Source organism: Ahaetulla prasina, chromosome 1 (genome assembly GCF_028640845.1).
Source record: "Ahaetulla prasina isolate Xishuangbanna chromosome 1, ASM2864084v1, whole genome shotgun sequence".
Taxonomy (NCBI): domain Eukaryota; kingdom Metazoa; phylum Chordata; class Lepidosauria; order Squamata; family Colubridae; genus Ahaetulla; species Ahaetulla prasina.
In genome coordinates, this window is record NC_080539.1 from 11675299 (window position 1) to 11742292 (window position 66994).

Sequence of the window (66994 nt, forward strand, 5' to 3'; positions counted from 1 at the left end):
CTAAGCGGTTTTCTAGCATGTATACACTACTGAAACAGCAACGTCTACGCTGGCTTGGACATGCCGTGAGAATGGCTGATGGTCGGATTCTGAAAGATCTCCTGTGTGGAGAATTAGTGCAGGGAAAGTGCCTCAGAGGGAGACCACAGCTGCGATATAAGGATATTTGCAAGAGGGACCTAGAGGCCCTGGGAATGGACATTAACAACTGGGAAACCTTGACCTCCGATCGTGCAGCTTGGAGGCTAAAGACGCAGCATGGCCTTCTCCAATTCGAAGAGACATTTGTTCAGCAAGCTGTGGCAGAGGCAGTCCTGGAACCAGCGAAATCTGGGGGCTGGACAGGGGACCGAATGTATCTGCCCTCAGTGTGGAAGGGATTGCCACTCTCGAATTGGCCTTTTTAGCCACACTAGATGTTGTTTCCAGAGCACGATACCATAGTCTTTCAAGACTGAAGGATGCCAATGCCACGCGAAGCGGTTTAGAGTCAACTCCCCGACCTCCGGTCCTTTAAACGCGAGCTCAAGACTTTCTTATTTCACTGTGCGGGGCTAGCTTGAGGAAATTTTAAGTGGGGTTTTAGGATTGTTTTACTTTCGTTTTAACTTTAATTGGCCATTTTATAATCAGTTTTTTAATATGTTTTAAAATTTTGTCTATGTGCATGTTGTTTTTACTTGGCTGTGCACCGCCCTGAGTCCTTCGGGAGAAGGGCGGTATAAAAATCTAATAAATAAATAAATAAGTGTATTGCCCCCAACAATCTGAAGGATGGAAGGCGGAGTCAACCTTGAGACGGTCAGGGTCGAACTCCTGACAACGAGCAAGCGAGTTAGCCTGCAATACTGCATTTTAACCACCGCGCCACCATGGCTCTTTTATCATCTTGAATCCTTGGTACTTTCTGAGCTTGGTGGTTTTCCGGCCAATATTCCCTTCCCCACCTTCACTGCAGAAGATAAAGCAACCAAGTTCGGAGAGCACCAAGGATTCTACTGTTCGACACTGAGCTACAAATATCCTTTTCTATTGCTATCAGATTGCCATTTTAAATAGGGAACAGACATCTGTCTGAAAATAGGACAAGATGCATCCGTGATAAATGGAGAGAGGAAACTCTTCTTCCCCCAAAACTTTAGGTCATCTTCTCCTAATCTTCAGAGTCAGGGTGAAAAGAGAAATAAGGGTAAAAAAAGAGAAATAAAAGAGAAATAAGGAAGGCAAAAGGAAACATGTTTAGAACCGAATAATTTGTTATTCTTCATTGGAATAAAAGTGATATTTTTTAGAGAATGTTAATATAGGGCTCCTTGATTGTTTTTTCTTTTTAAATTTTATATTCATAAGGTAGCAAAGTAAAGGTAAAGGTTCCTTTCGCACATATGTGCTAGTCGTTCCCGACTCTAGGGGGCGGTGCTCATCTCTGTTTTAAAGCTGAAGAGCCAGCGCTGTCCGAAGACGTCTCCGTGGTCATGTGGCCGGCATGACTCAACGCCAAAGGCGCACGGAACGCTGTTCCCTTCCCACCAAAGGTGGTCCCTATTTTTCTACTTGCATTTTTTATGTGCTTTCGAACTGCTAGGTTGGCAGAAGCTGGGACAAGTAACGGGAGCTCACCCTGTTACGCGGCACTAGGGATTCAAACCGCTGAACTGCCGACTTTTCGATCGACAAGCTCAGCATCTTAGCCCCTGAGCCACCCACCCCCCCTTCCCCAATTTCTGCAGTTTGCTGCTCATGTTATTTGGGTGAATTATTCGGAAATGAGGCAGTTGGTAAAGGCAAATGTTTAAAATATTTTTTAAAAGGCTCTGCAAAGTCTGTCCCTGTGATTAAAAAACGAAAGGAGAAAGAAGCCACCGAAAAGGATTTTTTAATTCTTTTGCAAAAAAGTGGCTGAGCGGTACAAGTGGGGATCCCTTCGTTGTCTTCCTCTCTAATCTTCTTTTTGGGGTGTTCGTAATAAGCACAGGCTTGGCTTGGCTTCTTCGATATCTTGCCAGCTTAAGCTTTGGTGAATTCTTTGGAACAGTTGTGGGTTTTCAAGAGGTCTTCTAAGTAAGCCAATGTGCCCCTTTTCACTGGGCAGCCTTCAAAGGCCTCCTCCACCCTTCTCACGTGCTCAATGGCCTTTTCCAGGGTTTTGTCCCTTTCTGGAATGGTCTCTCCTATTCCAGCTTCCTCGCCTTCCGCTCCTGATTTCAAATACTGCAGCATATTGACCCGAATTATTTCTCCCTGCTCGATCAGGGTCTTTCTGATGTCCGGTAGGTCTGTCTCCTCGGCCAAGCTCAGCAGGTGAAGCAGAGCGTGGCAGAGTTGCATTCGGAGGCTAGCGCTATATTTGAACTCCAAGAAGTCTTCGACGTTCTCGCTCCGCTGCAAAGCGGTCACCAGCGCGTCCCAAATCTGGGAGAACTGCTCGGGAGTCCCATAATGCCTCCTCTCGGAAGGCACGGAGAGCGCGGCGGCTGATTTGATGCGGACTTTAAAATTCTTGCAGGACTTGACCGCTGACGTGAGGGCGTCATAGGCTTTGCCGGTCCAAGGGGCTTCTCCTAAAGAATTCAAAATAGGTAAACGAAATATATAAATTACTGTATTTTTCGGAATATAAGACGCACTTTCCCCCCCTAAAAGAGGGTGAAAATTTGGGGGTGTCTTATACACCGAATGTAGCCCCGCCCACACACACACCAGTCCCCACCCTTTGGCCTCTGCCTCCTAGCAATTTACCTCCTTGCAGCAAGCAGCAAACTGCAAACAGCCGGTTTCACCTTCAGCGCAGCCTGATTAGCACAAGTAGTTGATTGTCGGTTGGATTGGCCTCCTGACCCTCAGCTGTTTCAGGCTGCAGGGATTGCCATGGCCTATTGCTGCGCGGGCCTCCTGCAAGCAGGCAAATTGCTGGGAGGCAGATTTTTTTTCTTCTTGTGCTAATCACGCTATGCTGAAAACGAAACTAAAGCAGGCTGTTTGCTGTACTGGGAGGCAGAGGCAGAGTTATTGTGAGTGTTTTATGGGTCTTATTTTCTTCTTTGTGTCCTTTGGTTGTAAAATTTCTGTCTAGAATCAACAATTAGCTGGAATTTAAAAAGCATTTCACTAACTTAACTAAAATGTGACCGGAAGGAAAATAAAGAGAGGGGAAAAAAGCTTTACATCTTAATAGATTGCGTGCTGAATAACTTACTGATTCTGATTACAATACCAATCTATGCAAAGAAAAAAACTTAAAACAGTTCCAAACTGGTAAAATTTCATATTATTTCCCATATCCATGCACTAGTGCAGGGGTCTCCAACCTTGGTCCCTTTAAGACTTGTGGACTTCAACTCCCAGAGTCCCTCAGTCAGCAAAGCTGGCTGAGGAACTCTGGGAGTTGAAGTCCACAAGTCTTAAAGGGACCAAAGTTGGAGACCCCTGCACTAGTGTATATCTTGTTTTCCTCCCCAAAAAAGGTAGGTGCGTCTTATAGTCCGGAGCATCTTATACTCTGAAAAATACGGTACCAGGCTTATCAGGAAGCCAACAACTGCTCCTTTCTTTTAAAATTGCTCCTTTCTTTTAAAATGACTCCTCCAACAAGATTCGTGATCATTTTGTTAAAGGTAAAGGTTCTCCTCACACATATGTGCTAGTCGTTCCCGACTCTAGGGGGTGGTGCTCATCTCCGTTTCAAAGCCGAAGAGCCAGCGCTGTCCGAAGACATCTCCATGGTCATGTGGCCAGCATGACTAAATGCCAAAGGCGCACGGAACACCACCAAAGGTGGTCCCTATTTTTTCTACTTGCATTTTTTACGTGCTTTCGAACTGCTAGGTTGGCAGAAGCTGGGACAACTAACGGGAGCTCACCCCGTTACATGGCAGCACTAGGGATTCGAACTGCTGAACTGCCAACCTTTCGATCGACAAGCTCAGCGTTTTAGCCACATGAGCCACCTTTTATTAGTTAGTTTCCAGCAAAAAAACGGCCATTCAAATGAACGGGTTTGCTTAACGATCACATCAGTTGTTTAAGGGCCACCACCAGTTATTTAACAAACAGTGGTGAAAAAAAGATGGAAATTTAATTCTGGTCATGTGGGTTCCTTGACTTACAACTGTTATTCCGGGCTCAATTATGGTCGTAAGTTGAGTTGTAGCTACTACAGTTAAATCTTTCCAGGAATTTGAGCAGCATCTTTGGAAAGCCAGACAAGATGTCCTTCTCAGTCTGGTCCAGCTGCCTCTCTTCATAATCTTGTGTCTCACAGCTTTTACACAACCAGAAATTATGGTCAGTTGACACAACAAGATGGGAGGGGAAGTTAGCGCTAATAAAGGACTGGGGGACATTTCTGTATTTATCCACGTAGTATCAGTGTAGTATTATTATTGATCCTTATTATCTTTCTTATCCCCGCTCCTATTGGTAATACAGGTAGTCCTCAACTTATGATCACAATTGAGCCAAAAACATATGTTGTTAAGTGAGAATTTTTTTAAGTGAGTTTTGCCCCATTTCATGACTTTTCTCACCACATTTGCTAAGTGAATCACTGCAGTTCTTAAATTAGGAACTTAAGTTAAGTGAACTGTTAAGTGATTCTGGCCTCCCCATCGAGTTCATTTGTCAGAAGGTCGCAAAAGGGGATCACATGACTCTGGGACTCTGCCACTGTCATAAAAGTGAGTCAGTTGTCAAGCATCCAAATGTAAATCACGTGGTCATGGGGATGTTACAACAGCCGTCAGTGTGAAAAATGGTCATAAGGCACTCTTTTCAGTGCCATTGTAACATTGGTCACTAAATGAACTGTTGTAAGTCGAGGACTACCTGCAGAGGTATATCTTAGGACCACAATTGAGCCCAACATTTCTGTTGTTAAGCAAGATAGTTGTTGAGTGAGATTTGTCCCATTTTACGATTTTTCCTGGTACGGTTGTTAAGTAAATCACTGCAGTTGTTAAGTGAATCATGATTGTTCAGTGAATCTGACTTCTCCATTGACTTTGCTTGTCAGAAGGTCGCAAAAGGGGATCATGTGACCCGGGGACACTGCAACTGTCATAAATGTGAGCCAGTTGCCAATTCATCTGAATTTTGATCACGTGACCCTGGGGATGCTGCAATGGTCGTAAGTGTGAAAAATGGTCATAAGTCACATTTCTCAGTGCTGTTGTAAGTTCGAAGGGTCACTAAATGAACTGTCATAAGTCAAGGACTACCTATGTTATTCTGAGGATTATCATTATTCTGTGGCTTTGCATATACACTTCTGCACCGGAGACAAATTCCTTGTGTGTCTAATTACACTTGGCCAAATAAAGTATAGAATAAAATAGAATAACAGAGTTGGAAGGGACCTTGGAGGTCTTCTAGTCCAACTCCCTGCCTAGGCAGGAAACCCTACACCACCTCAGACAAATGGTTATCTAATCTCTTCTTAAAAACTTCCAGTGTTGGAGCATTCACAACTTCTTGGAGACAAGTTGTTCCACTTATTAATTGTTCTGTCAGGAAATTTCTCCTTAATTCTAGGTTACTTCTCTCCTTGATGAGTTTCCACCCATTGCTTCTTGTCCTGCCTTCAGGTGCTTTGGAGAATAGCTTGAGTCCCTCTTCTTTGTGGCAGCCCCTGAGATACTGGAAGACTGCTTTTTTTCATTAAATTAAACTTACCCAGTTCCTGCAACCGTTCTTCCTATGTTTTAGCCTCCAGTCCCCTAAACCTCTTTGTTGCTCTTCTCTGCACTCTTTCTAGAGTCTCCACATCTCGACAAAAGTATATCTCCTCTCCTCTCCTCCCCTCCCCCCTTCGCTCCCCTCCCCTCCCACCTAAAATGTCGCTTTTATTTACCCAATGGCAAGGCAGGGTTTTTAAAGACATTTCCGAGGGCGTAGCAGGCGTTCCAACGCACTTTCATTGTGGCATCACTCTGCACCATCGAAGTCAGAGCCTGGATGGCTTCCTCAATGGGTTGGCTGAATCTGGGACTGGCGATGTGAGACGGTTGGAGAAAATGAAGGAGGTTTCCCAGGGCTCGGACAGCATTGCTCTTGACCTGAAAGAAGAGATAAGAAAAGTCCGTTGCGGAGATGCGATTGTGAAGATGCCACTTATTACCATATATGGTGGACTTGTAAAAAAGTTAAAGCATTTTGGATTAAAGTATGGTGGATCATGCAGAATATTTTGAAAAAGAAGATTAAGTTTACTCCACAGTTCTTTCTACTAGGAATAATTATGGATTGTACAGCTATAGAGACTAAATTGATTTTGAACTTAATAACAGCCGCAAGACTTTTGATTGCTCAATATTGGAAGAAAGAAGAATTACCTACAATTGAAGAATGGACACTCAAAGTATCAAATCTGGCAGAAATGGCAAAAATTTCTGCTTACTTGAAAGACTATACACAAGAAAAATATATTTTAGAATGGAAAATGTGGATTGATTATATTCAAAATAAGTATCAGATAAAAAAATATCGAATAGCATATGAGTAAATTTAGGAAATATTTTGTATTAGATATATTTCTGAAGGAGAGGGGAATTGAGAGTGTGATTATGTGTGGAGTGACTAGAGATTATAATTTAGGAATTATTTTGGATTATGATTGTTAGTTTTGATACCCTGCATTTTGTTCTGGGAAGTCGGGTGGGGGTGGGGAGTAAGGGGAGGGTATTTGGGGGTTGAGGGTAGAGGATGGAGTGATGGTTAATGTACAGGGATTATTGAAGATGTATAAATATAATTAATGTAGGGTCGGGTCTGCCCCGTTACCATTTTAGAACGGTGGGGAGGGAGAAAAGAGGAGAGAGTAGGAGGTAGGAAAGAGGAGAAGAGGAAGGAAGAGGGGTAGAAGAGGGAGATGGAAGGTGTAGGGTGGAGGGAGGAGAGGATGTAGCTAAGAGAAGGAGAGGAAGGTCTGGAAAGTAAAAGAAGGTAGAAGAGGGAAGAGTCTTAAAAAGGGGGGTGGTGACTGGGCAAGCCCGACTAATTGTATATAACTACATTGGATGAGCTGTTTGATATGATTGTAAAAATAAAACTTTTTTATGAAGAAAAAAAAAAAAAAGTCCGTTGCTTGTACTGTAGAAACTAGATCTGCCCCTGCCTTCAAAGTACTGAACGATGTCATGAATCCATCTTGCTCTGTACCTCCAGCTCTTTTGAGCCTCTGAGCCAGTAGGGTGATACTTGACCAGGGGTGGGCTTCAAAAATTTTAGCAAGGGGTTCTCTGCCTAGTTGCTGGATGGGTGTGGCCATGGTGGGCATGGCCTAGTTGGCCTCTTGCACTACAGCAGGGGGGGGGGAGGGCGGGGGGGGTTGTTTTTGCCCTACCCAGGCTCTGGAGACTTTCCTCGAGCCTCCAGGAGGGTGAAAACCGCCTCCCCAGGAAGTCCTTCCTTCTCATTAGGTGCCCAAAGTATTTCATTTTTAACTTCAGGATCTGGCCTTCTAAAGAGCAGTCAGGGTTGATCTCCTCTAGGACTGACCGGTTGGATCACCTTGCAGTCCAAGGGACTCGCAGGAGTCTTCTCCAGCACCAGAGTTCAAAAGGTCTCAATTCTTTGGCGCTCAGCCTTTCTTACGGTCCAACATTCACAGCCATACATTGCAACTGGGAAAACCAGAGCCTTGACTATGCGCACTTATGTTGGCAGGGTGATGTCTCTGCTTTTTAAGGCAGGACTAGAACTCACAATCTCCTGATTTCTAAGTCAGCATCTTACCCACTACACCAGGGTCTGCAAACCTGGCTCTTTTTAAGACTTGTGGACTTCAACTCACAGAGTTCCTCGGCACTATACCAAGCTGGCTCTGAAGACAGTAGGTCCATTTTCAAATGAAAATCTTCCCCATTTAAATAAGTAACTCCGACTTTTCTGCCCTTCACAGGTTAGTCCATCTCCCACACACTTTCTGTTCTTACTCAATCACTTGGTGTTTTTCTTGACACTTTCCCACTTATACGTAAGTTGACGAACTTTGTGTCAGGGAAGATGGCTTCCAGGCCTGACACTTGCCTGCCAAACTGTGCCTTTCAGCTGTGCCTCCATTGCTGCCTATTTACAAGCACACATGCGCACATTTTGAGATACTTGCCTTGTCCTTGTCTTTCGATGCCTCAGTTGCTGCTCGTAACATTTTCAGGAGTAACAAGTCTGAGAATTCATCCTGGAAGCTTCGTCCCATTAGCTCCCTGTTGCCCACCAAACAAAAAAACAAAAGAAATTAGAAACCGCTCCAGCTGGATCAAAAATTCCAAACCAATTCAATATCCACAGGAGTCCATCTTGAAGCAGCCCCTCCAATTTATTCCTTTTTGTATCTTTCATTGTTTTCAAAGAGGGCTTGGTTCGGAGAGACTAAGGTTTTTTTTTAAAAAATAACATGTTCATATCTGAGAAGACATTAGAAAAATGTGGCATTATGACTGAGATGTGTAATCTCTAAATCTGATACAGGGACTTTGACTTTTTATTCCCTTTCCTCTATCCCTTTTAGCATATAGTTGAAAGATACAGTATTCATTTGAAAACGGCCTTTCAAGAGTTCATTCCCTTCCTTCAGGATACTTCTGTATGTTTTTACTATTAGTCTTCTCATCGTTCCTACCACCCATCTCCTCCCACTTATGATTGCATGACTGTAACTTTGTTGCTTGTATCCTTACGATTTATATTGACTATTTCCTAGTATGATTTGATTGCTTATTGTATCCTATGAGTTGTACCTTATGATCTTGACGAATGTATCTTGTCTTTTTATGTACACGGGGAGCGTATGCAACGAAGACAAATTCCTTGTGTGTCCAATCACACTTGGCCAATAAAGAATTCTATTCTATTCTATTCTATTCTATTCTATTCTATTCTATTCTATTCTATTCTATTCTATTCTATTCTATTCTAGTCTTATTTCTAATTCTTATTCCATTCTCAATAAAGATTCTATTCTATTCTATTCTATTCTATTCTACTCTTCTGTTCTGTTCTATTATTTCTAATTCTTATTCCATTCCATTTTCAATAAAGATTCTATTCTATTCTATTCTATTCTATTCTATTCTATTCTATTCTATTCTATTCTATTCTATTCTATTCTACTCTACTCTACTCTATTCTATTCTTTCAATAATGCCGAATTATGTAAGCCACCAGGAGTCATTTGGATTATGGCCAAATGAAATATGTTAGTAAATAGCTGAAAAATGAAGCTGCAGCTCCAAAATTCAGGTACCTCTTAACAATTTGGATAAACACAAAACCTCAAATCACAGGCCTAGGACCTAGACCAGCAGCCCCAAACCTTTTGGGTGCCAGGGGCCAGTCCCATGGAAGGTGGTTTCTCCGTGGACTGGGAGGGCATGGTTTCATACACTGCCTGGATGTCATGCACAGATGGGACTTCACTCGCGTGGTCCATGCTGGGCTACGGACCAGTGATAGTCTGCAAGTCGGGGGTTGGGGATCTCTAATCTAAAGAGCACACAATTGAGGCAACCGTCCACTAACTTGGTGGTTTTCGAACTTGATAACTTTAAGAGGTGTGGACTACAACTCCCAGAAGTCCCCAGCCGGCATTCTGAGAGTTGGAGTCCACCTCTCTTAAAGTTGCCAAGTTTGAGAAACATTGCTGTAACTTCCTTCAATAAAAATAAAACAAGAACTGCCTTCTCAAGATAGAACCTTTTTCATGATGGTGTGGTGTACTAACTTTCTGCCTAATGGCCTCAGAGGGTTCATTTATCTTAATATGGATTAAAATGCACCAAATACTGTCAGATTAAAAAAAAATCTTCCCAGCCCTTTGAAACTTATTTAGAATAGAACAGAACAGAACAGAACAGAACAGAACAGAACAGAATAGAATTTTATTGGCCAAGTGTGATTGGACACACAAGGAATTTGTCTTGGTGCATATGCTCTCAGTGTACATAAAAGAAAAGATACGTTCATCAAGGTACAACATTTACAACACAATTGATGGTCAATATATCAATATAAATCATAAGGATTGCCAGCAACAAGTTATAGTCATACAGTCATAAGTGGAAAGAGATGGGTGATGGGAACTATGAGACGATTAATAGTAGTGCAGATTCAGTAAATAGTTTGACAGTGTTGAAGTTGAATTTTTGAAGCTGAATTTTTGAAGTTGAATTTAAGTTGAATTTTTGAAGCTGTGGGATTGTTATGAATTGCAAAGCTAGTCCTTGCTCGCTGACCACAACTTTGGACCGGCGACTCAGTTGGTAAGTGCAAAATCGTATGACTGGGATTCACTTCTGCCTCCCATATCGTGTATTAATTCCGCTTGTTGCAAGTGACAACGCACACCAATTGTGAAGCGATCAGGTGACTGAGCGAGTGCCACAGTCATAAATGTGATGATTGGTCGCAAAACTACTTTTCTTAGCACTGTCATAACTTTGAACGGTGGCTGAAGAAAGCAATTGGTAAATGAGGACTAACTGTAATGTAGGGTTGCTTTTTATGTTTTGAATTCGTGTTCCGGGAACTTGTACTCAACATTAAAGAAAGGAAAGGAAAGGAAAGGAGAAATAATCCTAAACCTACTTGTTGATGATTAGAGTGTCTGTCAGATTTCCCAAAGACCAAGCTGCTTTGGCACGGACATTTGGAGAATTATCACCGAGCGAATTCAGAATTGTGTTGGCTGTGTCAGCGATAAACATCACATCCTAAGATCAGATATGGGTCATTAATATATTGTTATTTTTTTCCCCCTACATAGTCTTCTACATATTGTGTTTCCCTGAAAATAAGCCCCAACTGGAAAATAAACCCTAGCATGATTCTTCAGGATGCTCGTAATATAAGCCCTATCCACAAAATAAGCCTGAGTTAAGACCGTCAGCCAGATGGACATTTTTAGTAATGTATTTCCCCAAAAATAAGACCTAACTGGAAAAGAAGCCCTAATGCATCTTTTGGAGCAAAAATTAATATAAGACCCAGTCTTATTTTCAGGAAAACACAGGTATCTGTATAATTTCTTCCGCGACACCATCAAACTTTAAGAATGTGCTTTCTCTTCTAAGGAAGCAGCATTGTCTTACCCAAGATGTTCATTGTTTTACTAATGTTTAATGTGTACTAAATTTCCACAGTTTTGGCCATTACTGTACAGTGTAAAAGTCAAGGTGGTTGTGGAAATGCATTTCTGTAGTTTATTCAAAAGTGGTTTGTCACTGCTTTCTCCTAGATGTTTCGACTCCCTTATCTGGCCTACTGTCCTGAGGTTCCCTGGTGTTTGTCAATTACTTGAGACCAACCAAGATTGGCTAGATGCTGCCATCTGCTGAGGCAAGAAACTTCACACACAAATAGAGATTTAAATGCCTGGATTTTTCCCCCTGTTTTGGGACAGGACACATCATAAGGTTCCCACCCTAATAATATTCCAACAGGCTCTGAAGACCTAGCCGGTTCTCCCAGACCTTTCTCTAAGGTAAATACTGAATCCTTACCATGCTATTTGTTTTTATTATATATAGCTAGTAACCCGGCGTTGCCCAGGTATTTATAGACGTCTAAGCCTTTCTCTGACAGGGAGCCATTGAGAGGGGCCTTTCTTCCCCTTACTCCTATGCCCATCATCCCTGCCCTCTCCCTTCCTCCTCCCATGCACTCCCCTTTCGCGCCCTGTCTACGATCCTGGCACTTTGCCCCGAATCCATCAGGTGCTTCCCCATTGCTCCACTGGAGGGAGAACGTCACGGCTGCCTTTCCAGAGGAACTGACATCATAACCAATTGCCCCTCTAGGGTACCGCACTCACTCTCCTTAATGGCCCAGCCCTCCCTTCCCCCTCTCATGACATCACAAACAATTGCCGCTCTAGAATGCTGCACTCACTTTCCATAATGGCCCAGGCGTTCCACAGTTATGCTGGAACACACACACACAGACACACACATCCCAGGGGTGTCTTACTCCCACAGTATTTGTTTCCAGATAGTAAGTCATCTGTGTACCAGGTTTGGTTGAAATTGCTCAAAGCGTTCCAGAGTTATGCTGGAACATACATACATACATACAGCCTTTTTTATATAGATAGATGATGGTTATCTTTTCCAGACAAAAATGAGTGTTCTTTATGTTTCTTTCTAATTTTTAAGGAACAGACAGTGGAAGTCAGGTGGCTCTAAAGTTATAATTATTATTTAATTATCGCAATAATAAATGCTGCGGCAAAAATTCTGTGCAGGTAGTCCTTGACTAATGACCACAATTGAGCCCCAAATTTCTATTGTTAAGTGAGACATTTCTTAAATGAATTTTGTCCCATTTATATGACATTCCTTGCCAAAGTTGTTAAGTGAATCACTGCACTTGCCAAGTTACTAACACGGTTATTAAGTGCATCTGGCTTCCCCATTGACTTTGGTGGTCAGAAGGTCACAAAAGGGGATTACATGACCTTGCAACAAAGCAACGGTCATAAGTATGAACCTGTTGCCAAGCCTCTGAATTTTGATCACATGATCATGGGGATGCCGGAAAGGTCGTAACAGTGAAAAACAGTCATAAGTCCCTGTCTTCATTGCCGTTGTCACTTTGAACAGTCACTAAACGAGCTGTTGTAAGTCAAGGACAACCTGTACACAGGAATAATATCTGTGTTCTGTTCTCCCTCGCCTCCGTCTGAATGATGACTTAATTAGTCGGCACTATTAGCTCTGGCAGCAGAATAGCCAGCGTCTGCCAAGAGCCTTCATTATCTTCCACGACACTGGTGAGTCACCCAGAAACAAACTTCAGCTCTTAGTCAATCAGTGGATTTGCCTGTTACAAAGAGACACAGCAACTCTCGCTGCCTTTTTTATCCTGTGGGGTGTGGATCCATGACTCAGCACTTCCTAGGCCTGCCCCACCCCTGCTTCTGTTGTTCCCTCCTCTCCTGCCTACGAAACCTAGGGTTCAACCAAGCCTGATTGCTGTCAACTGGGTCTGAAGGCATGGCCTGGGGGGGGGAGAGTCAGGGGACGGAGGCCTCACTATCTCTTCCACCTGGCCTGTTTCTGGCTCCTGGAGCTGAGCCAGGGAAGCCAGTGCTCCCGAGGTAAGTCCTGACGGCCCTTCCCCCTCACGGTCCAAGTCATTTTCTGGCAGCAGGCCCGGCTCGGGGGGCGCAGACACAACAATCTGCGGGATTGAGAACAGATCTTGTCAACTGCTTTTTTACAAAACAGTGAAAAGAGAGCTGAAGGAGCTTCTTGGATGAGAAGCGAAACGTCTTCAAAGAAAAACCAAGAAAGTCCAGTTGCCTCTTGGGAAAAAAGCACCTTTGGGACAAACATGACCTGGATGACTGAGAATCTCTGTAAAACAGTGAAAACGTTTCCCAGTGTTACAAAACAAGATTCCTCTTTTTCTGGGTACGGCGCTGTTTAGGTGTTTGGCTGAGGAAGTTTCATTTCTCAAGCAGGATAAAGGAAAAACCAAAGCAGCTCAGGTGCTTTACCTGCTGAAGGCACGGGAAGACAACATACACCCCAAGCGCCCGTGAAGCTGCGGCTTTCACCAGAGGATTCTCACTGTGGCCGAGTCCAAGAAGGACTGTGATGCAAAGGATCTGCTTGTTATCCTGCGGCAACAACAGAAAGAAGTCAGTCCTTGAACACTGCAAAACTTAATAGCATGTAGCAATAGCCCTTAGACTTATATACCAACTTTACAGTGCTTTACAGCCCTCTCTAAGCAGTTTACAGAGTCAGCATATTTCCCCCAACAATCTGGGTCCTCATTTTATCCACCGCAGAAGGATGGAAAGCTGAGTCAACCTTGAGCCGGTCAGGATCAAACTCCTAGCAGTGGGCAGAGTTAGACTGCAATGGCAATAGCACTTGTATACTGCTTCACTGTGCTTTTACAGCCCTCTCTAAGCTATATACAGAGTCAGCGCATGGCCCCCAACAATCTGGGTCCTCATTTACCGACCTTGGAAGGATGGAAAGCTGAGTCAACCTTGAGCCGGTCAGGATCAAACTCCTAGCAGTGGGCCGAGTTAGACTGCAAAAGCAATAGCCCTTAGACTTATATACCGCTTCACAGTGCTTCACAGCCCTCTCTAAGTGGTTTACAGAGTCAGCATATTGCCCCCAACAATCTGGGTCCTCATTTTACCCACCTCAAAAGGATGGAAGGCTGAGTCAACCTTAAGCCTGGTGAGATTTGAACTGCCAAATTGCAGGCAGCCGACAGTCAGCAGAAGTAGCCTGCAGTACTGCATTCTAACCACTACACCACTGCATCTGTTAGTAAACTCAATCTGCTAATGTGTTTCATCACAGGAGTAAATTAAAATGCTCAATATAGAAACTGAGGCAGTGCCAAAGGAAGACAAAGTACCGGCACAGTATCCCCTTTTTAGAATGACTTAAGTCTCAGGTGCAAAGAACTAGGACCACAATTGGCAGTTAAGATGATTTATTGCTCAAGCTATACACAAGAATCTAGTCAATAAGGTTCAATACAGGTAGTCCTCGACTTACAGTTGAGCCCAAAATTTCTATTACCCAAGTGAAACGTTTGTTAAGCGAGTTTTGTCCCGTTTTATGACCTTTCCACATTTGTTAAGTGAATCACTGCAGTTGGTAAGTTAGTAACCCGGTTCTTAAGTGAATCTGGTTTCCCCCATTGATTTTGCTTGTCAGAAAGTCGTAAAAGGGGATCACATGACTCTGGACACTACAACCGTCGTAAATATGAGTCAAGTGACACATGCATGAGGTTTTTGATCACGTGATCATGGGGATGCTGCAATGGTCATAAGTGTGAAAAATGGTCATAACCCTTTTTCAAGTGCCATTGTAATTTCAAAGGCCACTAAATGAATGGTTGTTAAGTAGAGGACTACCTGTATGAGATAATGGTCAACAGAATTCAAAAGGGATGGACTTAGATCATTTGTGGGAATGTAATGATTCAAAGCGTATGATCTGCTTAACTCCACCCCCCACCTCTGCCTGCCCTTCTCCTACACTTACAGGAGGGGGCGCCAGAAGCAATATAGTTCACAACAGATGCAATAGTTCACAACATGTAGTGACTCCATGCCATTTTGCCAGCTTCAGTCTCAGCAAGCAACTCCGCCAGCAAAACCAAACAACGTTTATTTATGGCTTTCAAATCTTGCATTTGCAAAACTAGTACAAACATAGGCCCTAGCCATGCACTTACAGGGAGACGGCTAAAAGCTTCGGGCAAAATAGAGGAGAGGGCATCACATGTGCTGGTCTGGAGAGTTGGGTGCTCGGCGTTTTGGAGGGCAGCTGGTAAAGGTCCATTCAGCATCCTTGTCCAGAATGTCACAACCTATGCAGTGGAAAAGAGAATCATGGTAGTTTCATTCAGAGAGATATTTTTTATGAATAGCAATAGCACTAGCACTAAGATTTTATATACCACCCAATAGCGCTTGAAACTCTCTGAGTGCCTTACGGTGTCAGCATACTGCCCCCAACAATCTGGGTCCTCATTTCAACCTTGGAAGGATGAAAGGCTGTGTCAACCTTAAGCCGGTCAGGATTGAACTCCTGGCTGTAGGCAGAGTTAGCCTGCAATATCGCATTCTAATTACTGTGCCACCACGGCTCTTACTATTAATAGTGATGTGAATGAAATAAGACAAAGGCTAATGTTTGTAAACAAGCACATCTTGCCCCCATTCATTCATTTATTTTATTTATTTATTTTATTGATTAGTTTTTTTAATTCCATTTTTATTATTATTAGAAATAACTCAAGGCAAACAAATACTGTACAGAATAAACTCTTCTCCTCCTATTTTCCCCACAACAACCCTGTGAGGGAGTTGGGTTGAGAGAGAGGAACTGGCCCATCGTCTCTTCCTCCAGAAAATGGCTTCAGTTGTTTTTCAAGGCAAGACTTGATTGCTACTGATTTCAAATTAATCAATCAGGTGTCAAATTTAGTTGATCATTATCTTTTGACTTCCTTCCTTTGAATTATTTTTCATTCCAGCTGCCCTTTCTAACAAGAAAATTAAGATCTGGAGGTCAAGTTTACTTTATTTACCTTTCCTGTTGAATTTTTATTCTATCATTGTGATTTATAGGGGCCTCTTTACTAATGTTTGTTAATTGAGCTACCTTAAAAAAAAAACTTTTTCAACTGGAGATGGGAAGAAAATGTTTCAAATTTTTTTTAAAAAAACCCAAAGCCAATTTCCTGGCTGCGATAAATGAAGCAAAACATTATAACTGTAGATATACGTTTGTAATATATCTTATATATTTTACGTTTGTAAAATATTTTATATTTTTGTTTCTTGTGCTTTTTATTTGAAATGTGATGAGAATGTATCATACAATAAATAAGTAATAAAGAAAAACAAAACAGGGGACAGAAAATAAAATTATTTTATATTTTATAAGGAGCCGTGGTGGCACAGTGGTTAGAGTCCAGTACTGCAGGCTACTTCTGCTGACTGCCTACAATTTGGCAGTTCAAATCTCGCCAGGCTCAAGGTTGACTCAGCCTTCCATCTTCCTGAGGTCCCAAAATGAGGACCCAGATTGTTGGGGGCCATAGGCTGTCTCTTTAAACCGCTTGGAGGGGGCTGTAAAAGAACAACAAAGAGGGATATGTCTAAGTACTATTGCTATAATACCATAATAGGACAAGACATACCAAGTCAATGGGTATCCGCTGATCTGCAGCTAGGTCTGGCTTGTACTGCTGTATTATACCCACTCCAAGCTCATCCAGAAGCTGCCAGAAAGAAGAAAAAGAAAGGAATATTAGAAAGGAATATTATGGATTTGCAAAGCAAGATATCATATAGAGACAGTTATTCAGGTAGTCTTCAACTTACAACATTCGTCTAGCATCCATTCAGAGATACAAAGGCATTAAAAAAAAAGTGAATTACAGCCAATCTTCACACTTATGATGGTTGCAGCAGCCCCACAGTCACATGATCAAAATTTGGGCGTTTGGCAACCGGCCTGTATTTATAACGGCTGCAGCATCCTGAGGTCATGTGATTCTCCATTTGCCACCACTCCAGCTGGCTTCCGACAAGCAAAGTCAATGGGATAAACCAGGTTCACTTAACAACTGCATGAGTCATTTAGCAACTGCAGTGATTTGCTTAACAACTGTTAAAATGTTAAAAAGGGTCATAAAATCAGGCAAAACTCACTTAACAGACACCTTACTTAGCAACAGAAATTACAAATTATGGTCGTAACTCGAGGACTACCTGTACTGGACCAGAACTAATACTGCAATAAATCATAATATGGTTTAATCTGGATTAAGTTATTCAGGAGTGGTTTATGTAGCAACTATAGCTTAACGTGACTCTCATTACTGACAGGTTTTGCTTCTTTTTAGAATAAATCAAGGAAAAGCAAACGAAAAGAAATCCTGTTGTTTTTTTTGAAATATTCTCACCTTTTTTTGTATGAATAACATTTAACTCCAGCATCTAAGTATAGTTTAGTAATTTAAATCACCAAATGGAGTCTCTGAATCACAAAATATGAATCAAGCCATTATTTAATACAATGGTACAAGTGGATTGTTTTTTTAAAAAAAATAATCATGTAAAGCTATGTTTCTTTAGGGATTTCCTGGGTTTTTTTTTATCAACAAGGAATCAATATTTCTATAAGCTAAATACCATTCTCCTTAAAATAAACCCATATAAAACAAAAAAAAGCATTTTCTCCAAAGCTTTAAATCATGGTTGTCCAACCTTTTGGCTTGCTTGGGCCGCACTGAGTGAAGGGGAATTGTCTTGGACCGCATATAAAATATATAATTTAATTAATGCACTGTATATAAATAGATAATGTATAATAAATATAGTATAGTTATTGCATATACATGTACAATGTATATCTTGCATTTTAAAAATATTTTTATGATCTTGTGGGGCCACATTATTAGCTGTCCAGGGCCACATGTGGCCCCTGGGCTGCAGGATGAACATATCTGCATTAAATGAATAGTAGTACTTACTTTTGCCCCATGCAGCTGAAGTGATGGATCTCCTTCCTCCATGCATTTACAAGCCACTTCGCCAAGTTCTAGTAAACAGCTTTGAGCGAAGATAAAATAGCCCTTCACAAGCAGCGCTAAAACCTGTAATCAATCGAAGCCGGGAGGGGAAGGAAAGGGAAGAAACGTAATGGGAATTTTAATATTTAATAGAAAACCTATCATATGACAGCGGACATATCTAAATGGCTATTTCAATATTATTGCCAATAGCAACTGTGATCAAAGATGGCTGCCATTTTTTTTCCCTTTTATTCTTGCCGTATATTCTTATTTTTAATATGAATTTTATATTAATATTTTTAAATAGTGTTTGCCACTCAAGAGTTGTTTATACAAACTGGGCACCTATATCAACTGAATAAATACGCAGTATAATTTCTGTCAGCTGATATTTGAAAAATTGAAATAAACTATCCAGCATATTAAAGGTAAACAGATGTACTGTCACTACCTGTGGACTTCCAGATCAATTAATCTGCAAACTGACACTATTTAAGGATGTACCTCAGAGCAAGGTTCTAGTATCTAACAAATCCCAAATTAAGTTAGGACAGTGAAGCTAAGAAGGAGTACTCTCAGTTGTAAATGTGCTGGGAATGATTTCTGCAGCTCTTTAATAGCTTTGGGAGCAATGTTACAGACAATCTGCAGGTGTCCCAGGCTCTGGGCCTACTACAGTATTACCATTTATTCTTCTCTATCTCTATTTAGTTATTTAAACAAATATCTATGTATTCAATCAATCAATCAACCAATCTATCAGTTTCCATAGCTGCCCATCTTAGACAAGTGACTTTGGCCGGCTTGCAATTCTAAAACTATAAAACTATCAGGCATGGGAAATCAAGAATAGCACGTACAAAAGCTCAAAGCAATTTTTGGATTCTATGTTCACCCATAAACAAACTCCTGCCAGACTAAAGCAGGGGTCTCCAACCTTGGTCCCTTTAAGACTTGTGGACTTCAACTCCTAGAGTTCCTCAGTCAGCTTTGCTGGCTGAGGGACTCTGGGAATTGAAGTCCACAAGTCTTAAAGGGACCAAGGTTGGAGAACCCTGGACTAAAGCATACACTACACAACTATCTGATAAATCATCATTCTCTTTTAACGACCCCATCATCCCTTGCGAGATGGAGTCTGGGCAATTGAATAGAGCTGAGTGTGTACTGGCCAGATGCCTTTCCTGTTGCCAATGCGGAGGTTTTTTTCCCCAGCAGATATATTCTCAGTGTGCCCAAAGAGAGAAATATCTAACTCTACCTAGGATCGAACTCACAGTCTTCTGATTGTGGGGCGAGAGCTCCACCTCTAGGCCACCGCACCACTCAAACTATCTGAGAAATGCTGAAAGAAATTAAGAGAGGAGTCCCTCCTGCAGCTGCTTCCTGCTTAGCAACAAGTCAAGGCTGAATTGTTGCTCCCTCTTATAAGTCAGGATCAGATTCCACCACAAACATGATTAAAAAGCACCCAAAAATAAAGGTGTACAGCAGCTGAGATAGTTCATCAACTAACAGTAAAACCAAGAAATGGGGGCATTAACACATTCCGAAGATTGGAGCCATTCTAATCCCTCACAGGAGAATATACCACAAGGCAGAGGCTACAGCAGAGAAGGCCCATCTTCTAGTTCCCAACAATTGACACTTTTGGGTGACGGGATCCGCAACGTGTCCAATTTGCGGAATCAAATTGGATGGGTATAGATCAGGAAGGGGGAGTCAAACTCGATTCCATTGAGGGCCACATCAGGAGTGATTTGACTTGGGGGGAGTGCAGGGTGGGTGTGGCTAGGGTTGGCGTGCCCATATCAACATTACGTATGTCCGGGGCACCTATGGTGGCCAAGCATTTTGCCAGCAGAAACGGGCTCCCGAGCTGCGTTTTCGGCTGTGATGGCTTCCTGCAACCCTCTACCAGTGGAAATGGAGCTCAGGAGGGCCGCCCAGAGTCCTTCCGAGCTCCATTTTCGGCTGTGAAAGGCTCCAGCAACCTTCTGCCAGCGAAAACAGAGCTCCATTTTTGCTGGCAGAGGCACCGCGGGCCGGTCCTTTGCCGTTTCCAGGCCAGCCCCACCAGCCAGATCTAAGCATCCTACCAGCCAGATTCGGCCCCCGGGCCTTGAATTTGACACCCCTGGTATAGAGTCTACCATCAATGAACCAGCTGTCTCTCCTTATCCACCTACCTGCAGTGCCTCCAGGCGAACTGGCGAGGGTTCATAGATGCTAACAGTTGACGGACAGCTGGTGTCACTATCCGAATAGCAATCTTCTCGGGGCAACACAGCAAGAGAGATGCAGAGACGCACGAGCCAACAGGGCTCAGTTGGCGCCTTCTCCGGCGCAGGCAATGGTTCTTCTGAGACCGGAATAGGTTCTAGACGCCATTCAGGTGCACCGGAACGAAGCAGTGGGGTTGGTGTGCCGTCGCTCATCCCCAAAGAGGCGGGCTGCTGCAAAAGGAGACGCACCTCGGGCAAAGGGGCTTGAGTCGATACAATGGAACCCAGCAAAGTCAGACTTGAGACTCGAACATTAACATCTAGGAATAATAAAAAAATAAACAGATGGCACACATGAAGCAGCTATTCTAAGTCAAAGAAAGATGGCACCCAAGGAATTATGGATTCCAGAGAAAAGGAGCAACGGCTACAGATGCTGCCCAATCAGAGGTGGGCTGCTGGGGGTCCGCGGGGGTCCGCAAGAGCCTCTAGCTAAGATTCTGTGCAGTTCGGAGAACCCCTAAATCCCATTCCTGGCTGGCCCCATCCACCCCTCTCCTCCCTGGAGTCCCCACACAGCCTGTTTTGGAGGCAAGTAAGGGCGTGCAGGGAGGCTCGGCGAGGGCGAAAAAAGGGCCTACTGGAAGTTCCCCGTTTCTGGACTCCAGAGGGCCTCCAGAGCCTGGGGAGGCCGTTTTCATCCTCCCGGGAGCTCGAGGAAAGCCTCGGGAGCCTGGGGTGGGCAAAAAGACCCCCTCCCGGCTGTGGTGTAGGAGGCCGACTAGGCCACGTCCACCCTGCAACCGAGCAAAGAACCCCTTGCTGAAACGCCACCCCACCCCCACCCCCGCCCCGCTGTGGTTCAGGAGGTCGACTAGGCCACACCTACTATGGCCACGCCCACCCAGCAACCAGGCAGAGAACCCCTTGCTAAAAATTTTGAAGCCCACCCCTGTGCCCAATGTCAGCAATTAGAATGGGGCTGGGAAAAGAAACAGCAAGCACTCCAGAAGAGGCGAACTATGAAAGGACGACTGAAAAATGACCCAGTTCAGAAAGACATAAGGAAAAAAGCTTCAAATTAAACAGCATTAGGTATTCGGACCGAATTTTGTGTATTGTGTCCAGTGGTTCCATGAAGGTTTCCCCTATCTGGTTGTTCCCGACTCAAGAGTGCGGTGCTAATCTCCATTTCTTGGCTGAGGGAGCCAGCACTATCAAAAAATGCTTCCATAATCAAATGGCCAGCATGACTATACGCCGAGAGACAAAAAAGAATGTTACCTTCCCATGGAAGTGGTACCTATTTATCTACTTGCATTTGCATGCTTTCAAACTTCTAGGTGGCCCGGAGCTGAGATGAGGACGGGCGCTCACCCCGTTGCGCAGCGCTCGGGTATCGAACCTGGACTTTACAGCTGATAAGTTCAGTGTCTTTAACTGCTCAGCACCATCACGCCCCCTAGTGGTTCCATAATCAACATTTAGTAAGATCTCCAAAGCTAAATCTGTCCTTCCACCTCAGGGAATTTTAGCTTCAGGTTCATGCAGAACTACCACTTCGGGGATAAAGCTGGCCTACATCTTCCATATTTTTGTCATAGCAGGATTCCTATGAAACCTCTGGCTGAAGTAGGATGCAACAAAGGAAGGTATGCTCAATTACAGGTAGTCCTTGACATATGACATAATGAAGTCTACCCATTACGGTTGAAAAAGGAATTGGACACCCAATTTTTCATTTTTTCGTGGTAGTTAATAAAACAAACAATGGCATAGTTGATTTCGCATGGCTGTGGCATGCTGCAAACAACCATAGCTAGCATGCTGCAAACAACCATACCTAGCACTCAAAGTTCAGTCATGTGAATGGGGGACGGGGACAATTGTCAGAACTTTGTATTAAGATTGTAAGCCCCTTTTTTCAGGTAGATTGTAAATTTGAATCTGGGGAGGAAAGCTATGGCAAATCTAGACAGCATACTAAAAAGCAGAGACATCACCCTGCCAACAAAGGTGCGTATAGTCAAAGCTATGATTTTCCCAGTTGCAATGTATGGTTGTGAAGGTTGGACCATAAGAAAGGCTGAGCGCCAAAGAATTGAGGCCTTTGAACTCTGGTGCTGGAGAAGACTCCTGCGAGTCCCTTGGACTGCAAGGCGAACAAACAAGTCAGTTCTAGAGGAGATCAACCCTGACTACTCTTTAGAAGGCCAGATCCTGAAGATGAAACTGAAATACTTTGGCCACCTAATGAGAAAGAAGGACTCACTGGAGAAGAGCCTAATGCTGGGAAAGATTGAGGGCAAAAGAAGAAGGGGACGGCAGAGAACAAAGTGGCTGGATGGAGTCACTAAAGCAGTAGGCATGAGTTTAAATGGACTCCAGAGGATGGTAGAGGACAGGAAGGCCTGGAGGAAAGTTGTCCATGCAGTCGCGATGGGTCGGACACGACTTCGCAACTAACAACAAATTTGAATTGTTTCTAAGCAACCGGTTGTAAGTCACTGACTTACCTGTGTATTATTAATTCACACTTCCTTTCCTACAGCAAATTATTTTCTTTTAAACCATAACAGCAATAGCAATAGCACTTAGACTTATATAGCGCTTCACAGTGCTTTACAGCCCTCTCTAAGCAGTTTACACTCAGCATATTACCCTCAACAATCTGGGTCCTCATCTTACTGACCTCGGAAAGATGGAAGCCTGAGTCAACCTTGAGCTGATGAGATTCGAAGTGTCGAACTGCTAGCAGCCGGCAGTCAGCAAAATTAGCCTGCAGTACTGTACACTAACCACTGCACCACCATGGCAAGAAGGTTGCTTGGTACCATAATCAGAGATGAAAGTCCAGCAAAAGCAAATATGAAGCAAAGAGAAAATCTGTTCGGCAGGGGAACTGAACGGGGCTTCACAGTTCCATACGCCACTAATTATTAATATTACACAGGAGTTCCCCACATTCACACACATTTGCATGGATGGCTTACAACCACATATACAAGATCTAATCAATTTGATAATAACTTCTGTAGAGACACAAAGGTGCATTGATTATGTGCTGGCATATTCCAGTGTCTCTTTAAAAGAACGAAACTTGTGATCTGAGGAAAAAAAATATCCACGAGTAAAACGTCTAAAACCAGATGGGATATAAACCTGTTGTACCCCACCATCTCATGCTTCTGTAACTGCCATACACAACCCCAAAACAACCAGCTGGACAATATGTTTTACTAATTGTTGTTATTAGCTGCAAAGGCGGGTCCGACCCATCGCAACCCAATGGACAACGTTCCTCCAGGCCTTCCTGTCCTCTACCATCCTCTGGAGTCCATTTAAGCTCAAGCTTTTGCTCTCAATCTTTCCCAGCATTAGGCTCTTCTCCAGGGAGTCCTTCCTTCTCATTAGGTGGCCAAAGTATTTGAGTTTCATCTTCAGGATCTGGCCTTCTAAAGAGCAGTCAGGGTCGATCTCCTCTAGGACTGACCAGTTGGGTCGCCTTGCAGTCCAAGGGACTCTCAGGAGTCTTCTCCAGCATCATAGTTCAAAGGCCTCAATTCTTTGGTGCTCAGCCTTCCTTATGATCCAACTTTCACAGCCATAAATTGCAACTGGAAAAACCATAGCATTGACTATACATACTTTGGTTGGCAGGGTGATGTCTCTGCTTTTTAGTAAGCTGTCTAGATTTGCCATGGCTTTCCTCCCCAGGAGCAAGTGTCTTTTAATTTCTTGGCTGCAGTCCCCATTGGCAGTGATTTTGGAGCCCAGGAAAATAAAATCTGTCACTACCTCCATTTCTTCCCCATCTATCTGCCAGGAATTGAGAGGGGCGGATGCCATGATCTTAGTTTTCTTAATGCAAATAATACCAAGCAACGAAACAGCTGCACAAAAGATAAGTGTAAAATAACTGCATACCTTTATGTTTAATGTATGGCTTTATCTGATTCCATACTCTTGATAGCAGACCAGGCTTCAAACGGTTGTACGGTACATTTGAGACCAGATTGGCAAGGCACTGTCAACAAGGAAGAGAAATGAAAAACTACCTCGACTTAGGACCACAAACAAACCCAAAATTTCTGTTGCTAAGCAAGACAGTGGCCCAAAGGGGCTTTTCCAAAAGGCAACTGGACTTTCTTGGGGGTTTTTTTTCTCCTTTGAAAATGTTTTGCTTCTCATCCAAGAAGCTTCTTCAGTTCTGATTGAAGTCGGAACTTGAAGAAGCTTCTTGGATGAGAAGCAAAACATTTTCAAACAGAACAAGCAAACAAACGAGGAAGTCCAGTTGCGTTTTTGAAAAGGGACCTTTGGGACAAGCATGACCTGGGTGACTGAGAAACTCCAGGGACGGCTGTTGAGTTTTATACTCCAAGTTTACAACATTTCCTGCCGCAGTTGTCAAGTGGATCACTGCAAGGGTTAAATTAGTAACAGTTGTCCAAGTGAATTTGGCTTCCCCCAGTGGTGAAATGTAAAATTTCTTACTGCCAGTTCTGTGGGCGTGGCTTGGTGGTGGTGGGGTAATGTGACTGGGTGGGCGTGGCCAACTTTTCTTTTTAACTTTTAAAAGCATTTTTTCTACAATCTCTTCGGCCAATCCCAGCCGAGTTGCCTGATCGTCAGAGGCTTTTGTTTTCTTTTAAAAGCATTTTCTTTTTGCCTTTAAAAGAAAAAAAAGCCTCTGACGATCAGGCAACTCAGCTGGGATCGCCAGAGCTTTTTACAACCTTTTTTTCGGCCAAAGAAAAAATGCTTTTAAAAGTTAAAAAAAAAAACCTCTGATGATCGCGCGGCTCAGCTAGGCCTGGGGGGGGGGGGCAGGGATTTTTGCTACTGGTTCTCCAAACCACCCGCCATCGCTACTGGATTGGGCAATCCTATCCGAACCGGGAGCATTTCACCCTGGCTTCCCCGTTGACTTTGCTTGCCAAAAAGCTGCTGGTGATTACATGACACCCGAGATATGCTAGTTGCCAAGAGTTCGAATTTCCATCACGGGCCCATGGGCAATGCTACAACCATCCTAAGTGTGAAAAATGGTCGTGAGTCATTTTTTTCAGTGCCGTTGTAACTCTGAACAGTCACTAAACAAATGATTGTAAGTTGAGGACTGCCTGTGTGAAAGAGGGATTAGGATCCTGTTTTAACATCCTGTTTTCTTATTTCCCACACCACCTCTTTCCTTGGGGGGGGCATGTCAGTTTAAGAATATAAGAAGAATGGTGAGGACTGTCTTTTTCTTAATCTTTTAGTGCTCTGTTAAGCTTTTCCAGCTAAATTTCCCCTCACATCTTGGACATAAATTGTTTCAACTCCTCCCCTCAAGTCGACGCCATAAGGCACTGAACGCCAGAACAACTAAACACAAGGACAGTTTTTTCCCACATGTTGTCACTCCGCTAAACAAATAATTCCCACAACACTGCCGAACTATCTAGTAAGACTATATTACTATTCTTCTTCTCATCTTTCCTATTACCTATCTCCTTATCTTCTTATGACTATAACTTTGTTGCTTGTCTCTTACGACATACATTGTTTTATTTAATATCTTAGTATGATTTATGTTGATTGCTTATTTAGTATCCTATAACTATCACTAGTATCCTATGTTCTACCTTATGATTTATGATGAATGTACTGTCTTCCCCGAAAATAAGACCCTGTCTTATATTTTTTTGAACCCTGAAATAAGTGCTTGGTCTTATTTTCGGGGAGGTCTTATTATTTTGGGGCGCGTGGAGCAAGATGGGGCTCCTCTTGCCGTCTTACTTGATTTCCAGCTCTGCGTTTAAATATTTTCTGGGAGGGCTTATTTTCACGGGGAGCCTTATTTTAGGGCATGGGCTTGAAAGCCCGGTTGGGCTTATTATCAGGGGATGTCTTATTTTCAGGGAAACAAGGTATTTTTATAATGACTATGATCATGATTTATCACTTGTTGTTTGTATTACACTGAGAGCTTATGCACCGGAGACAAATTCCTTGTATGTCCAGTCAAACTTGGCCAATAAAAACTCCTCTCCTCTCTCCTATCCTATCTTACCCTACCCTACCTTACCCTACCCTATTCTACCGTACCTTACCTTACCCTACCTTATTCTACCTTACCCTACCCTATTCTACCCTACCTTAACTTACCCTACCTTATCCTACCTTACCCTACCCTACCCTACCCCACCTTATCCTACCCTATTCTACCCTACCCTACCTTATCCTACCCTACCCTACCTTATCCTACCGTACTCTATCCTATCCTATTCTACCTTACCTTATCTCACCCTACCCTATCTTACCTTACCTTACCCTACTCTATCCTACCCTATCCAGCGGTGGGTTTCACATTTTGTTACCACCGGTTTGCTTCACGTGCGCGCCTTCCGTACATGCACCTGGACTTCTGCACATGTGCTTTGCTCGTGCGCGCGCCTTCTGCGTATGCCCCCGGCCTCAAATATGTGCCTGAATAGGACGGCACAGAGCTGGGGCAGGTGGGCAGGCCCACCTGCGATTTCAGCTACCGGTTCGCCCAAACCAGTCTGAACCGGCTAAATACCACCTCTATCCCTATCCCTATTTTAATTGCCTTAAGTATAATGAAGCGAGTTGGTTTGCTGCAGCAATTAAAGGCACTAGGTTGGAAGGCAAGAGAGGGTCCGTTTTACTCATCCTTTAGCCACCAAAGAAAACTGTGTGAGTTTGGGTCTATCCCTCTTTCTCAGCCAGAGGAAGAAGGAAGTGGCAAACCACTTCCCAAAAATGTTGCCAGGAAAACAAGGGACTTGTCCAGGCTAGTCACCCTCATGACTGATTTGAGGACATATAAACAAACACACACACACACACACATATGCAACTATACAATTGTTATCATTTGAAAATTGGTCTCTTAGGAATCATCTTCCAACATGGAGCCACTCAAATAAGCTGCATTAAATGGATTGTCTGGAGATTATAGGTAGTCCTCGACTTACAATAGTTCACTGTCGTATGATCAAAATTTAGACACTTGACAAACAACTCATATTTATGACGGTTATAGTGTCCCGGGATCGTGTGATCTCCTTTTGAGACCTTCTGACAAGCAAAGTCAATGGGGAAGCCAGATTCCCTTAACAACCATGTTACTAACTTTACAACTTGATGAACGTATCTTTTCTTTTATGTACAATGAGAGCATATGCACCAAGACAAATTCCTTGTGTGTCCAATCACACTTGGCCAATAAAAAATTCTATTCTATTCTATTCTATTCTAACTTTACAACTGCGGCAAGAAAGCTCGTAAAATGGAGCAAAACTTGCTTAACAAATTTATCACTTAGCAACATACATTTCGGGCTCAATTGTAGTCGTAAGTCAAGGACTACCTGTATAGAACCAGCTCCTTCATGGAGAACTCTAGGCTGGAGAAAACTGGATTAGCAAGGTGTGGCTAGGACTGCTGTAATGCCACCCTACCGACAATAGGAGGAAGAAAATAATGATGATGTAAAATAATTAAGACAAACCTTTGCCATTAATTTTGAATCATCTTTTATGTAAAACAGTGGATGGAAACTAAGAAGCAACCTGTAATTAAGGAGAAATTTCCTGACAGTGAGAACAATTACTGTTGCCATCACCTATTCCAGCTACCTGGAACGGGCTGAAAATGGGGCACGCGAAAGCCGAAAATGGGCTGTGCGGTGGTGGCGCTGATGGGCACCAGCGATCCTCATAGCCTGGAACAGCTGATCGGAGGTACTCCGGGAGGCAGATCCAACCACCAATCAGCTGCTCATGCTAAATCAGGCTGTGCCGAAGCTGACCATGTTGCTTGCTGTTTGCTGCAAGGAGGTAAATTGCTGGGAGGCAGAGGCCGGCAGATGGGGGCCGGCTGGTGGGCAGGGCCTCAGCAACATTCGCTGTATAAGATGCACAGATATTTCCACCCACGTTTTTGGGGGGCTAATATGTGTCTTGTACTCTGAAAAATACAGTAGTGAGAACAACTTGCCTCCAAAAGTTGTGGTGCTCCATCACTGGGGGTTTTTAAGAAGAGATTGGACAACCATTTGTCTGAAATAGTATAGGGCCATGATGGCGAACCTATGGCCTTCTTTGCAGGCACACCAGCCTTCGCCCTAGCCCGCCTCCCGCCGGCCAGCTGATCTTCGGGTCTCTGCCGCACATGCACTGGGGGTAGGGCGCACGTGGGGGATGCACACCCGCATGCCCCGGGGGGTGTTCGCATTGCATTTTGGGGGTTTGCGTACGTCCATCAGGTTGGTGGAAGGCCTCCTGCACTAACCTGGAAGCCAAAACTGGGTGCAGGGGTGCTGCGTGCCCTCCATGCCCCGTTTTGGGTCTGGAAGACCTCCTGCACCAACCTGGAAGCCAAAAATGGGCATGGGGGCGGGGCATAATGCATGGGGGGCAGGGCATCTGCACAGGGGGGTGCTCGCATTGCATTTTGGGAGTGCACACGCATGCTTTGGGCACTCAGCATCAAAAAGGTTAGCCATCACTGGTATAGGGCTTCCTGTTTGAGCAGGGGGTTGGACTAGAAAACCAAGGTCCCTTCCAACGCTGTTATTCTGTTACTCAGAACTAGTAGAACAAAAGCCACTTCTGTAGACAAACATTTACCTTGATTATCTGGGTGAGGGTTTGGGACGAAGTTTCGGCCACCAAAGCCAACAGCATACACCGGTGAAGTTCTCGGATGCTGGAGGCAATGCTCACCGAGAAAGGTGTGAATGCTCTCTTGTGATCAGTGGCGTCCTCGGCAATGGACAGGAATTGCTTGGAACCTTCCAAAATGGAGGAGAGCACTTGGAAAGCACAGGCCCGGGTCTGCAACAGAACAAAAATCAATAAAGGAGTTGAGCCGAGGCACCTGATGGAGCCCAATTATCTTCTACATCCGTTCTCAAGGATACCGCCGGAAGTCCTGGTTGGCCTATGGAAGGCAGAGAGAGCCTGAGCCATTGATACGATCGCTCCCTTAGCATAGCCTTCCTTCAGCAAAAGCCCTTTATAGCTCTTTGGTGTTATAAGGGGCTTTGGTGATAAAGGGCTGGAGTGCCAGTAGAGGAACTTTAGAGAGAATTGGACTGAACTCTCTTTAAGAAGCATATTCAATTACACTCCTGCATCCTGGACGTCCTGTATAAATGTTAGTTGAGTTGTTTTTACTCTGTCTTAAGCCTTATTTTATTTATTTTTGATAGGATAGGATAGGATAGGGTAGGGTAGGGTAGGGTAGGGTAGGGTAGGGTAGGGTAAGGTAGGACATGGTAGGGTAGGGTAGGGTAGGATAGGTACGGTAGGGTAAGGTAGGATAGGGTGAGATAGGGTAGGGTAGGGTACGGTAAGGTAGGGTAGGGTAGGGCAAGGTAGGGCAGGGTAGGGTAGGGTAGGGTACAACAGGACAAAACAGGATAAATAAAATGGAATGGAGTGCAGTGGGATGGAACTGTTGTGGTCCGCCAGCAGCCTGCGGAGCTGGCAGCGGAGTCGGACAGCGATGAAGCTGAGGAAGAACATGGGCCAGTCCTGGAGGCTGAGGAAGGCCTGGATGAGGGCTCTGCGTCACAGGCAGAGATGGGACCAGGGCCATCTGGGAGTGAGGTGCAGACTCCGGAGCCCACAGAGGCTGACAGCAGTGAGGCAGAGAAACAGGAGTAGCCTGTTCCTAATGCACACATGAGAAGAGTTGCCAGAAGGCAAGAGCAGCTAAAACAAAGAGGACAACTCGGGAGTAGGGCCAAGAGATGATTAGCCCCTCCCATAAGGCTTAAAAGACCAGCAAAGGCGTTTGGGTTCTTTGTCGGAAAACAACATTGATAGAATTGCTCTTTGTCTTGCTGCATTTATTTCTTGTCGGCATCTTCTGCTTTTGAACTTTTGTCAAGAAAAGCCTTTGGCAGTTTGCCTAATTAGACCAAGGTTGGTGATAAGACTGAAGAGTTGTGTTAGGAACAATTTGTTTTGATTTAGTTTGGACGACGCTGAGAATGAGTTAATTCTCAGCTGTTCTAATAAAGTCTGTTTGTTTTTGAACTGATTGCGTCTACTACTACCTACTTGGGCCTAGGTCACAACAGGAGCACTCTGCTTGCAGTGTTCCACGACCACAATAAAGTGAACTGAATTGAATCCGATTTTATTGCAACAAGTGCTTGGAAGAGAGTATATGCTGGATCTTATGGGATGGGTAGACGTTACAAAAATAACGAATCCTCTTACCTTAGCGGAAGGATCTTTTAAAGCAATTGTCATCAAAGATAGTGTCTGTGGGCTTCCTATTCCAGGTTCATCAGGAATAAATGCTGACCAGTAACCATAGAGGACTTTCTTCTCTATGGATTTCACAGTGGAAAGGAAGCAGATTAAAGCCGCTTGGCGAACTTTAGCTTGGAAAGATCTGGCATGAAATAAAGAGACAAAATATAAGCAGGCTGAGGGTGGGGGAGGAAACTGATTTAACACCTAAAGTAGATGACATTGTCCCATTGGTCAAAATGGGCAGGTGGGAAGTCTTTGATCTTAGAATATAGAACATAAAACAACAGGGTTGGAAGGGACCTTGGAGGTCTTCTAGTCCAAACCCAAGCAGGAGACCCTATACCAGGGGTCTGCAAACTTGGCTCTTTTAAGACTTGTGGACTTCAACTCCCAGAGTTCCTGGCTGAGGAACTCTGGGAGTTGAAGTCCACAAGTCTTAAAAGAGCCAAGTTTGCAGACCCCTGCCTATACCATTCCAGATAAATGGCTGTCCAGTTTCTTCTTGGAAAACAGCGTGATGGAGCACCCACGACTTCCAGAGGTAAGCCATTCCACTGATTCATCGTTCTGTCAGGAAAATTTCAAAATTTTTTCAAATAGCTTCATTTGAATGAATTTTGCGATGCCCATCTCACAAAAAAATGAAACTGAGCGGCATACAATCCTTAGTTTAAAAATAACGAACCAATAAATTTATAAAAACCTTCATTGTTAAAAAGTACAAAAAGCACAAGGACGAGAATATTAATCACAGTTGGGAAGGCTAGTTTGCTCTGGCAGCAAACTAGCAAGCATCTGCCAAGTGTCTCTGTTATCTCTCTTGATGAGTCAACCAGGAACAAACAGTACTTCAGCTCTAGTTCTCTCCCTCTAAGCAGTTGATTTGCTCGCCATGAAGTGGTATAGCAGCCCTTGCTGCTTTTATATCCTGTGGGGTGTGGCTCCATGACTCAGCACTTCCTAGGCCTGCCCCACCCCTGCTTCTGTTGTTCCCGCCTCTCCTGCCTACGAAACCTAGGGTCCAGCCAGGCCTGATTGCCATCAGCCAGGTCTGGAGGCGTGGCCTGGGGGGGGAAAGAGTCTGGGGACGGAGGTCTCGTTATTTCCTCCACCTGGCCTACCTCTGGTTCCTGGAGCTGAGCCAGGGAAGCCAGTGCTCCCGAGGTAAGTCCTGAAGGCCCTTCCCCCTCACTTTCCAAGTCACTTTCTGGCAGGGGGCCCGGCTCGGAGGGGGGGGGGTGCAGACACAACATGTGGAAAGTTAAAGAGGATCCAATGGATGGCAAGTAACCAAGGAGAGAAGCAACCTAGAACTAAGGAGAAAATTTCCTAACAGTGAGAACAGTTGTTCAGTGGAACGGCTTACCTCCAGATATTGTGAGATGGTTCATCACCAGAGGTTTTTAAGAAGAGACCGGACAGTCATTTATCAGAAATAATATAAGTCTCCTGCGAGAGCAGAGGGTTGGACTAGATGGTCTCCAAGGCAGAGGTGTGTTTTTTGCATGCCCTTCCTCGGCATGTGTCAACCAGAGGTGGGTTTAGCAGGTTCTGACCAGTTCTGGAGAACCGGAAATTTTGAGTAGTTCGGAGAACCAGTAAATACCACCTCTAACTGGCCCCACCCCCATCTATTCTCTGCCTCCTGAGTCCCAGCTGATCGGGAGGAAATGGAGATTTTGCAATAAACTTCCCCTGGAGAGGGGACGGAATTTTGAGATTTTACAGTATCCTCCCCTTGGAGTGGGGTGGGAATGGAGATTTTACAGTATCCTTCCCCTGCCACGCCCACCAAGCCACACCCACAGAACCGGTAGTAAAAAAATTTGAAACCCACCACTGCTCCAAGGACCCCCTTCCAACTCTGATACTGTCCAGCTGAAGCTGGATGTACCCTATCCATACTCTCAGTCTTCAAGCGCTGCGATAAGATTGCATGTAATTGCTTAATTTGTCAGCATATTGATGATATCTCACCCCATGGTAAAGGATGAGCTCACCCAGTGGCCTCGCCTAGGTATTAAATAGGAGAAGGAGGAGCACCAAGCCTTACAGCATCCTCCTGGGGAAGGTGTGTCGGCCCTTCCCCAGTCATCACTGCCTGGAATCAACCCCAGAAAAAAGGAGGCAACCCAGCATAGATGCCACTCCCGATCCTCTGAGATCATCAGGAAGGATACCACGGTTGAGGGTATCGATGGTATTTGTTGCCATGGTTTTAGTTTTTACAGATGCAAATTGCCATGTGTCATTGGAAGCAGGCAGTATGCAAATCGTAACCCATAAATAAATAGAAAAAAAACCTCTCTTTGCTCTTCCCAATACAGGCAGTCCTTGACTTACAACTTTTCATTTAGTGACCGTTCGAAGTTACAACGGCGCTGAAAACAGTGATGCCCGTTTTTCAAATTTAGGACTGCTGCAGTTTCCCCATGATCAAAATTCAGAGGCTTGGCAATTGGCTCGTATTTATGACGCTCGGTTGCAGTGTCCCGGAGTCATGCGATCCTCCTTTTGCGACCTTCTCGCAAGGAAAGTCAACGGGGAAGCCAGATTCACTTAACAACGGTGGCACTAACTTTAACAACCGCAGGGATTCAAGTAACGACTGCGGCAAGAAACCGTCTCTTAACAACAGTCTCACCTAGCAACAGTGTTGCGGTCGTTAAGTCGAGGACCACCTGCATTTGTTATCCACAGAGGCAGGGAAGGGGACTGAAGAAACCAAGTGAGGGGGGGGAAAAATCTTGCTTGAGTCAAAGAGAATTCAGCCACGCTGCTATAAAATGAACATACACTTCAACACTGCATAAAGGCAGCAGGGCGGGGGGGACGGGGGACGAGGGGGTTGAGTGGTTGCCATCACCAACCTTGTTTTGCTCTGCAGACCACTTTCTGCATCAGAATATTCTGAGTCACTGCTGCTGATTCTCTTCCAGCTGAAAGCGTGGGAAGGTAAACGCTCTTTCGCAAGGGAAGGATATTTATCACTGAATGCCCAATTGGTGATCTTAGCGTCCCGCTCTTGCCAGAACTCATCCTTTAATGAGGGTTTCTCTACTCTGCTTCCTTCAGCAACCCCTGGCTGCTCTTTCGCGGCGGCTGCTTCTTCCGGCTTCTCTTTCTTCGGTTTTCCTTTAGGTTTCTTCCTCCTGTTCTGCTAGCAGTGGTTGGGGGGGGGGGGAGCAGAAATGATACAAACGCGAGTCTTTTCAATTCAGTGAATTACACGCAGTTCTCTTTAGCAACAGCAGTTAGACTTATATACCGCTTCATAGTGCTTTTAGAGCCCTCTCTAAGCGGTTTACAGTCATCATATTGCCCCCAACAATCTGGCTCCTCATTTTACCCACCTCGGAAGGCGGGAAGGCTGAGTCAATCTGGAGCCTGGTGAGATTTGAACTGCCTAACTGCAGCTAGCAGTCAGCTGAAGTAGCCTGCAGTACTGCACTCTAACCACTGCGCCACCCCGGCTCTTTAATCAATCTGGGGCCTCTGGTGGCTCAGCAGACTAAGTCTGTCTGTTATTAACACAGCTGCTTGCAATTACTGCAAGTTCAAGTCCCACTAGGCCCAAGGTTAACTCAGCCTTCCATCCTTTATAAGGTAGGTAAAATGAGGACCCAGATTGTTGGGGGCAATAGAAGTTGACTTTGTATATAATATATAATATACAAATGGATGAAGACTATTGCTTAACACAGTGTAAGCCACCCTGAGTCTTCGAAGAAGGGCGGGATATAAATTCAAATAAATAAAAAAAATTTTTTTAAAAATCCAATCATCTAATGCTTTTCTAAATATTAGTATAGGATAGGCTGGGTAGGATTTTTCTCTCGGCATCAAGAAATCTATCTCAACTTAAGAGGCCTCCACGATAAATGCCCTGATTTATTCCATGATAAATACCCTGATAAGTCAAAGGGTCCCCCTTGGGGCGGGGTGGGGGGTGGGTTGGGGGTGGGAGGGAAGATATGCTTAGGGAATATTGCATTAACCCCCCTATCTTCCTCTTGTTGCAGTACACGATCATCGGTTGAGGTGGGGGTGGGGGCGGCCTGTCAGCCCTGAAGGCCATCTTTTACTTTGGAACTTCAGGGCTGCCACATTTAGTGCTGTGGGAAACTGGGAGGGGGGACTGTATGGAGCAAGGGTGATATGTATTCATAACAACATTCTTTTCTCTGAGAGTCAAGGACATTCTGCCCTGCACCTGAAGTGGCGTGACTGGGAGGCATCTCCAGTTTGGACGGTGGATGATTGGACCATATGATGGATATATGGGTGCTGGGGCAGGGACTTGGACTTTCCTTTTGGTGGGGAAAACCTGGAAACTTTCAGATTCGGGTTTTCCCAGATGTGCCAATATGACATCTCTCATAAAATGGAACTTTGAGGAACTTCTAGCCTCAGTCTTCTTTCGTTACGGGTGTTACTTGGAACCCTGACACGTACGACCTGCTCTCTTTGCTTAAGGCACCATGCGGCTAACAGTGCCTCTTGCTCAGGATTTAAATCAAAGTAAAACGAATATTTCATGTTCCACAACAGCTGCTTTGGAAGTTCCACCCTGTCCAATTTTCAGACCCTGTTTGGTTAAGCGAAAGCTTCCCGTTCAAATCCCTGGCATCTCCTTCTAGCAATGGGCAATCCCTGTTTCAAAATATGACAAGAAGCTGTCAGCTAGAACAGAATTTCCTTTCATATTCTGCTGCCCTCCAGTTGGGTTAAACCTCTCATCCCCAATGAAAACTGCCATTCATGGAGATTATGGGATTTAGAAGCCCCCATAAGCAGCAATTAATGAAGGCAGATAAATGCTTATAAACACTGGCTTTGCTCTACAGCAGGGGTGTCAAACTCAAGGCCTGGGGGCCGGATGCGGCCCGCAGGGTGCTTAGATCTGGCCCACGGGGCCGCCCTGGAAACAGCAAAGGACCAGCCCGCAGTGCCTCTGCCAGCAAAAATGGAGCTCGGGAGGGCTGCGTTCAGCCTTTCTGAGCTACGTTTTCGCTGGCAGAAGGTTGCAAGAGGACGTTTATTTATTTATTTATTTATTTATTTATTTATTTATTTAAATTTTTATACCGCCCTTCTCCCGAACGACTCAGGGCGGTGTACAGCCAAAAATAAAAACAGCAAGTATACAAAGTTAAAATATCAATTTAAAATACCTATTCAATAGTGGCCGAATTAAAACCGTCAGATTGACCTAACCTAAAATACTCCATATAAAATTACAAAGGATTAAAACTTTAAAATTTGGAATTTAAAAAGTCAGTCAGTCCAGTCCCGCTTGAATAAATAAGTGAGTTTTTAATTCCCAGCGAAAGGTCCGAAGGTCAGATATTTGGTGCAAACCGGGGGGAAGGTTGTTCCAGAGCGTAGGTGCTCCAACAGAGAAGGCCCTCCCCCTGGGGGCCGCCAGCCGGCATTGCTTAGCGGACGGCACCCTGAGGCACCCTCTGTGAGAGCGTACGGGTCGATGGGAGGCATAAGGTAACAGCAGGCGGTCCCGTAAGTACCCGGGCCCTAAGCCATGGAGCGCTTTGAAGGTGGTAACCAAAACCTTGAAGCGCACCCGAAAGACCACAGGGAGCCAGTGCAGCCGACATGGAGCTCGGGAGCTCGTTTTCGTTGGCAGAGCGCTTGGGCCACCACAGGCACCCGACACGAGTGAAGGTCGTGTTGAGGTGGCCACACCCACCCTGGCCACGCCCACACCTGCCCCCCAAGGTCAAACACAACCCTGATGTGGCCCTCAATGAAATCGAGTTTCACATCCCTGCTCTACAGCAACGTTTCTCGATTTTGGCAATTTAAGCTTTGTGGACTTCATCTCCCAGAATTCCTGACTGGCTGGGGAATTCTGGGAGTTGAAGTCCACACAGCTTAAAGTGGCCAAGGTTCAGAAATACTACTGCACTGTACAGAATATCAGGCCCTGCTGTAAGGTGCTTTTACCAAAACATTATTTTTTTTTCACAGACAGACAAAAACAGCCCTCAGCTTGTGACCAGATTACATTTGAAGTGGCTTAAGTTTAATGCACAAACCACACAAAAAACATATTTAAAAAGTTTACCCCGCTCAGTTTAACACTGTTCTGCTCCAACTTCTCGTGCTCGATGGGTAACCAGTTGTCGTACTGAGGAAGGAGCGCTGGATATAAGATGCTGGGCATTTCTATGTTAATTCCAGGGAGTCCATGAAACATGTATTTCTGAAATCATCAAAGAAAATCATAGATAATCTATATCTATAATCTATTTAGTGCTTAATTACGGTAATTTAAATTAAATAAAAATCTGCTTTTTTTTGCAAAGAATCTTTGGTGTTTACAACTAAAATTGAGCTCAACATTTCTGTTGCTAAGAGAGGCAGTTGTTTAAGTCAGGGGTCTCCAACCTTGACAACTTTAGGGAGTTTGTTGTGTCTTGCCCGCCCTCAGAGCAGCCAGGGCCTTCTTATCTGCTCCCGAACACGGAGGAATGTATGCCTCCCGGCCCCAGTCCTGGCTCCATGCCCAGACAAACTGCAGAAGAAGGAGCACCTCCCTGCCCCAGCCCTGACTCCATGCCCAGGCAAACGGAGCAGCTAGACCCCTCCCCCTCCTCCACAGCATGTGAGCCTGAGGAGGGTTTATTACCAACAGCTGATTGGAGTGATCCTCGCATCAGAAGATTGGATAGGCGGAGGCAACAGAAGGAAGGGAGGGGCAGGCCTTAATGAGTGCTGAGTCATGGAGCCACACCCCATGGCCTATATAAAGGAGCTACTTTCTGGCAGTCTCTGAGTCAGGCAGAAGTCAAACTTATCTTGCTGAAGTCACTTTCTGGTCTCCTGCCTGCTCTGAGGACTTTGCTAGGACTTTGGGCAGAGCTGCAGAGGCAAGCCTGATTCGGATTTCCCTGACCCGGCCGTCAGCGGAGGAGTGGGACACGACAGAGTTGAAGTCCACAAGTCTTAAAGTTGCCAAGGTTGGAGACCCCTGGTTTAAGTCAGTCATACCCCACTTTATGACCTTTCTTGCCACAGTTGTTAAGCGAATCACTGCGGTTGTTCAGTTAGTACAGGGGTTCTCAATCTTTTCTATACCATGCACCTCTGATATATTCTTGCACCCCTTTAAAAATAGCCTTTGTATTGCTAACTAGGGCATACAAAACCTTTGCCAGACCAATTCTTGAATACAGCTCATCCGCCTGGAACCCCTCACTGTATAGCTGACATTGACACGATTGAGCGGATCCAGAGGTATTTCACGAGAAGAGTTCTCCACTCCTCTGCTCACAATAGAATCCTTTATGCCACCAGGCTTGAAATTCTGGGCCTGCAGTCCGATCTAAGCATAGTACACAGAGTTGTCTGCTACAACGTCTTACCTGTCAATGACTTCTTCAGCTCTAACCACAATAATAGACGGGCAAACAATCGATACAAACTAATCATGTATGTATCCTAATATCCAAGCGAAATGTTGGAGGTGTGATTGTGATGACGCTACATATTTTCATATTTGGTGGACTTGCAAGAAAATTAAGGTCTTTTGGATAAGAATTTGGTGGATTATTCAAAATGTACTGAAGAAGAAGATAAAAGTTCCTGCCGCAATTTTTCCTTTTGGGAATTATAACGGATTGTACAGGGATTGAGACTAAATTGATTCTGAATTTAATAACAGCAGCAAGACTGTTGATTGGACAATACTGGAAGAAAGAAGAGATACCTACAATAGAAGAATGGATATTGAAAGTTATTAATTTGGCTGAGATGGCTAAAATCTCAGCGTTTTTAAAAGACAATACGCAGGAAAGATATTTAATTGAATGGAAAAAATGGATTGATTATCTACAAAACAGATATCAGATTAAGAAATATCAGATTGCCTTTGAATAATTAGAAAGTTATTTTATGTAATGGGGAGGGGGTTGGGAGATGAAAAGCTTTGGATGTGGTTATTTGGATTGGAAGGGAAAATTTTATTCTATGTTTGGTTTATGTATAACAATACCTTGTGATTGACCCGGGAAGCCGGGGGAGGAGGGAGGAAGGGGTTTTTTTTTTTTTTGGGAGGAGGGAAAAAAAGGGGGAAAAATGTTTTTGTTTTTTAAAACTCTTTCAATTAAAAAAAAAAAAAAACAATCGATACAAACTCAAGATAAACCGCTCCAAACTTTTTTTTTTATTAAAAAAGTTTTACAACAATTAAATTTTTCCCCTCCCCTCCTCCTAAACCCCTCCCCGGACTTCCCGGAGCAAACACAAGGTATAGTTCCTTAAACAAAACAGTCATACATTAAATTTTTAAAATCTAACACAATTATAATCTTTCTCTCACATAACCTGACTTCTTCCATTAAAATCAAAAATAACATCCTTCATTCAAAAGCAATCCGAAATTTCTTAATCTGATATCTATTTTGAATATAATCAATCCAGTTCTTCCATTCATTTAAATATTTTTCTTGAGTACTGTCTTTCAAGAAGGCTGAGATTTTAGCCATCTCAGCCAAATTGGAAACTTTCAATATCCATTCTTCTATTGTGGGTAATTCTTTTTTCTTCCAATATTGTCCAATCAACAGTCGTGCTGCTGTTATTAAGTTCAAAATCAACTTAGTCTCAATCACTGTACAGTCCGTTGTTATTCCCAAAAGGAAAAATTGCGGTAGGAACTTTATCTTCTTCTTCAGAACATTCTGCATAATCCACCAGATTCTTATCCAGAAAGACTTAATTTTCTTACAAGTCCACCATACATGAAAATATGTAGCATCATCACAATTACATCTCCAACATTTCGCTTGCATATCTGGATACATACATGATAATTTCTTAGGATCTAAATGCCATCTATAAAACATCTTATAAAAATTTTCCCTTAAATTCTGCGCTTGCGTAAATTTAACATTTCTAACCCAAATTTTTTCCCATGTTTCCAACATTATTGGTTCTTGAATATTCTGTGCAAACCGCTCCAAACTTGATTGCAGAAAATACGACTTGAGCAACAAAGTGGTCAACGCCTGGAATGCTCTACCCGACTCCATTGTTACAGCCTCAAACCCTCACAGCTTCAACTTCGAACTGTCTACCGTGGACCTCTCCCCATTCCTAAGAGGTCCATAAAGGGGGCACGCATAAGCGCACCAGCACGCCTACCGTCCCTGCCTGACAGTCCCCATTTATCTGTACTTCCTTCCTTTGTTTATGTTTATATCTATACCTGCTATCTTGTATGTTTGACAAACAAATAATTATATGCATATAATTATATATATATATACTATAATTTTGAAACTTCTAAACCCAGGTTTTCGCACCCCCTGGACTATCGTCTCGCTCGACTGGTCGGGAACCCCTGGGTTAGTACCACAGTTGTTAAGTGAATCTGGCTTCCCCATTGATTTTGCTTGTCAGAAGGTCGCAAAAGGGGATCACGTGACCCCGGGACATTGCAACTGTCATAAATGTGAGTCAGTTGTCAAGCATCCAAATATAAATCACGTGATCCTGGGGATGCTGCAATGGTCGTAAGTGTGAAAAATGGGTCATGTCACTTTTTTCAGTGCCGTTGTAACTTTGAATGGTCACTAACTGAACATGTTGTAAGTCGAGGACTATCTCTAGTCTCCTTTATTGAAACAAAGAAAAAAAAACCCATCTATTCTTTTAAACATCAGTTGGATATCATAAATTTATAGGGTGAAATTTAATACCGTGGATCAGGGGGTCTCCAACCTTGGCAACTTTAAGACTTGTGGAGTTCAACTCCCAGAATCCCTCAGCCAGCAAAGCTTTTCTGGCTGAGGAATTCTGGGAATTGAAGTCCACAAGTCTTAAAGTTGCCAAGGTTGGAGACCCCTGCCCTGGATGACAAAAGTCTAATGCAAAGCTTGTCCAAAACCTGATCAGAATCCTTTGGATACCATGGGAATCCAAATTCCTACTAGCTTGTAATTTGTTCAGGATAGCAATGTTTTTCATTTACACGTCTACAAAGCACAGGGAACAGCTTTTGTGCACACGGTATTGAACTAGCACACCGCATCAAATCATGGTTTGCTGAATAAAGCACAATGACTTGGGCCATGCACCTTAGACCACGAACTAAAAATCAGGTTGTACAAAGATTTATTGGATTTGCATTTGTGATGCAAAGCTCAAACCACAAATCACATTCTGGCTTAGGGCGACATGTGAAACCAGCTGCGAACTATCTTTGGACGTCGTAATGCACGATGGATTATTGTGACAGATGTCAGTCTACCTTCCCCCCATTATACATACACAGTACAAACACCACCCCCATATGATTTTAAGATTAGACACTTCCATTACTATTTCGGAGTTAGCCCTATTCTGTGTGTCACCCACACGCAAAACTGTGGCTAAGGTGATTACAGTACAGAAGCACCATAATCCATGATCTGGTTGATTTACTTCAAACAAACATAGATGCTATTATTCTCCTTTTCCGTTTCAGCAACAAAAAAAATTGGGATGAACCTAAAACAGCAATATGATAATCCTTAATTTAAAGGTAAAGGTAAAGGTTCCCCTCAGACATACGTACTAGTCGTTCCCGACTCTATGGGGTGGTGCTCATCTCTGTTTCAAAGCCAAAGAGCCAGCACTGTCCGAAGACGTCTCCATGGTCCTGTGGCCGGCATGACTCAACACCAAAGGCGCACAGAACGCTGTTACCTTCCCACCAAAGGTGGTCCCTATTTTTTCTACTTGCATTTTTTACGTGCTTTCGAACTGCTAGGTTGGCAGAAGCTGGGACAAGTAATGGGAGCTCACCCTGTTACGCGGTGCTAGGGATTCGAACCACTGAACTGCCGGCCTTTCGATCGACAAGCTCAGCGTCTTACCCACTAAGCTACCGCGTCCCAATTCAAACAAACATAGATGCTATTATTCTCCTTTTCTGGGTTTTTTTTTTTTGGTTTTTTTGTTAAATTGTTAAATGAATGGCTGTAAGTTAAGGACTATGTTATTGCTGTTTTAGGTGCATCCTAAAAAAAATTTTTTTTTTGCTGAACCTGAAAAGGAGAATAATAGCAAACAAACATAGATGCTATTATTCTCCTTTTCAGTTTCAGCAACAAAACAAAAAAATTGGGATGCACCTAAAACAGCAATAACATAGTCCTTAATTTACAGCCATTCATTTAACAATTGTTCAACCACACTGAATAAACCACAGACTTCAATTCAGTGTGAGACCAGATTTCACATTTACAGCCATCATAGCATCCCCATGGTTACATGATCACTTTGGCAACTGGCTGGTACAGATGGTCCTCGACTTACAACAGTTCATTTAGTGACCCTTTGAAGTTACAACAACATTGAAATGAGTGCCTTTTGACCATTTTTCACACTTACGACTGTGGCAGCATCCCCATGTTCACGTGATCAAAATTCGGATGCTTGGCAACAATTTATGACAGTTGGTGTGTCCCGGGGTCATGTGATCACCTTTTGCAACCTTCTGGACAGCAAAGTCGATGGGGAACCCAGATTCACTTAACAACCGTGTCACTAACTTAACAACTGCAATGATTCATTTAACAAATGGGGTAAGAAAAGTTCTAAAATGGGACAAAACTCACTGAACAAATTTCTCACTTAGCAACAGGAATTCTGGACTCAGCTGTGGTCATAAGTTGAGGACTACCATTTATAATGGTTGCAGCATACTGGGGCCATGCGATCACCATTTGAGGTCTTCCCAGCCAGCTTCCAACAAGCAGTCAATGGGGAAAGTTGGATTTGCTTAGCGACTCTGTGATCCACTTAACAGCTGTTTGCAATAACGCTCATAAAATTGGGTGCAACTCACTTATCAACCGCCTCGCTTAGCAACACAAATTCAGCCCCGAACTGTGACCACAATCTACCTGTAGTAGAGTTTGACCGTTTCTTCAGACATGCCAAGAGGAAAACAAAGTGGCTCACTGCTATCAAATCAATGATGGGTACTGTACTGTGGCTTGTGCAATTCTAATTTTAGAAACCAGAGGCATTTCAAAAGCATTCTACACATCTGAGTACAAAGGCCCGTCAAAAACTTTTTCAGGGTCGTTTTTGGGATACTCAGGGAACCTCCGTAAGTCAGGGAAGATTTCCACTTTAAATCTCGTCACCTTTAACACAGCCAGGAGGGAACCAAGCTGATCGGTCTGGGTCAGCCTCATCTTTCCTCCGTTTAAGAGCGACTGGATTCCCTTCAAAGTATTTTGTAACAGCTGGAAGGGAAACAAAAAACAATGAGCCAACTATCCGAGAATAGCACAAGTCTATCATCTAGAGCAGGGGTCACCAACTTTTCGGACCTCAGGGACCACTAAATTCGTAATTTTAAATCCCGCAGACCACTAATATGATCTGCCTAATGACCAGCTGGGTGGGCATGTGACTGGGTGGGCTGAAGTTTGAGGACGTCTGATTTAGTGCAATATAAAAAATGCAAATAATTTTTCTGCGGACCACCAAAATTTTCGCGGACCATCAGTGCTCCACGGACCACCAGTTGGTGACCACTGATCTAGAGTGCAATTTTATCTAGGTGATAAAAATGATGTTTTTTCCTGGAGGCTGGGGACAGCAAAAAACGCCACTTCCTGTCGGACTGTTTCTGGCCTCCAGGGAGGGTGGGCATTTTCGCCCTCCCCAGACTCATAGAGAGGCTCTGGAGCCAGGTGAGAGAGAAAAACGGGCCTTCCCAACCCACCCGCAGGCCCTCCGGAGGCAGGAAACAACCAGTTCCCTATTTCTGGTGGGCCCAGAAGGCCCAAAAATTAACTGGCCAGCGCACGCATGTGCTCTGGAGCTGAGCTCGCGTGCCCACTGATATAGCATCAGGTTCACCATCAAAGAATTAGAGTTTGAGAAGTTGCTATAATACCGGTATAACACCCAAATTTAATTGCAAACTCAGCCTGTGGTTTAGATTAAGCAACCATTGGGCTTATGTAAGTTCATTCCACATTAAATCAATTTTTAAATTTTATCACCAGCAACTAATTAGCAACCTCAGACACTTCCCCAAAATAAGTTTAATAATACAGGGACATGATTTCCATTACGTAATTGATGTCCTAGTTTACCGCTCTTGAACCTCAGTTACAGGTTCACAACAAGAAGAAAATTCATGCTTCGCTTGAAGCATGCTTCAAAAGCCACTATCTTGATTAAGCAACAGCTTAAGTTCTACTGATCAAGGAGAATATTTGTAGCTCAGGGTTGAAATGCGGGGTTCCTTGAACCAGTCCTCTCTGAGCTTGGTTGTCTCCTTGCAGGTGTTCCATTAGTTTGGATGTCTGCAGGAAAATAACCAAGCTCAGAGAGCACCAAGGAACCCCATAGTTTAAATCCTATCTGAGAAGACTGACTCAAGGCATCAAGATTGTTAATTAACCCACTTCCAAAGAGGGATCAAGGAAGCCACACAGTACATAGCTATGCTTGATTGTCTCATTCCGTCCCTCAAATGTAGTTGTCTCCACATCTCAACCTCAGCTAGTTTAAAATGTGTGGACTTCAACTCCCAGAATCCCCAAAACAGCATTCTGGAGAGCCCATCTTAAAGTTGCTGAGATTAAGAAATACTGCTTTACAATTTCCGGAATATAATAAGCTTTCTTGTCCCGTTGGGGATGCTGTTTTTAGCAGGCATGTTCCTCATATGTCAGGGCTGCGTTTCTCCTGGGAATGAAGCCCCCATCCTATGGAAATTACTAACAGAGATGGAGATTTGGCATTCTACATCAACAATATACTGACGAGTCAGGTTTATTTTTCCGTTCCAACAGTGACAGGAAGAGAATGGGGAAAAGTGCAAATAGAAGCCAAGATGACAAACAGAGAAAAGAAAAATAACAATCCCCAGAAGGATTGTTTTAGAAAAGTGTTTTAGAATAACAGAGTTGGAAGGGACCTTGGAGGTCTTCTAGTCCAACCCCTTGCCCAGGCAGGAAACCCTACACCACTTCAGACAAATGGTTATCCAACCTCTTCTTAAAAACTTCCACTGTTGCAGCATTCACAACTTCTGGAGGCAAGTTGTTCCACTGATTAATTGTTCTAACTGTCAGGAAGTTTCTCCTTAGTTCTAAGTTGCTTCTTTCCTTGATTAGTTTCCACCCGTTGCTTCTTGTTCTACCCTCAGGTGCTTTGGAGAATAGTTTGACTCCCTCTTCTTTGTAGCAGCCCCTGAGATATTGGAAGACTGCTATCATGTTTCCCCTAGTCCTTCTTTTCATTAAACTAGGCATACCCAGTTCCTGCAACCGTTCTTCATATGTTTTGGCCTCCAGTCCCCTAATCCTCTTTGTCGCTCTTCTCTGCACTCTTCCTAGAGTCTCAACATCTTTTTTTACATCGTGGCGACCAAAACTGGATGCCATATTCCAAGTGTGGCCTTACCAAGGCATTATAAAGTGGTATTTGATGGTAGCCAGTTGAAGGTGAGCGTTGGTGGGAATATATTCCTCCTGAAAAACTGGATCTGCAGCTGGGAAGTGCTCCTAAATCTGGCTATGCTTCTTGACTCTCAAATTACATATTGGAATGAGATAGGTGAGGGAATGGAAATAGTGGGCCCTCCCTCCCTTAAAAAAAGGATTGAAACAGTTCAGCCCATCCCCCACAAAAGATCAGATGGCATTCTGCGGTTCCCTGAAAGTAGGGAGGCTAGGCTGTCATTCCCCAATCTCTTCCTTATTGCCCACCTCTATCCTAAAGAATGCTCTTTGTCCTTACCATGCAAAAGGTGATTTCATCTACTTCATTTCCTTTGGAAGTCTGTAAGATGCTCAAGAAAGCCTGAAAGCAGAGCTCTCTGTAAGATTCCTCCAGGTAGGGCTGTCCAGGTAGGCTAAAAAGACAGGCAGAGGCAAAGGAGGAAGATGAACTGCAGAAAAGAAGTAATCCTTATATCTATCTGTTTAGAAAATGTAATAGAAGAAAGAAGCAATCACTTCATATCAGAAAGCTTATGGCATCTGAGTCCCCGTAGAAGGGGGCAAAATGCTTTATCCAATGAAATAAGGAGATTTATTAAGGAAAGCAATATCTCACTATGCTACCTGTGTTTCCACGAAAATAAGACCCTGTTTTATATTTTTTTGAACCCTGAAATAAACGCTTGGCCTTATTTTTGGGGAAGTCTTATTATATTTGGGGGCACGTGGAGCAAGACAGGGCTCCTCTTGCCGTCTTACCTGATTTCCAGCTCTGTCCTCTAACCCTAACCAGAGGAAATGGCGGGGACCTGCTGCGCGTGTGTTTAAATATTTTTGGGGAGAGTTTCTTTTAGCGCATGCATTCAAAAGCGGGATTGGGCTTATTATCAGGGGATGTCTTATTTTCGGGAGAACACTATAATGTTCTTCCAAGTATTAGACAACATAGGAAACTGATGGCAGAAAATCCCTATCCTGTTTCCCGAAAATAAGACATTCCCTGATAATAAGGCCAATCTGGCTTTTGAGTGCATGCGCTAAAATAAGCCCTCCCCGAAAATATTTAAATGCATGCCCAGCCGGTCCCCGCCACTTCCTCTGGTTAGGGTTAGGGAGACAGAGCTGGAAATCAGGTAAGATGGAAAAGAGGAGCCGTGTCTTACTCCACGCGCCCCAAAATAATAAGACCTCCCTGAAAATAAGGCCAAACTCTTAGTTCGGTGTTCAAAAAAATATAAGACAGGGTCTTATTTTTGGGAAAACACGGTAGTGGTCCATTGAGTCTGATCTTTGAGGGTTGTTGTTGTTTTTTAAGTCTTGGGGTTTATCCCAAGCATGTTTAAACTAAAAAAAATCCTCAGGTATGTACCCTGACCTGTTTTTTTCTGCAGAAAACTTAATTCTCTACTGTCTGTATTTGCAATTCTGCTATAGAATGCTAAATACTAGGAGTTTCTCGGGCAATTTCAGTTGAAATTACAGATTTTTTTACAGCTATTTAGATTATCCCATGTAATAGTGATCAAAACAAGGAAAATGTTAATATTATAGCCTAACAGTGACTGGGTTCAAATACTGCAATTAGCCATTACTTGCTGAACACCATACAGGGACTGTTCACACAAAGTAATAAGCCAAAACCCTTAATAAGCCAAACCACTATTCTGGGTTCATCTTTTGCACTAAACTATAACCAAATAAACCACATTCTGGTTTAGTACCATGTGCTGAGTATCAGTTTTGTTTTGTTTTTAAAGTACTTTTCAATATCACCTCCATCACTTCCACTGATGTGTTTAAAACAATTTTAAAAATCAATTACAATTAATATGTTACATTTGTATTTCTATAGCGAAGAATATTTGAACTAGAATGTTAACAGCTATTTTGAAGTCTATTATTAACTCTTAAAAAACAACAACACTTCCACAAAAATGCGCCGTAAGCTGGAATGTATGACCATGTTTATCTGTGGGCCTTGGATTTAGACATTTTTTTCTGGACCCGCCTGATGCTGGAATATTTACATCCAATATCCCTAGAAGAGACACAACATAATGGAAAGGAGTCAAGCGATACCTATTTGTTTCAGTCATACCTGAGGCACAGGTTTGCCATGGTGTGTATTGCGGCCCTTTTCTGTTCAGCATCAGTTTGAGCCGGGCTGCAAAACTGCCTCAGAAGTCCATTTTCCCCCAGCAAATCTGGGAGATACTTTAAAAAAAAAGACAGCACATATTTGTTGAACAAATTGGAGAAAAGATGCAAAACAAAACTTAGAATTAGCTAAGCAACAAAAGCATGCTTAGTGCACGAATTCTAGAAGCTCAGTCATCTTATTATGGCTGAACCTCAGGCTACAATAAAAAAAAAGAGGTAAAAGCTGAAAATTTCATTCAGGACATCTCAGTTTTTCCCATCATCAGATAGCAGGAATTATTCTAGGTTAACATGGGATAGGAAATTATCTTCATTTAGCCATCAAACAACCTATATTAACCTGTACTGTGTTAATAATAATATCCTTTATTGTCGTTGTACAAAAATACAACAAAATTGATACGAGTTGGACCAATATATCTGAAGGATAGTTAGAAAAATACCATTACAAGAAATTTGAAATCTTCCAAAGAACCCAGCACATTTAAAAAATTTTTTTACTTGTCTATATTGTGAAAGGGACACGGTGGCTCAGTGGCTAAGACGCTGAACTTGTCGATTGAAAGGTCAGCAGTTCAGCAGTTCGAATCCCTAGTGCCGCGTAATGGGGTGAGCTCCCGTTACTTGTCCCAGCTTCTGCCAACCTAGTAGTTCAAAAGCACGTAAAAAATGCAAGTAGAAAAATAGGGACCACCTTTGGTGGGAAGGGAACAGTGTTCCATGCACATTTGACATTTAGTCATGCCGGCCATATGACCATGCAGACGTCTTCGGACAGCACTGGCTCTTCGGCTTTGAAACCGAGATGAGTACCGCCCCCTAGAGTCAGGAACTAGCACATATGTGCAAGGGGAACCTTTACCTTTACCTTATATTGTGAAAGTGGTATAAAAATATCAAAAGAAAACCAAGGATGTAGAAACATTATTCAAGAACTCAAAAATAACTTTGTGTCAGGATAATACATAACATTTCCACTAAGTCTTCTACCTTCAAGAAATATACAGGTAGTCCTCGACTTGCAACCTCAACTGAGCCAAAAATTTCTGTTGTTAAGTGAGGTTTTTAAGTGAATCACTGCAAGTGGTAAGTTAGCAATCCGTTTGTGAAGTGAATCTGGCTTCAAGGTTGCAAAAGGGAATCACATGACCTTGGGACACAGCAATGGTCATAAGTAGGAACCAATTGCCAAGCATCTGAATTTTGATCACATGATCATGAGGATGCTACAAAGGTTGTAACGATGAAAAATGGCCATAAGTCACTTTTTTCTGTGTCATAGCTTTGAACAGTCACTAAGTGAATTATTGTAAGTCGAGGACTACCTGTACAGAACCTAAAAAGTTTGATTAGCCCTTCTGCTTGGATGGGATGGGCTGAATTATGAACCTATTTGTTTATGGTTCTATTCAGATAGCAATTCAGATAGCAATTCTCAGCAACGGTTATTGAAATTTCCTTCTAACTCCTCTGCCCATATTTCCTCTGCACTCGGCAAATAGAAGAAGTTTCTAAGCAAGATATTCAAAAATTATATTCCAATCCACCTTTTGGCACTTGTGTCCATTGCTGTAGACAGAAGCTGCCAAGGCTTGCAGAATCTCAACATGTGTCCAAGTGCTGCATTTTCTCAGAGCAGAGATGAAATAAGGCAGAAGATAATTCAGGCTCTCTTCATCAAGCGCAACCTGCAATTGCAGAAAGAAAAATAAGATTAGCATGATCTTGAATCGATGAATTCAGGATATTATCTAATTAGGTAAGCAGTAAATCAGTTTCAAAGGGCGGCTCAGGGGCTAAGATGTTGAGCTTGTCGATCGAAAGCTCAGCAGCTTGGCAGTTCGAATCCCTAGTGCTGCCATGTAACAGAGTGAGCTCCCATGACTTGTCCCAGCTTCTGCCAACCTAGCAGTTCGAAAGCACATAAAAAATGCAAGTAGAAAAAATAGGGACCACCTTTGGTAGGAAGGGAGCAGCGTTCCATGAGCCTTTGGCGTTGAGTCATGCCGGCCACATGACCACGGAGACGTCTTCGGACAGCGCTGGCTCTTCGGCTTTGAAACTGAGATGAGCACCGTCCCCTAGAGTCGGCAACGACTAGCACGTAAGTGCGAGGGGAACCTTTATTTAAATCAGTTTCATTAACTATTGTCTCGTATCTTTCAAAAATGACATCTATAAGCAGAAGAAACTAACAGCTAATAAATCCACCAGTGTCTCATCTGTATACAGAGAAGAGGAAAAAAGTGTGCTACATTTATAGCAACTATATCGTTTTTCTAATGGCAGCATAATGACTCTTCGTTTATGACAACTAGACACAAGAACAGTTTTTCCCCGAACGCCATCACTCTGCTAAACAGATTCCCTCAACACGGTCAAACTATTTAGTAAGTCTGCACTACTATTAATCTTCTCATCGTTCCTATCACCCATCTTCTCCCACTTATGTCTGTATGACTGTAACCTTGTTGCTTGTATCCTTACAATTTATATTGACTGTTTCCTAATATGATTTGATTGCTTGTTTGCACCCTACGATTATTGTTGTGTTGTAGCTTATGATTCTCGATTAACGTATCTTTTCTTTTATGTCCACTGAGAGCATATGCACCAAGATAAATGTCTTGTGTGTCCAGTCACATTTGGCTAATAAGGAAAGGAAAAGGAAAGAATGGAATGGATTGGGATTGGGATTGGGATTGGCATTGGAATTGAATAGAATGGAATTTATTGGCCAAGTGTGGTTGGACACACAAGGAATTTGTCTTGATGCATATGCTCTCAGTGTACATAAAAGAAAAGATACCTTCATCAAGCTACATTTAACATTTACAACACAAATGATGGTCATAGGGTATAATTTAACACTTAACGATAAGCAACGAAAGTTAGTCATACAGTCATAAGTGGAAAGAGATGGGTGATGGGAACGATGAAAAGATTAATAGTAGTGCAGACTTAGTAAATAGTTTGACAGTGTTGAGGGAATTATTTGTTTAACAGAGTGATGGCCTTCGGGGAAAAAACTGTTCTTGTGTCTAGTTGTTCTGGTGTGCAGTGGTCTATAGCGTCGTTTTGAGGGTAGGAATTGAAACAGTTTATGTCCAGGATGTGAGGGTTCTGTAAATATTTTCACAGCCCTCTTCTTGATTCGTGCAGTACACAGGTCCTCAATGGAAGCAATTATTTTTTCTGCAGTTCTAATTATCCTCTGAAGTCTGGGTCTTTCTTGTTGGGTTGCAGAACCAAATCAGACAGTTATAGAGGTGCAAATGGGGATTGGAAATGGAATGGAATTCAATTCTGTACACAAAAAGGTTAAATATACTAGCAAGTAATGAAAACACTTATGAGAATTTGAAATAGTAGCTGACTTACAATTAGATGCTCCACCAGAAAATGGCAAAAAATTGTTTTCTCACCTGGAATCTGTTGAGCAGCTGGTGAATTAATTGGCACACTTTATTGACAAGATGTTCTTGATTAAGCTGGACTAGTTTACAAGCTTGGACAGATAGTTCACAAATATCCTGTCATATAAAAGAGGACAAAAAAGGGGTTGTATTAGTTACTTTTAATACCCTGAAAGACACAGAGATGAAATTGAATGACAAAACAGGTAATCCTCAACTTATAACAATTCATTTAGTTACAGTTCAAAATTCTAACTGCACTGAACAAAGTGACTCAGTCATGACCGTTTTTCACAATGATTACCACTGCAGCATCCCCCATGATGGTTGGCAACTGACTCATATTTATGGCGGTTGCATTGTCCCGGGGTCATACTGTTGGAAGTAATGTCCATCTGGGTTCAGTTCCAAGTGGGGGGAAAAGACACTGGAAACATTTATTTATTTTATTTTATTTTATTTTATTTACATTTATATCCCGCCCTTCTCCGAAGACTCAGGGCGGCTTACATTGTTTAAGGCAATAGTCTCATCCTATTTGTATATTTATATACAAAGTCAACTTATTGCCCCCCCAACAATCTGGGTCCTCATTTTACCTACCTTATAAAGGATGGAAGGCTGAGTCAACCTTGGGCCTGGTGGGACTCGAGCCTGCAGTAATTGCAAGCAGCTGTGTTTAATAACAGGCTATCTTACAGCCTGAGCCACCCACGGCCCATGGAGACTGCTTGGAAAGATGGTTTAATGGTGGCCAGGTTCATATGGTTTGAGTTCCTGAACAGAAAAGGGCTGAGATGCTGAGCGCGCCTTGGTTTTATGCCCTCTCTGAGATTTGAACTTCCTGGGGCACAGAAAGTGTACCCTGATTGGTTGTCAGATCCCTAGGAGATGGTGGGGGGTCTTAGCTAGCCTTGCTGGCTGATGTAATCTTCCCAGGTGTCATGTGATGAGTTTCTGTTGCTAAATGGGTCCTATTTATTTATTTATTTAGTCATAACAATATACATAAGCATCACACAAAAAGATTATATAGTATATAAACATATATATGAGGAAGTATAAGCATATATATATAAGAAAAAAACACACAATATGATAGGAACGGTAGGCACGTTGGTGCTCTTATTATTGTGTTATTATTATTATTTTTATTTATTTATTTATTGTTATTATTGTCTTATTGTGTTGCAGATGATGGTCCATTGACAAAGGTGGGGGGGGGGGAGGCAGGAAGCTGCAGGGAGCTGCTTTGTCCTTAAAACACGTTTCTCCATTTCTCATCCAGGGAAATATAACATTCTGCCCCTTTTTAATATTTTCTAAAATATTTCATTCTTCTAGGAGAGGGGTGGGTGCTAACTTCCTAAAATGCAATCCCATTTTGGCCACCTTCTGACAAGCAAACTCAATGGGGAAGCCAGACTCGCTCGAACAACCACGTTACTAACTTAACTGCCGCGATTCGCTTAACAACCGCCTCGCACAGCAACGGAAATGTTGGGCTCAATTATGGTCATAAACCGAGGACGACCTGCATCTCCCGCGAACTAACCTTATTTTATAGATTTGTGGCTGTGAGGTTACAAATGGGATGGGGGGGAACAGAATTAAAAAAAGAAATATTAGAGGATGGTGGGATGGAAAAAGGCGAGTCACTCTGGCCCGGCCTTTGCTTGGGAGCCTATTTCCTCCATCCCATCAAGCTCCCCTCCCACCCGCCGGTCCTCTGCCTTCTCCGGGTACTCTCACCTCGGGCTTCGGTCCCCATGGCGCCGCTCCCCACGGGCCGCAGGTCTCGGACATGAGCTCGTCGAAGAGCAAGTGAAGCTCCGGGCGGCGGCGGCCGACGTTCTCCCCACCCGGGGCCTGGTCGGGCTCGGGGGCGAGCTGCAGAGCCTTGAGCCGCGCCAGGTAGCGTTGCAAGCAGAGCCTGGATTCCATCCAGGCCGGGTTCGGTTCTGCTGCTGCTGCCATTGCCGCCACTGAGTCTCCACCAGCCATGCAGGCCTCGGCCGCCATTTTTCCAACTCGTCTGTTAGTTGCTGGGGCAACTAGGCCGAGAAAGGACGCCCAGGCCTAGCTTCCGGATGAAAGCGCCTATGGATTGTACAGGAGACCGCGCCGCCGACGGAACTTTATGGTTGGAGCCACTTCCGGTTCGCACTGTGGAGCGTCCCCTATTGGCGGGCGGTGATCTGTGGGACAGATTAAGAGTTGGAAGGGACTTTAATATAGGTCAGAGGTCTTCAAACTTGGCCGCTTTAAGACGTGTGGACTTCAACTCCCAGAATTCTCCAGCCAACTATGCTATGCTAGGCTATGTTATGCTATGGATAGCTGGCTGGAGAATTCTGGGAGTTGAAGTCCACACGTCTTAAAGCAGCCAAATTTGAGGACCCCTGATATAGGTCATCTAGTCCAGGGATCTCCAACTTTGGCAACTTGAAGACATGTGGACTTCAACTCCCAGAATTCTGGGAGTTGGAGTCCACAAATCTTCATCTTGCCAAGTTTGAAGACCCCGAATCTAGTTTCTGTGGATCTGCTTTTAAAAGCTGTAATGTCAATGTGTTGGACAGGGGAGAAAATACCAGTTCCATGGATCAAATCCTTCCCCATGTCTGCTGCTTAGGCAGCTGAATAGAAAGCCACTATTTTAGTAAGTGTAAATACATAACTATTGATGTCCCTAACAGCTACTCAGGAACAAATTTTGTGCACTACCAAGTCATTTCAATAGCTAGGCAACTTAAGCCTTTGGAACTCTATAGCTTTTGAAATGCTGGTGAAATTTCCACACACAACATGCCTCACTATCCTTGTAAGCAGCTGAACATCAAGTCCTTGTTAGTTTACACAGTGTATTAGCACTTTGCTTTATTCATTGAAAGGTAAGAAGTAGGAAGTTCTCTGCCCCAAGCAGCTTTTATTCGTAGTTTGTGCTGCAGAGGGAAATAGAAATAACAGTAAATGGGAAAAATATTTGTCTCTCATTGGAACATTTTTTAAGCTCGGATTTGATGAAGGATATAAATTCATGGCCTGGAGGTTTGAAGCAGTTGGAGTCCACAAGTCTTCAAGTTGCCAAGGTTGGAGACCCCTGATTTAGTCCAAACCCCCCAACCCCCACCCACCCCCAACCCCAGCCCACACAAGCAGGAGACCCTACACCATTTCTGACAAATGGCAGTCCAATCTTTTCTTGAAAGTCTCGAGTGATGAAGCTCCCACAACTTCTGAAGGCAACTTCTGTTCCATTGTTTGATTGTTCCTCCTTATTTCTAAGTTGAATCTCTACTTGATCAGTTTCCATTCATTATTCCTTGTCTGGCCTTCAGGTGCTTTGGAAAATAGCTGGACCCCGCCCCTCTCTGTGGCAGCCCCTCAAATATTGGAAGACGGCTATCATGTCTCCCCTGGCCCTTCTCTTTGCTAGACTAGCCATGCCCAGTTCCTGCAACCGTTCTTCAGATGTTTAAGCCTCCGGTCCCCTAATCCTCTTTTTTGCTCTTCCTTGCACTCTTTCTGGAGTCTCAACATCTTTTTTATAGTGTGGTGACACTAAAGAGCATGATGGCATTACAGACAGTCCTCAACCTATGACCGCAACTGAGCCCAAAATTTCTGTTGCTATGGGAGACAGTTGTTAAGTTAAATTTTTTTGACCCATTTTATGACCTTTCTTGCCACAGTGGTTCAGTGAATCCCTGCAATGGTTAAGTTAGTGACACGGCTTAAGTGAATCTGGGTTCTCCATTAATGATGCTTGTCAAAAATTTGCAAAAGAGGATCACATGACCCTTGGACACTGCAATCGTCATAAATATGAATCAGTTGCCATGCGATCACATGACAATGCAAAGGTCGTAACAGTGAAAAATGGTCATAAATTACTTTTCAGTGCCGTTGTCACTTTGAACAGTCACTAAATGAACTGTTATAAGTTGAGGACTTCCCATATTGGTTGAAATCAGGTAGGCTTCCAAGAGTATTTTTTTTTTACTTCAAAAGAAAGAAGATAACCATCATTAAAATGTTTAGGTTTATTGCACAACCAAGAACCTTTTAATCATTTAAACAATATATTTAGGTATGGAGACCACAATATGGCTTCCATATCTGGGTTGTAAAAACCTTGACCACTGTCAGGAAATTGTTATTTGCCTAACTAGTTGGCCAGGCAATATATAAACTAACTATGTATGTTTGTAGAAAGGCATGATATTGCTTTAAGGCTGTGCTGCATCATGCAAGCATCCTTATTGGTTGAGCTCTGTAGCCAATTTATAAAAGGACTGCTAAATTATAGCTTGTTGGGGAATTACAGAGAAGCTACAGCGTTGTAACCTGATGACATGCTGCAACTATATATTTGAGCTTTATGATCGTTGCTTGATCATGGTTAGTTACTGATTCCTCAAGATACTGAGTGTTGTGAATTGAACTGTGTTTTGCTGAACTGAAAGAAGACCTTGTTTGTTTTACAAGTCTACATTGGTAAGAAGACTGACTGACTGACTGACTTTATATGTGTATGACCTGGAATTGTTTTTGGACTATGACTTTGCCTTTTCCCTAAAAATAAAGGAATATCAAACCCCAGTTTGTCTGCAAGTGACTGTTATTGTATACAACCAGTCTCAGTCATTTTCATGCGTAGGGTACTCTCTCAACAGTCCACAATCTTGGTTGTGAACCCAGATTACCCTTAACAACCACCACTAGATGTGTGTGTGTGTTTTGTCTCCTTTTGTTGCTCTCTTGTGGTCATTTGGGTGCTTGCAGATAGAATAGAATAGAATGGAATGGAATGGAATGGAATGGAATGGAATGGAATGGAATCGAATCGAATCGAATCGAATCAAATGGAATCGAATCAAATGGAATCGAATCAAATGGAATAGAATAGAATTTTTTTATTGGCCAAGTGTGATTGGACACACAAGGAATTTGTCTTCGTGCATATGCTCTCAGTGTACATAAAAGAAAAGATACGTTCATCAAGAATCATAAGGTATAACACTTAATGATAGTCTTAGGGTACAAATAAGCAATCAGAAAACAATATCAGTATAAATCGTAAGGATACAAGCAATAAGGTTACAGTCATGCAGTCATAAGTGGAAGGAGATGGCTGGTGGGAACGATGAGAAGATTAATAGTAATGCAGACTTAGTGAATAGTTTGACAGTGTTGAGGGAATTAATTGTTTAGCAGAGTGATGGTGTTCAGGGGTCCTCAAACTAAGGCCCCTGGGCTGGATACGTGCAATGAACATTTGTGTTGCTGCAGAGAGTCTCCCCCTTTGGGGTCTTTTTGTGTGGATCGGGGGAGAAATCCAACTTGGGGTCTGCTTCAGCCTCCTGGTGTGGGGCTTTGGGCGAAAGGCTGGAGGGAAGCACTGCTGGTGGCAAAGAGCTGGAGGGCCTCGTTCCAGTGGGACTGCCTCATGGCCTGCAACTGGCTGACCATCTCAGCCCGCTGAGCCTCCAGGCGCTGATACCTGGCCTTGCACTCCCGCATGTCTTCCCTCTGCTTGGAAAGCCTATGCTCCTAGTCCTCAGTGAGGTGCTTCTGCTGAGCCTCTTTCTCAGTCAGATCCAATTTGAACTGAGCCAGCTGTTTTGCCAACTCTTTCTCGTGGTGGCTGCTTAGCTCCAACAACTGCTTCCCGTTGGGGGCCTAATGAGCCCAGGCGGGTAGGCAAGGAGTAGCGAGTAGAGGTCGGCAAAGTACTCCTCGATGTAAGTGACATTGAGTTGGCCATGCCCACCCAGTCACATGACCACCTTGCCACGCTCACCCAGCCGGTCATTAGGCAGATCATATTAGTGTTCCACGGGATTTAAAATTATAAATTTAGTGGTCCCTGAAGTCCGAAAGGTTGGCGACCCCTGGCCTATACCATTCTTTCCTTCAAGACCATTCTTTCCTTCAAGAGTGCTTAGGGTGACATCTTCAGGCTCCATTGGAGGACACGCCATTAGCTTTAAAACAATGCAAACAAACATAGCAGAAAATCTTGCAATGCTTTAAAGACTAAGGAATTGATTATCATGCTACTTTGCTCAATCACATTCCGCTTTGTTCTACACCTGCTTACATAGTAAACACTTCCCATTCGGCTATCTCTGCATCTTTACCACAAGCAGATTTTGTTCCCGGGGAATGATGAAAATATTCAGGAAACGTAAAAGTGAATCTACCTTCATGAAAGCCCTCAATCCATTCAGAAGGCCTTCTTAGCTGAAATGCTGTATCAAGTATTTGACAGGTCAAAAAATAGAAAATTAGAGCTAATCTGTTCTCTTTTCCTCCAGAGGACAATCAGTGTAATTCTGTAAGAAAACAGGTTTCAGCTGAACGTTAGGAAAATAGCTTTTCAATGGATGGAGAAACAGCAATAAGGAAAGACGTAATTAGCTTCTGAGATGTGTAGATCTTGTTATTGTGGTTTGTTTACAAGACAGCCAGTTAGGTGTAGTGGTTAATGCTTCAGGCTAGAAACTGGGCGATGTGAGTTCTAGTCCTGCCTTAGTCACAAAGCCAAGCTGGGTGACGTTGGGCCAGTCCCTTTCACTCATCCCTAACAAGAAGAATAGAATAGAATAGAATAGAATAGAATAGAATAGAATAGAATAGAATAGCTTTACTGGCCAAATTTGATTAGACGCACAAGGAATTATTCTCCTGTGCTGAAGAAAATATTTACAGATCCCGTGAAAATATTTACAGATCCCTCACATCCTGGACATAAACTGTTTCAACTAAAGACCTTTTTGTTTTGTTTTGTTTTATCGCGCAGGGCTGGCTTAATTTAATTTTAACATGGGTTTTATCATGGTTCTATTATAGTTTTAAATTTTGTTTCAGCTGAATTGAATTAGATTTTTAAAATGTTCTTAATTTTTATGTAATCTGTTTTTATCTGGCTATAAACCATCCTGAGTCCTTTGGGAGAAGGGCGGTATATAAATTTAATAAATAAATAAATAAATAAATAAATAAATAAATAAATAAATAAATAAATAAATAATAAACTCCTACCCTCAAAACGATGCTATAGAGCACTGCACACCAGAACAACTAGACACAAGAACAGTTTTTTCCCGAAGGCCATTACTCTGCTAAACAAATAATTCCCTCAACACTGTCAAACTATTTACTAAATCTGCACTATTATTAATCTTCTCATAGTTCCCATCACCAATCCACGTATGACTGTAACTTTGTTGCTGGTAATCCTTATGATTTATATTGATATATTGACCATCATTTCTGTTGTAAATGTTGTACCTTGATGAAGGTATCTTTTCTTTTATGTACACTGAGAGCATATGCACCAAGACAAATTCCTTGTGTGTCCAATCACACTTGGCCAATAAAAAATTCTATTCTATTCTATTCTATTCTATTCTATTCTATTCTATTCTATTCTATTCTATTCTAAAGATCTCAGTGTATATGCAAAGCAACAGGGTAATAATGATACCAATAGGAGGGGATAGTAGAGAAGATGAGAAGGTTAATAAAAATACTACAGCCATACAACATGGGTGAATATACTTAGACGTTAGCCAGTACTGTGAGGATTAGGTGTTCAACAGAGTGATGGCATAAAGGAAAAAACTGGCCCTTGTGTCTATTTGCTTTGGCATGTAATGCCCTATAGCGGCATCCCGAGGGCAGGAATTGAAACAGATTATGTCCAAGATGTGAGACGTGTGTATACCCACGCAATAATGGCAAACCAGTTCTGAAATCTTACCAGGATAACTGAAGGGACTTCTCCAAGTGGTTGCCAGGAGTCAAAAACTGGTCCCCAACCACAAACCAATGTATGGCTTAATGTGCTGTTGCAAGAAATTTCCTGAGTTCGTTCCCAGCTGGGAAAAAAACCACGGACGCGGAAAAGAAATGAATTCCGAAGCAGCTGTCAGAAAAGCTGTTCTTTAATGAAGGAAGGCAAAAAAGCAGATGTGACACAGCCCAAGCGTTCCTGGGTTGCCAGCAAAGAGGCCTGATAAGTGTATGGATCTTTATCAGGGGTGAAATGCTCCCGGTTCGGACCGGATCATGCAATCCGGTAGCGATGGCAGCGGGTGGTTTGGAGAACCAGTAGCAAAAATCCCTGCCCACCCCCCATGCCCAGCTGAGGCACACGATCATCAAAGGTTTAATTTTTTTTTTACTTTTAAAAGCATTTTTTCTTTGGCCGAAAAAATGCTTTTAAAAGTAAAAAAAAAAAAACACTTCTGATGATCGCATGGCTCAGCTGGGATCGTCAGAACCCTTTAAAAGCATTTTTTTACAACCTCTTCAGCTGAAGAGGCTGTAGAAAAATAGTTTTGAAGGGTTCTGGCAATCAGGCAACTCAGCTGGGATCGTCAGAACCCTTTAAAAGCATTTTTTACAACGTCTTCGGTCAAAGAGGTTGTAGAAAAAAATGCTTTTAAAAGTTAAAAAAAAAGTTGGCCACGCTCACAGAACCGGTAGTAACAAATTTTACATTTCACCCCTGATCTTTATACCCATCTTACCTTTGAAGCTGGTGTGATTTGATGAGATTTTGTATGTGCCTTTAGTTAAGGTGATTGTTCTGAATTCTGTCATCCTGCCTTAATCCTGTTTAATCCTGTTCCTGGGGCTTTGTCTTTCCTATCCTGGGGTTAATTCTGCCAGGAAAGAGGGAAAAGGGAGTTCCAGGTAGGTTATTTTTAGCCAGATTCCCCTTATCTTAATGGCGCTACTTAAGTATTTCTATTGTCCTCTATGTTAGCAGGGCTGCTCTGTGTTTTTCTTTCAGCTGGTGCTTCTTGATTTTCTTAAAGGGGGAAGGGCTGCCTTGAGTCTCTTGGCACTGATTTCTGAGGTTTCTGGTGCTATGAGGTCCCTGACACTGTCTCCCTGGGGTACACTTCCCACAGTGGTGGCAAATACAATTAATGGCTTAATGTAATATGCACACTACTACTTCTTCTCCTGACAATGTGTTGGGCATTCTTTTTGAGAGATGGTTGTTCCAGACCGTGGAGTTGTCTGGTGGTGTCCTGCAGATCGGGAACTGAGCATGAATTGGGTTTGGTGGAGTAGTGAAATCCTCAACGGATTGCTACCGGTTCGCTGCCTGCGAATACACGGTGCATGTCTAACGCGCGCTGCGTGTGAGCATGCACAGTGCACACCAAAAGCATGCTTCACGCGGAAAAAGAAGGTTTAACAAGGTAAGTAGAACAGCAAGGGGGGAACAGCTGTGCTGCACGATTTAGATTTACTGGAAAGCAGGAGTTCCTGCTTTTTAGCGGATCTAAATTGCACGGCACAGCTGATTGTCGGCTTTTTTAAACTACCGGTTCTCCCGAACCAATATCATTTTTTTACTACCAATTCGTCCGAACTGGTATTTTTTATCACTACCGGTTCACCCAAACCGGTGCAAACCGGTGTTGGAAGAAATATCCATCTGGGTTCAGTTCCAAGTGGGGACAAAGACACTGGAAACATGGAGGCTGCTTGGAAAGATGGTTTAATGGTGGTCAGGATCACATGGCTTGAGTTCTTGAACAGAAAAGGGCCGAGATCCTGTGTGCTCCCTGGCTTTATGCTTTTTCTGAGCTTTGAACTTTCTGGGGCACAGGAAGAGTATCCTGATTGGTTGTCAGACTCCCAGGGGGTGGGTGTCTTAGCTAGCCTTGCTGGCTGATGTAATCTTCCCAGGTGCCATGTGGTGAGTTTCAGTTGCTAGGTGGGTTCTATTATGATGCAGATGATGGCCCATTGACAAAGGTGGGGGGGAGTCAGGAAGCTGCTTTGTCTTTAAAACATGTTTCTCCATTTCTCATCCAGGGAAATATATTCTGCCTTTTAAATATTTTCTAAAATATTTCATTCTTCTAGGAGGGGGGTAGGTGCTAACTTCCTACACCGGCAGCATTTCAGCCCTGGTTGGGTGACTTTCTGCTTCTTCTCCAAAGCCATAACTCCAGTGCTGTGCCTTATTACAGGTAGTCCTTGACTTACAACAGTTCATTCGGTGACCCTTCAAAGTTACATTGGCACTGAAAAATATGACTTACGTCTCTTATTCACACTTACAACCGTTGTACCATCATGTGATCAAAATCCAGACGCTTGGCAACTTAACTTGTATTTATGACGGTTGCAGTATCCCGGGCTCATGTGATCCCCTTTTGCAATCTTTTGACAAAGTCAATGGGGAAGCCAGATTCTCTTAACAACGGTGTTACTAACTTAGCAACTGCCATGTTCCTCTTAACAACTGTGGCAAGAAAGGTCATAAAATAGGGCAAAAATCTTTTAACAATTGTCTCGCTTAGCAACAGAAATACTGGGCTGAATTGTGGTCATAAATTGATGGTTACCTGTGCAGAGGAGGAGGAAAATTATACTGTGTCTGCGGCCCTGTTTAAAAACAGAGGGGAAAAAATCCAGGCATATAAAATTTCTTCTTATGCCCATTGTCTCAATAAGAATTAGGAAAGACGAATAGAGAAATGCTTCATTTCACTGCCGCATTAAAAATCTACCCAGCTGTAACGTAACATCTAAGAAGAAGTTAGTGTTTACTTTATGGAAAAAAGAGTGATCCCTAATAGTATATCGTGGAGGCAAAATTGCAGCTTTTAGGCAAATAAATAGTTGCAAATCAGTTTTAAATGTGTGTGGCATTTTGCCTGCTCAACATTAAGGCTTATTGTCTAATGTCTGTGTCTAATCAGTTGGTGGGGGAATGTAAAGAGCTCTTTAGGTAATGATAATGATAAAGGATTTAATGTGGAAAAGACTAACTTTAAGGCCAAACAGATGTAGAACGGAGTCAATGCTAGAATTCAGATTGAAATTTCCAATGTCGTCTTATTTCTCAAAAGGAGACAGCATATTGTAAGGTAAAGGTAAAGATAAAGGTTCCCCTTGCACATACATGCTAGTCGTTCCTGACTCTAGGGGGCAGTGCTCATCTCCGTTTCAAAGCCAAAGAGACAGCGCTGTCCGAAGACGTCTCCATGGTCATGTGGCCGGCATGACTCAACACCAAAGGCGCACGGAACACTGTTACCTTCCCACCAAGGGTGGTCCCTATTTTTTCTACTTGCATTTTTACAGACTTTCGAAACTGTTAGGTTGGCAGAAGCTGGGACAAGTAATGGGAGCTCACCCCGTTACACGGGCAGCACTAGGGATTCAAACCGCTGAGCTGCCGACCTTTCAATCGACAAGCTCAACATCCTAGCCCCTGAGCCACCACGTCCCTAGTATATTGTAGATTTCCACATTTAAATGTATATGACATACAGGTAGCCCATGAATTACAACAGTTCATATACCGTTGTGACCGTTCAAAGTTATAACAGCACTGAAAAAAAGTGAGTTATTACCGTTTTTCACGCTTACAACCTGTCAGCCCTGGAGGCCATCTTTTTCTTTGTATCTTCAGGCAGGGGTGGGCGTCAAAACCTATAGCAAGGGGTGCTCTGCCTGGTTGCTAGATGGGCGTGGCCATGGTGGGTGTGATCTGATTGGACTCCTTCACCACAGCGGGTGGGGGGGGAGCTTTTGCCTTCCCCGGGCTCTGGAGGCTTTACTAGAGCCTCTGGGAGGGTGAACATGGCCTCCCCAGGCTCCAGAGGCCCTCTGGAGGCTGGAAATGGGCCAGTTTCCGGCCTTTCCAAACTTCTAGGCCTGTTTTTCACCCTCCCTGAGCATCCATGCACACCCTGCACTTACCTGCATCCAAAATGGGCCGCATGGAAACTCCTGGGAGGGGCAGGGTGGGCAGGGTGGGGCCAGCCAGGAGTAGGATTTGGGGGTTCTCCAAACTGCACAGAATGTTAGCTAGAGGTTCTCCCGAACTCCTGCAAGCCGCCAGCAGCCCACCCCTGTCTTCCAAGCTGCCACACTTGGTGCTGTGGGAAACCGGGAGGGTGGATTGCATGGAGTTGTAGAGATATCTAGCGATAACAACATTCTTTTCTCTGGGAGTCAAGGACGTTCAGCCTGCACCCGGAGTGGCGTGACTGGGAGGCATCTCCAGTTGGGACGGTGGATTGATTGGACCATGTGATGGACATGTGGGTGCAGGGGAAGGGACTTGGACTTTCCTTTTGGTGGGGAAAACCTGGAAACTTTCAGATTCGGGTTTTCCCAGATGTGCCAATAGGACATCTCTAATAAAATGGAACTTTGAGGAACTTCTAGCCTCAGAGTCTTCTTTCGTTGGGGTGGGGGGTGTTACTTGGAACCCTGACACAACCATTTCAGCATTCCCATGGTCACTTAGTCAAAATTCAGCCATTTGGCAACTGGCTCATATTTATGACGGTTGCAGTGTCCTGAAGTCATGAGATCCCCTTTTGCGACCTTCTGACAAGCAAAGTCTACGGGGAAGCCAGGTTCACTTAACAACTGCGGCCAGAAAGGTTGTAATATGAGGCACAACTCACTTAACAACTGCCTCATTTAGCAACAGAAATTCTGGACTCAATTGTGGTCGTAAATCAAGGACTGCCTGTACTATTAGACAAAATAGAGCTTTCAAGTAAAAATAATGGTGAACATATATTTGATTTTCTTTAATGATTAGTTGCAGGCGTCGTTTCCTCTAATAAAAAGGGCGTGCTAGCTTAGAGTTAATTTTAAAATTATAGGTAGTTCTCGACTTACAACAGTTCGTTTAGTGACCGTTCAGAGTTACAACGGCACAAAAAGTGACTTATGACCATTTTTCACACAACTGTTGCAATGGTCATGTGATAAAAATTCAGACGCTTAGCAATTGTCTCATTTTTGTTATGGTTTCAGTATCCTGGGGTCACGTGATCCCCTTTTATGACCTTCTGACAAGCAAAGCCAGATTCACTAATTTGACTAATTTGACAACTAGAGTGATTCACTTAACAACCGGGGCAAGAAAGGTCATAAAATGGGGGCAAACTCAGTTAACAAATGTTTCACTTAGCAACAGAAAATTTGTGGACCATTGTGGACGCAAATCGAGGACTACCTGTATTCTTGCTGTTTCCAAACTCTTTGGAAATTGCAATCCAACCCCCACCAAAAAGTGAAAGGAAATATTTGTTCTAACTGTAATGCAGTGACTTTCATCTAAATTAGCCCAAAGATTAAATGTATCAGCAGTTTGGGAGCAATGGATCAAGTTCCTGACACTTCAGTCAAACTCAGCCCAGATAGAGAACTGCTCATCGTTAAGGACGATGGCTTAGTACAAGAGTGTCAAACTCAAGGCCCGGGGGCGAATCTGGCCAGCAGGGTATTTAGATCTGGCCTGCAGGGCCATCCTGGAAACAGCGAAGGACCAGTCCGCAGTGCAGGGGTGGGCTTCAAAAATTTTAGCATGGGGTTCTCTGACCGCTTGCTGGGTGGGCGTGGCCTAATCAGCCTCCTGCACCACAGAAGGAGGGCTTGTTTTTGCCATCCCTGGCCTCTGGAGGCTTTCCTAGGGCTTCCGGAAAATGCCCCCCCCCCAGGTTTGTTTGTTTTGTTTTGTTTACATTTATACCCCGCCCTTCTCCGAAGACTCAGGGCGGCTTACAGTGTATAAGGCAATAGTCTCATTCTATTTGTATATTTTTACAAAGTCAACTTATTGCCCCCCCAACAATCTGGGTCCTCATTTTACCTACCTTATAAAGGATGGAAGGCTGAGTCAACCTTGGGCCGGGCTCGAACCTGCAGTAATTGCAGGCTACTGTGTTCTTAATAACAGGCTTTTACCAGCGTGAGCTAAACCGGCCCAGAGGTCCTGTTTAGGTTCCAGAGGTCCTGTTTCCAGCCTTCCCAAACTTCTGGTAGGCCCGTTTTTTGCCCTCCCTGAGCCTCCGTGCGCGCCCTGCACTTACCTGCATCCAAAATGGGCCGCATGGGGACTCCTGGAAGGGGTGGGTGGGGCCAGCAAGGACTGGGATTTGGAGGTTCTCCGAACTGCACAGAATCTTAGCTAGAGGTTCCCCCGAACCCCTGCGAACCCCCAGCAGCTCACTCCTGCCACGGTGCTTTTACTAGCAAAAACATGGTCCCAAGCTCCATTTTTGGCTGCCACGGCCTCCTTTCACTTGCCAGTGAAAACGGAGCTCTGGAGGGCCGCATGCAGCCGAAAAAAATGCTTTTAAAAGTTAAAAAAAAAAAGGCTTTGATGATTACACGGCTCAGCTGGAATCGTCAGAACCTTTTAAAAGCATTTTTTTACAACCCCTTTGGCCAAAGAGGTTGTAGAAAAAATGCTTTTAAAAGTAAAAAAGAAAAAAAAAAGTTGCCCACGCCCACCCAGTCACATTACCATCCCCCACCCCACCAAGCCACGTCCACAGAACCCTTAGTAACAAATTTTACATTTCACCCCTGGGTAAAACTCAGGTAACAGATTTCACACTTAGCAACAAATGCTGGGCTCAATTGCGGTCGTAAGTTGAGGACTTCCTGTACACCTGTTTTCCTATCTTATCAAGAAAAACAGGGTGTTTTTTTTCCTAACTGTTCAACATCACTTGGTTGCATTGGCAGATTTTATAAGTGTCTCCCACTCACAAACACACACACACACACACACACACATTCAAGTCTCAATCTGAACATTTTAGCTGTGTATTTCTGGCACCCAAGTGAATAAAGAGCCCACATCAATTTCTGCTCCCTTTGCATACTAAAAAACCTGAAATAATCATGGCAATTAGAGATAATTACAGTTATTTTGAAGTAGGAATTCAGGCTGGAATTCAACTAGGCATCAAGGAGAGAGAAGGGGAAAGAGGGGGGGGGAAAGGAAGGCAGGAGGAGGGAGATTAAATTTGACTGAGTGTGGCTGTGTTTCTCATGCAAAAACTGCTCCCTGCTTCCCTTGGCTATGTACAAATTGTGCATAAATCACCCCATGCAAGACAATCGCTTTGTAAGCTAATTTATTCAGCCTGGCGGGGAAAGTTTCTTCTGCAAAAGCCTTAAGCAGCTCAGAAAATGTTTTGGAGCCACACAAAACGCTTCCCACCACCTTCGTTCATAGGTGCCTCCTTTTGCATTGATGTTTAGGCATTGATGATTGCATAGAAACAAGGGTTGGGTGGAGAAACATGTCAGTTGCTTGTCATTCACCACAGCAACTGGCATGTGTACACATATGTGTACGGCTCTCGTAGCCTACCCAGCTGGGAGACAAGAAAGGCACAGATAGCTATCTTTAATGCTAGTTGTGAGGTGTTGTGTCTGCACCCCCCTGAACCGGGGCCCCTGCCAGAAAGTGACTCGGAAAGTGAGGGGGAAGGGCCATCAGGACTTACCTCTGGAGCGCCAGCTTCCCTGGCTCAGCTCCAGGAGCCAGAGGCAGGCCAGGTGGAGGAGATAACAAGGCCTCCATCCCCTGACTCTTTCCCCCCACAGGCCACGCCTCCAGACCCAGCTGATGGCAATCAGGCTTGGCTGGACCCTAGGTTTCATAGGCAGGAGAGGCAGGAACAACAGAAGCAGGGGTGGAACAGGCCTAGGAAGTGCTGAGTCATGGAGCCACACCCCACAGGATATAAAAGCAGCAAGGGCTGCTATACCACTTCGTGGCGAGCAAATCAACTGCTTAGAGGGAGAGAACTAGAGCTGAAGTCCTGTTTGTTCCTGGTTTCCTGGCTGACTCATCGGCATCAAGAGAGATAACAGAGATACTTGGCAGATGCTCGCTAGTTTGCTGCCAGAGCTGATAGTTGCCGGCTAATTAAGTCATCGCTCGTGTCTCCCAGACTGAGGCGAGGAGGACAAAACATGAGGTTTGTTTATTAGGGTCGGAAGCATTTAATTGGACAACCAATTAAATATGAAGCAACAGTCTGTGGCGGCAGCAGCCACAAAAGCCAATGCAACCCTAAATTGCATTAACAGAGGGATACAATCAAGATCAAGTGAGAGGTACTAATACCACTCTATAAATAAAGTCTTAAAGTAAGACCACACTTAGGGACGTGGTGGCTCAGGGGCTAGGATGCTGAGCTTGTCGATTGAAAGGTCGGCAGTTCAGCGGTTCGAATCCCTAGTGCCGCCGTGTAACGGGGTGAACACCCGTGACTTGTCCCAGCTTCTGCCAACCTAGCAGTTCAAAAGCATGTAAAAAATGCAAGTAGAAAAAATAGGGACCACCTTTGGTGGGAAGGGAACAGCATTCCGTGCGCCTTTGGCGTTGAGTCATGGCGGCCACATGACCACGGAGACGTCTTTGGACAGCGCTGGCTCTTCGGCTTTGAAACAGAGATGAGCACCGCCCCCTAGAGTCGGGAACGACTAGCACATATGTGCGACGGGAACCTTTACCTTTACTTTAAGACTACACTTAGAATACTACATCCCGTTTTGGT

The 66994-nt window shown here is 43.6% G+C and overlaps 1 protein-coding gene across 2 annotated transcripts; it reads right to left on the reverse strand.

Moving 5' to 3' along the window:
* Positions 1-1860: 1860 nt before the first annotated feature.
* HEATR6 (HEAT repeat containing 6) lies at positions 1861-52725 on the reverse strand. 2 transcript variants are annotated; one of them, XM_058164196.1, is made up of 20 exons: positions 52377-52725; positions 50634-50741; positions 48756-48896; positions 47147-47262; positions 45347-45461; positions 42730-42831; positions 36657-36794; positions 33442-33731; positions 30533-30710; positions 28931-29137; positions 24216-24315; positions 20253-20608; positions 18022-18144; positions 16684-16764; positions 15211-15345; positions 13493-13615; positions 10582-10706; positions 8105-8201; positions 5849-6053; positions 1861-2561 (listed from the first exon to the last, which is right to left on the reverse strand). In XM_058164196.1, the coding sequence occupies exons 1-20, from the start codon at positions 52644-52646 to the stop codon at positions 2008-2010; spliced, it is 3564 nt and encodes a 1187-aa protein (XP_058020179.1). In that variant the 5' UTR covers positions 52647-52725; the 3' UTR covers positions 1861-2007. The 2 variants fall into 2 exon arrangements, with proteins under 2 accessions (XP_058020179.1, XP_058020180.1); XM_058164197.1 differs by having other exon boundaries at positions 33442-33728; positions 52377-52724.
* Positions 52726-66994: the final 14269 nt, after the last annotated feature.

What these genes read in the sequence shown, in the direction of transcription:
- HEATR6 (XM_058164196.1), bottom strand. Translation starts at nt 52,646, where the DNA reads ATGGCGGCCGAGGCCTGCATGGCTGGTGGAGACTCAGTGGCGGCAATG. An exon ending in CCCTCCTGGCTGTGTTAAAG is followed by an intron (nt 36,795 to 42,729) that starts GTGACGAGATTT and finishes TGATGATTTCAG; the next exon opens with AAATACATGTTTCATGGACT. An exon ending in CCCTCACCCAGATAATCAAG is followed by an intron (nt 24,316 to 28,930) that starts GTAAATGTTTGT and finishes CCTTGTTGACAG; the next exon opens with TGCCTTGCCAATCTGGTCTC.